The 72089-nt window shown below is 37.3% G+C and overlaps 3 protein-coding genes, 1 long non-coding RNA gene, 5 other non-coding genes and 1 pseudogene across 10 annotated transcripts in view; 5 read left to right on the forward strand and 5 right to left on the reverse strand.

Annotated features, from left to right (window-relative positions):
* LOC103911588 (uncharacterized) overlaps positions 1-3290 on the forward strand; it is a 7562-nt gene extending 4272 nt beyond the window's left edge. For both annotated transcript variants that reach the window (XM_073947795.1, XM_073947796.1), the window contains exon 3: positions 864-3290. In XM_073947795.1, coding sequence (XP_073803896.1) covers positions 864-1855 — 992 coding nt within the window. In that variant the 3' untranslated portion in view covers positions 1856-3290. The remainder of the gene's footprint in view (positions 1-863) is intronic.
* A 4932-nt stretch (positions 3291-8222) lies between these two features.
* LOC137491426 (uncharacterized) lies at positions 8223-9274 on the reverse strand (annotated as a pseudogene).
* A 6388-nt stretch (positions 9275-15662) lies between these two features.
* trnal-aag (transfer RNA leucine (anticodon AAG)) lies at positions 15663-15744 on the forward strand. The gene has a single exon. It is a non-coding gene; the product is annotated as a tRNA-Leu (tRNA).
* A 3226-nt stretch (positions 15745-18970) lies between these two features.
* trnar-ccg (transfer RNA arginine (anticodon CCG)) lies at positions 18971-19043 on the reverse strand. Its single transcript has one exon. It is a non-coding gene; the product is annotated as a tRNA-Arg (tRNA).
* Positions 19044-19878: 835 nt separating this feature from the next.
* trnar-ucg (transfer RNA arginine (anticodon UCG)) lies at positions 19879-19951 on the reverse strand. Its single transcript has one exon. It is a non-coding gene; the product is annotated as a tRNA-Arg (tRNA).
* Positions 19952-24444: 4493 nt separating this feature from the next.
* trnaa-ggc (transfer RNA alanine (anticodon GGC)) lies at positions 24445-24518 on the forward strand. The gene has a single exon. It is a non-coding gene; the product is annotated as a tRNA-Ala (tRNA).
* A 161-nt stretch (positions 24519-24679) lies between these two features.
* Positions 24680-24752, forward strand: trnak-cuu (transfer RNA lysine (anticodon CUU)). Its single transcript has one exon. It is a non-coding gene; the product is annotated as a tRNA-Lys (tRNA).
* Positions 24753-32524: 7772 nt separating this feature from the next.
* Positions 32525-53486, reverse strand: znf977 (zinc finger protein 977). The gene is made up of 4 exons (XM_068219923.2): positions 53426-53486; positions 52661-52807; positions 38076-40381; positions 32525-37979 (listed from the first exon to the last, which is right to left on the reverse strand). The coding sequence occupies exons 2-3, from the start codon at positions 52743-52745 to the stop codon at positions 39093-39095; spliced, it is 1374 nt and encodes a 457-aa protein (XP_068076024.1). The 5' UTR covers positions 52746-52807; positions 53426-53486; the 3' UTR covers positions 32525-37979; positions 38076-39092.
* A 4243-nt stretch (positions 53487-57729) lies between these two features.
* Positions 57730-67736, forward strand: LOC141381689 (uncharacterized). Its single transcript, XM_073947975.1, has 3 exons — positions 57730-57759; positions 58322-58471; positions 65736-67736. The coding sequence occupies exons 2-3, from the start codon at positions 58387-58389 to the stop codon at positions 66449-66451; spliced, it is 801 nt and encodes a 266-aa protein (XP_073804076.1). The 5' UTR covers positions 57730-57759; positions 58322-58386; the 3' UTR covers positions 66452-67736.
* LOC141381783 (uncharacterized) lies at positions 58323-64335 on the reverse strand. The gene is made up of 2 exons (XR_012402438.1): positions 60585-64335; positions 58323-60544 (listed from the first exon to the last, which is right to left on the reverse strand). It is a non-coding gene; the product is annotated as an uncharacterized lncRNA (long non-coding RNA).
* Positions 67737-72089: the final 4353 nt, after the last annotated feature.

The following is a 72089-nucleotide window of genomic DNA, read 5'->3' on the forward strand; positions in this document are numbered from 1 at the left end:
GGTAACCTTTTGAGATGGCATTTCTGCATCTTGGCAGGTATATAAAATGTCACGACGTAGGTCTTCAGCTAAGCTTCTTTGGCTTAGTCTCTTTATTCATCAAGGGTCGCCACAGCTGAATGAACTACCAACTTATCCAGCATATGTTTTAAACCAGCTTCAACTCAGTACTAGGAAATATTTGCATAAGTTATATACAATAATGCAAACTCACAAATAGAAGAGTAAATTATGCGTACTTGCTATGAACATGCAGGGTTTGCTCCAATCAAGTTTTCCAAGCAAGTTAAAAATGTTTAAATCATGTGGAAGATACACATGAGGGAACTCAACACGAGTAATCCTGAGCGAGTGCATTTGATCATTTGCATTTAAAGCCACAGGCGCAAAAAGAGCTTGGTTTTCCTCCAGACCACCAAAATTAAATATTCTCAAAGGAATATGATCTGATTTTGAGCCAAAACCTCAGACACATTCTGGGAACACCAAAGACTTATTTTCAAAAAAATAAAAAATAATAATATTAATAAGTTTTTCTTTAAAAAAAAATAATAATAATAATAATAAAGGTTTATAATAGGAACCCTTTAAAGATATTTATGAAACAGAAATGAAAATAGCCTCACCATTTACTGTACCTCTTGTGGTTTTTAACCTTTATGGGGTTTGTTGATTCTGTTGAACACAAAAGAAGATATTGTGAAAACAAATGTTAGCTTTCTTTGTGTTCCAGAAGAAAGGAATTGTTTAAAAGCTAATGAGAGAGTAAATGGTATGGTCATTTATATTTGTGGGTGAAACATCCATTTCATGCTTATCGCTTTGAGTCTTCATACTAAATTTAACTTCTTCTTTTTTTTAAGACCTGATGTTGCTGAAAGAAAAGACTCATCAACAGAATGAAATGGAAGAGAAACAGCAAGACATGACGACTGATGAAAAACCTACACTGACGAAAAAGACTTTGTCACGTGGAAGACCTCGGAAATCCAAACCTAGGTGTAATTTCAGCTGTAAACAATGTGGAAAAAGTTTCAGTCAGAAGCCAAAGCTTGATGTTCACATAAGAGATCACACTAGGGAGAAAGCTTATACTTGCAAACAGTGTGGAAAGAGCTTCTATAATACAAGAAACCTAACAGTGCACATGAGAATTCACACTGGAGAAAGGCCGTACACATGCCAACAGTGTGGGAAAAGCTTCCATAAAACAGGAAACTTAACAGTGCACTTGAGAATTCACACTGGAGAGAGGCCATACACATGCCAACAGTGTGGGAAAAGCTTTCAAACTACAGGAAACTTAACAGTGCACATGAGAATTCACACTGGGGAGAAGCCTTACTCTTGCCCTCAGTGTGGAAAAAGTTATAGTCAAAATAGCAACCTTGAAGTCCACATGAGAACTCACAATGGAGGAAGAACTTTTGTTTGCACACAGTGTGGTAAAAGATTTGTTAAAAAACAAAATCTTGACCTCCACATGAGGATTCACACTGGAGAGAAACCTTACACATGCACAGAGTGTGGTAAAAGTTTCCCATATAAAAGCACACTCAAACACCACATGATAGTTCACACCGGAGAGAAGCCGTTTGCATGTGCGCAGTGTGGAAAGAGCTTCACATGTAATGCTAACCTCAGGAACCACATGAATGGTCACACTGGAACCATAGTGTTCACATGTGATCTGTGTGGAAAGAGTCTCACACACAAATACTCCATAAAGAACCACATGAAGACTCACTCAGGAGAGCGTTTTATATGCATTGAGTGTGGAAAGGGCTTTAAACATAAAAGAAGCCTCAGCAATCACATGGAGCTTCACAATGGAGAGCAGAGTCCTCAAAATTAAGGCCTTGTCCACACAAACATGAGTATATGCATAACAGCAGCCTTTTCATGTAGTTTGGCTGTTAATTGACGTGAGGTTTATTTATAAACTACTTTCGAGAGGATCACATGCTTATGATTGTCCACGGCTGGTTCCACATTAACCAACACATGATTCACCAATCAGACGATTCCTAACTCACTATAAATAACCAGAGTTTCTAACCTTAGTTATCTTTATCTTGAGGAATTCCCCTCCCACCCCTACTCCTCCTCCTTTCTAGAATGGGCAACACAGCAGCCCAGTGATTAGTATTGTTGCCTCACAGAAAGATTGTCACAGCAAGAAGAGCCCTCATTGAACTGGTTGATATTTGTGGAGAGTTTGCTTATTCTCCCCATGCTCACATGGGTTTTCCTCAGTTTCCTTCCACAGCCCAAAAACACGTAACCTAAGTAAACTGAACATTCTAAATTGGCACCGTAGTCAAGCTCTTAGAAGCCATATATCTCCCTTTAGCCATCTGGATATCTGTCATTAGAACAGAAACAAGTCGGGGGAGTTCATCAAGATCTACCTGAGCTCATACTCCTCTCTCACCCTGCTTACGAGAGGTAGCCCGGGGCTGGAGGATGATTGTTACGGTCCGTGGGAGTTTGTATTTTTGTGCCTTCTCCCTCTCTGTTTTGCTTATCTCCCTTCGCTCTCTTCGCATCTCCTCGACTGTCATTCGCTCTTTGTCTCGCCCTATCACCTTTTGTTCCGCTACTTTTTCTCTACTAGGTACCTGCTGATTGGATCCCGAGCCTGTCACTCCTCATTAGGGCGTTTCCTCGTGGACCAATTGGATTTCGTTCCACGGACTTTAAATTCGACCGGCCCGCCTTGTTTTTCAGAGTGCTATGTGTGTGCGTGTTGGTTTGTGTTCGCTTGCTGCTATTCATAATGTATGCTTTGTTCTGTGTTTCTGAATAACTACATCGATGTAAATTAAGTCATGGTTAAATAGTTTATCATTCTTTTTTGGGGAAAAGGGAATAGTTTACTAAGCCACTTCACATACATTTTGCCCGTAGGTAACTTCAATGTTCAGAAACACTAGGTAAGTGGGTGAGCGCCACATTTTGTATTTTTGCTTATTATTTCAGGGAGTTTAGGTGTTGCTTCGCAAACGCTGAAGATTTTGGTTTCTTTTTCACAATTTGATTTTTATTAGTAAGTTTAGAGAGGGATCTTGTGTTCTAGTTTAGGTGGCTTTTGGTTTTGTTTAGTTCTTTGCTTTGGCGCCACTCTAGTTCCTTTTTCCCCTAAAACTTTTGATTGTATTTCTTCTTCTTTTCTTCTTCTTCTTCTTATTATTATATATACATTGTACAAAGCGCACACATGTAAGCCTCTCTTTTGTTGGCTTCATTTTTCTTCTCCTCATAAAAGGAATAAATGAATTGAATGTAAATTTTGGTGTCCTGGTGTATTTTCCATCCATCTACTCAGTAATAATTTAATATTATAAGTGTTACGTTTATTTTCCCCAGACAACTTAATTAAACCGTAACATTTAATGATTTCTCAAATTTCATCATATACTTGCTTTAAAATCCTAGATAAAATATCTTTAAAAGCAATATAAAATTCACTTCCCAACCCATCTATTCCTGGACTTTTCTTTTTGTTCAATCCACTAATTGCTCTTTTTATTTCTTCTTCTCTTATCTCCTCGTCACATTCTCTTTTTTCCCCTTCTTCTACTCTTGATTTTATTAGATTTAGTAATTCCCCTTTTTCTTTTTCTTTTATTCCCTCTGTGCAAAACAATTTCTCATAATATGATCTTATTTCTTCCAAAATCTCCTCATGTTGTTCTACTATGTTCCCATTTCTGCTCCTTATTTCTCTAATCATTTCTGACTTCCCTCTTCTCTTCTCTAGATCAAAGAAAAATTTAGTGCACTTTTCCCCCTCCACTGTAAATTTTGCTTTGCTTCTTAATCTTGCACCTTCAAATTTCTCCTCCTCCATTTCATTTAATCTTCCTTGCAGTTCTTTTATCTTTTGTATATTTTTTCCATTCTCATTTTTCAATTCGTTTTCTAGTTTTTCTTTCAGCTCCTTTTCCTTATATTTTTTACAATTTTGTAATTGTCTACAATATTTTATCGTAAACTTTTTAACTAAATACTTCACGTTCTCCCACCACATTCTTTTGTCCTCATTATAGATTTCATTCCCTTTTTCCTTTTGAATAATTTCCTTTACACTTAAAACATAGTCTTCATTCTTTAAAACCGCTGTGTTTAAAACCCATACCCCCGGCCCTCTTTTCACATTACTCCAGTCTAGATTCATAAAAAGTGGCTTATGGTCACTCAGACTTGCTTCTTCATATTTGGTCTTGCTTATAAACCCTTCAACATTTCTTGTGCATAAAATAAAATCAATTCTTGTTTGACAACAAAAATTCCCCACTAACTGTCTTCTTGAGTACTCTTTTGTCTGTTCATTCCTTTCTCTCCACACATCAATTAAATTCATTTCCTCCATCAATATTTTCAGTTCTTTTCTCCCCTTTTCCGTTTTAAAAACCATTCCCTCAGCCATTTCTAATTTACTAAAAACAGTGTTAAAATCACCCATGATAATAACTCTTTCATGTTTCTTTAAATAATCTCTAAGTACATTAAAATACTCGTTCTTTTTGCACTCCTTTGTTGGGGCATGAACGTTCACCATAATTACTTTTTTCTTTTCATACTTTATTTCACATACCATACACTTCCCCTCTTTGTCACTATATATTGTTTTACATAAAACCCACTGTTTTCTTTTATTAAAATTGCAACTCCTCTCCCTTGCCTCCCATCCCCATTATTGTATAAAATCTCCCCACTCCACCTTTTTCTTATTTCCTTCATGCATTCTTACCTCTAGTTTGTCTCTTGTAATAAAATCAAATCTTCGGGATTTGAATTCAGAGATATTATTAGCAGAGCGGAGTGAGCGTGGTAGAGAGTTCTAGAGTTTGGGTGCAATCGGTCTTTGTCAGTCACGTGCGTTTGTTGTGTGTGACGTCACACATGCGCCATTTTGGTGGTATCGTTTCTATGAACAACACAACAACTCTCGAGAGACAAAACAGCGCCGTACAAGTTTTGTATACATCTGGATAGAAAAACACACGAAAACGGAGAGGACGTTGTACCGCAACAAACTTAACCAAAATGCCAAAGATCGCTATTTTGAAAAACTGTCCTTTATTCAGGACATCGATCCATACGAAATTACTTCAAAACAATGGAGTGCCGACCCCTCTTTCCTTCCTCCTACTTCCTACCTGGACATCGTAAACTACCTTGTTTATGGTGTAAGTGCATACACAAGTGAACAGTTTAGAAACTACAAATCTTTAGAAGCCCATGGACACTTCACAAACGGCTGGGTACAGGATTTGTACTCATTTCTACAGACAGACTGTGACAACTCAGTTGTAACAGCAAAGGTAAGCTGATAATATTGTAAATAATAATAATATAAATGACAAAATGTCATGGTATTTGTCCAGAATATTTAAATAAATGTTGTTTTGATTACATTTATCGCTCATATTTGTAAAATTACCTTCGACAGAAGCATCTGTGTAATGATTTGTAAATATAAATATTAGATTGTTGTTATATATTAGAACATTGCAATACATAATTAGAATGTATTACTGTTTAATAGTGTTCCAATAATTTTCCAATATACATTGCTTTAGTTTGAACACTATCATTGAGTAATAAAATCTAAATGTGTATTGCAGTTTTCTAATATCTAAATACAATGTAATATTTACATTTGCAAATCATTACACAGATGCTTGTGTCGAAAGTATTTATACAAATATGAGCAATAAATGTAATCAAAGCAAAACAGAACAAAAAAGTAACTTAACATTGTGTTTTATTAGTCAAATACATTACAGATTTCATTGTTAAAAAGTGTATTGAATCCAACATTAATATGTTTACTCTTGTATTATATACAGGTCTTGCACTCACAGCGTTTAAATGACACGCCACTCAAGCCTTGGGCCATCATCAATTTAACAGGTGCTGTATCCTGTTGTCACTGCACATGCATGGCAGGAATAGCAGAAACATGCACACATGTGGCAGCTCTACTTTTTAAGTTGAAGGCAGTAGTACGATGTAGGGAGACAACCACTGTGACTGGCCAGCCTGCATACTGGATGATACCTACGAACATCACAAAAGTGGGAGCGGAGGCAGGACACAGAATAGACTTTACTTCAGCAAAGGCAAAAAGAAAGTCTTTAAACAGCCTTTTGAATGGTGAAGTTACAAGTGTGCCAGTATTACGGACTTCAGAGAACAAGTGTATGTTTGCCATTGCAACACAGGAACAGTGGGACTCCCTCCTCGCGCAGATAGAAAAAGCATGTCCTAAAGCTGCTTTTCTGTCCACCATGCCTTTTTCTTGTTAGGCATTTGTGGACCCTGTACAGCCGTTCTCAGCACTTGAGTCTCTGCACAGTCTGCGGGATAAAAAATGGACGGCAGTGAACTGTCCGTTTTGCGCCAGCACTGCAAAACCTTAACCTGCAAGGCTGATGTTTCATCTGAGCAGGCACACAGCATCGAAGGACAGACAAGAAAGCAGCACAGATGTGCAAGTTGGTGTCACTTTCGTGCTGGGAGAATTACTGCATCTAATATGCATGCTGTCTTTGTGTCTGACTTAAACAATCCTGCACTATCAACAGTTAGGGCAGTGTGTTACCCCAATACTACTGCAAACAAGTTTCCTGCTACTGCTTGGGGAAGGAATAATGAGGAAAATGGGTGAAAACAGTATAAACTGTGCAATGCCAAACATCATACTTACATGAACATAACAGAGTGCGGGTTTATCATTAACCCCAAGTTTCCTCAGGTTGGAGCATCACCGGATGGCTTAGTGCAGTGTGCTTGCTGTGGAAGAGGCAGCATAAAGATAAAGTGCCCTTATAAGTACCGGGACAGCAAAATAGTGGAAGCATGCAGTGACAAAGACTTCTGTTTGACAGTTGTGAATGGCAAGCTTCAACTAAAAAGATCAAGTCCATATTACATTCAAGTCCAAACTCAGATTTTTGTGGCTGAAGCACAGTATTGTGATTTCATTTTGTGGACTTTATAAGACTGTGTCGTTTTGCGTATTACACCTGACCCCCAGCTGTGGAGTGCCGTTCTCAAAAAAGCACACCTATTATTTGAGTGTGTGTGTCTCCCTGAACTCGTTGGTGCTGCCTTCACTCAGGTTTCAAGCCAGATGCCTCTCAAAGACAGTTTTGTTCCAGCAGAAAATCTCCGCAAGAAACAGCGCACCTCAACAAAACCAAAGATGGGCAGGAGCAAAACAGCTGTTAAGTTGTGGTGCCTTTGTCGTGGACCTGAGAGCAAGGACAACATGGTAGCTTGTGACAATAAAAATTGCAAAACAGTTTGGTTCCATTTTAAATGTGTGGGGCTGCAGCTTGCACCTGCAAAAGAAGCCAGTTGGTTCTGTCCCAAGTGTTCGACTTAAAGTGATATGTGTACATAATATATGACATATTTATATCGCAATATATTTATTTGTGTTCAACAAACGAAAGAGACTGAGAAAGGATTGTCAGTACTTTGCGGGCAAGTTGGTTCCGTCCCAAAGTGTTCGACGTAAAGTGACATGTTTACATAATATATAACATATTTATTGCAGAATATATTTATTTGTGTTCAACAAACGAAAGAGACTGATTAAGGGTTGTCAGTACTTTGTGGGCAAGTTTTTTTTGTCCCAAAGTGTTCGACTTAAAGTGACATGTTTACATAATATATGACATATTTATTTGTGATCAACAAACAAAAGAGACTGAGAAAGGATTGTCAGTACTTTGCGGGCAAGTTGGTTCTGTCCCAAAGTGTTCGACATAAAGTGACATGTTTACATAATATATGACATATTTATAGCAGAATATATTTATTTGTGTTCAACAAACGAAAGAGACTGATAAAGGGTTGTCAGTACTTGCGGGAAAGTAACTAGCAAGTACATGTAAATGTTACGGTGAACTTTCAGTTTAAATAAAACTACAGTTTGACAATGTTTACCTTTGAGCAAAGGCACTTCAGTTCTTTAAAGCATTATTTTGCTCAAATAATTACTGTTTACCTTATGTTTTGTTTGAATATACAAGTTTCTTTTTGTGATTAAAACAAAATAATGATAAAAACACATCTTCTGTTATTCTCCTTTTATTTACATTTGTTCATGCATATTTATTCAGAAAGAAAAATCACACACCAAACACACTCTAGTAGTTAGGGGGAAAGTAAAGTTACAAAAATGCAAAGGAATTAGCTGTGAATCTATCAAATTTTCAAGGAATTCATTTATACATCTGGCTTCTTCAACCCATGCTGAAACTAAAACTACTACACAACAGTAGGACACAGGTTTGTAAGTGCACAACAGACCACAACCAGTTACAACCTTATCTACAAATGTAACTTCTTCACCATCACATGGAAGTATCATGTTGATGGGCACAGTTCCTGTTAAGATTTTGTATTTTTGACAAACATTCCCGATTACCCTTTCCACATGGATTCTCAGATGTGCTATTTTTCCGGTCTCTTCCACATCTCTAGCAGCTAGCTGACTGTAACCCTTTGTAAAGGCCGGTAGTTTGACTTCTGCACACAACATGCTAACAGAGTCTTTTATGTCGAAACCTCTGTCAGCCAAAACAATATCGCCTGGCAGCAAATTGTTGAGAAACCCACTATGCTGTGTGATGTGTTTGTCACTTGTACGGCCACCCCACCCTTTTGATAGGAAACAAATTGAACCTTTTGGTGTAATACCTATCAAATACTTCATTGTATGATTGTGCTTTTAGCTGAAAAACATTTGTGCACATGCTTTAAGATTAGATGGTTTCTCTGTGAATATCTCAAAGCAGTCAATAATTACTGCTACTTTGTGTCCAAACGATTGCACAAACTGGTGAGGCATAACTTTGTGCAAAGTTTCTCTGTCTGGCCATACAATGGAGCGCTTCAGGTTTGCGTGCAGAAAAGAAATCATTTCACTAAATGTTCTGTAGACTGTCTTTGGTGAAACGTGAAAGAGGTGGGCTAAGCGTTATGCAGGCAAATCCAGTCTGAGGCGCATAAAGGTTAGAAGCAGCATCTGAAATGGACTAAGAATTTTGTTTTGGTCAGGCATAAGGGGCACCAAAAAGTGAAATAAGGCCATAAAGGTTCCTAAATTTGGGAGACCGGTGTAGTACTTTACTTTGTCATCATTATTGTTGAAAAATCCTTCCGACATCCTGTATTTGTCCAGTTCACAACGCAGCTGTCGGTTCTCTTCCAAAAGACGGTTTACTTCCACGTACCTGTCAATGCACAATTTACATTCAGTTTATGTCTCATGTACCTCAGTGTGTCTGTCACCATCTTCAACCTCATGTGTCACCTCCTCTTCAGTGTGTCTGTCACCATCTTCAACCTCATGTGTCACCTCCTCTTCAGTGTGTCTGTCACCATCTTCAACCTCATGTGTCACCTCCTCTTCAGTGTGTCTGTCACCATCTTCAACCTCATGTGTCACCTCCTCTTCGGTGTGTCTGTCACCATCTTCAACCTCATGTGTCATTTCTTCTGTGTATCTTTTTTCCTCAGTGTGTCTCTCACAATCTTCAATCTCATTTCTCACCTTCTCTGCACGTCGTTCTCCCCCATGTTCAGCTGAGTGCAGTGTAGACTTTATTTCCCCCCTCCTGGTTCGTCTTGCAGAGCGTGCAGTGTCAGTCTGTTTAATTTCTGTGTGGCCCAGATGTAGAGATGGTGCCCAGTCTGGGTCGGTGTCCATCATTTCATAAGCAGGTTGGCCTGCATAAAACAAAAATAGAAATGTAATTACAGCAAAACATTGTTCACATAGAAAGAATAAGTACAATAAAGCACTACATTGCTACATATGGCAGTATGTCACTTTTAAGCATAAGGAACCTGATATGTTTAACGCTTAACCTCTTAAAGTATTAACTCAGTCATAGAATTTAATTTTCTTATAATTGTTCAATTCCTTAAATTAGATTTTTCTACAGTGATTTCCAAAATGATAAAAAAAATAACAGTTTCATAAAGCTGAGATGTGGAGTTTTCAAAAATTTAACAAAAATTCTCTACATGAATAAAAATTCTGGAAGTTTTCAAAAAAAAAAAAAAAACAAATAAAGCGTTTTACAAGGGGTGAGTAAATCAGCTGAAGTCAGTTATAACTTCCGTGAATTTAAATTGTTTTTACAATTAGCTTTACTATCAGATTGTAAAATGTTGTACACTCAAAACAGAAGTGTTACATTGAATTAACATGAGCATTTAAAAGCCCAATCAATGATAATCGTAAAGTAGCTTAAAAAGTGCTTACCTTTGTGGAAATGTCGAGAACAAACATACATATACGGAGATATGTTTGCAAAACATATATTTTTGCGTCTCACTGCAGCAACCCAGGCCATCCAACGTCTCTTTGTTATTTCTGCCACATTCTTTCCATATCCTTGCTTCCAGGTGGGAAACTTAAAATATTTGTCGTCGTGATTAATTCTGTTTCCTTTTCGATCGTGCGACTTACTGTTACAGTTCTTAACGCAGCAAGAACGTAACATTGTGTTTGTTTTGAAAATCGCTTAGACCTGCAAACTGCTCTCGCGAACTCTGATACAACACAAATGGCGGCCAACACCCATGATGCAACTCGGCGGTCGCGAGGGTTACGTCACCTGACAAAGACCGATAACACTAAATGATCTGCCCCCCATTGAAGAGAGGCGGTACCGAGGGACAGCAAGAAGGCCAGAGTCAGCAGACCGTAAAGAGCGAGTTGGGGTGTAGGGGACAAGCATGTTGCAGAGATAGGAGGGTGCAAGGTTATTTAGGGATAAAAATGCAAGGAAGAGAATTTTGAATTTAATGCGGTATGCCACCAGGAGCCAATGGAGATCGTACAAGAATGTGGGCAGAACGTTTGGTATGAGTGAGTATTCTAGCTGCAGAGTTTTGAATATACTGTAATCTGGAGATGAGGCTGGCAGGCAGGCCAATGAAAAGAGCATTACAGCTGTCGATGCGTGAGGAGACTAATGCATGGATGACAGTCTCAGCATCCTTGCTACTGATGAAGGGACGTAGTTGTGAAATGTGACGTAAATGAAAGAATGCAGATTTAGTGACAGATTTAATGTGAGACTGAAAAGAGAGTGTGGAGTGAAAGATTACACCTAATTTTTTTACAGAAGTAGATGTTTTAATGTGCAAGCCAGCAATCTCACCGGAGAAACTGGTGGAAATATTGCTGGTAAGTGCTGGGGTGCCAATAAAAATTATCTCAGTTTTGTCCATGTTGAGTTTTAGGGAATTTGAGGTGAGCCAATTATTAATATCCTTCACACAAGCAAAGATATTATCAATTTGGGCGGATGAGGTAGGTGTACATACGGAGTAAAGTTGAATATCGTCTGCATAAAAATGATAGTTAAGACCGTGACGTTGTAGAATCAGACCAAGTGGGATTAGGTATATTGAGAACAATGGTGGGCCTAGAACAGATCCCTGGGGAACACCTCGCTTCAGGGGGACATTAGGTGACTGAAAATCCATAACAGAGATGAAGAATTGTCTATCTGAGAGATATGAAGAGAACCAAGAGAGAGCAGTACCAGAAACACCCAGATCAGAGAGACGTGAGAAAAGTAAATCATGAGAGACTGTATCAAAGGCAGAGCTGAGGTTGAGTAGAAGTAATATAGACAAGGAGCCAGAATCACCAAAAAGCAATAGATCTTTCACTACCTTTACAAGTGCAGTTTCGGTACTATGGAGGGGGCGAAAACCAGATTGAAAAGGGTCCAAGAGTTTACAATCAACTAGAAAAGACTGGAGTTGGGCAGCAACAGTACTTTCCAGTAATTTAGATATGAAAGGTAGATTGGAAATTTTAAAATTAGATAGAATCAAGGGGTCAAGGTTGGGTTTCTTAAGCACAGGTGTGATGGCAGCAATTTTTAGTGGCAGAGGAAATGATGCATGGGTGAGAGATGAATTGATAAAGTGAGAGATGACAGGAGAGATAACAGAGTGGCAGAGTTTCAGGAGAGAGGTAGGAGCAGGATAGAGGTGACATGATGATGAGCTGGATTTCAATATTAGCTTAGAGACAGAATCAGGGGTCGTCAGTGAAAAGCAAGACAGAGACTGACTGGAGAGACATGATGGATGGCTGAGCTCTGTATCAGTGGGAACGCACTGGTGGACAGCATTAGTCTTATCGAGCAGATAATCCAAATAGGAACAGCAAAACAGCAAAAGTTGAAGCTAAGGCCCTTTGAGGTGGGGGGCTAGTAAGCTTATTTATTGTATTAAATAGTGATTGTGGCCTATTGCTTGATTTATTAATTGTAGCAGGAATGAATTTAGAGTGAGCTAAGATGAGAGCAGATTTATATGATTTAAGATGGTCTTGAAAGGCCAAATAATGAACAGTAAGACCGGTTCTCCTATAGAGACTTTCAAGCTGTCTACCAGTGGCCTTGAGAGTACGGAGCTCAGGAGTTAACCAGAGAGAAGTGTGATTGGCGGGGACATATCTGGTCTTAATAGGAGCTTGCTGCTGCAGGACTTCAGAAATAATAGAGTGATAGTTGGACAGTATCATAGATGGGGAAGAGATATTAATGACATCAGAGAGGTTGGAAGAAACAATAGAAGTAGAAAATGACACAGTGTCAATAGCTTTCAAATTTCGTTATGTGAAAATGAAAAGCCGTTTTGACCAGCGTGCTAAACTTTGCAGTTTTGTTCCAGGTGATAAGGTGCTCGTTCTATTGCCAATGTCAGGTTCTGCATTGCAGGCTCGCTATTATGGCTCGTATGTAGTTAAAGAAAAGGTGAGTGAACTTGACTATGTGATTGCTACTTCTGACAGAAAGAAAAAAACTCGGCTGTGTCACATAAACATGCTTAAGCCTTACTTTGAACGATCGTCAAATGTGTCTAGAGAGAATGCTGCTGTTTTAACTGTGTTGCCCACAGAGACTCAGTTGACTAACGAGGTGCTGTCCGGTGCTGAAATTCCTGATCACCGTGCGCTGTCCAGTGCTAATCCGTTGATCACTCCTTTGTCTCCCATTGTTGCTGACAGCGTGTTGTTGGAGGAGGAAGACGTGGAGTTTCCTGCTCCTGAGTTAGTGGCGGGAAGACAAAAAAATTCTGAGATTGTCCAAAACCTTGACTTTTATCTTTCCTATTTAACAGTTGCTGAACGATCGGATGTGGTTGGTCTTATTGAAAATCATCTTGAGTTATTCTCGGATGTTCCTACCCGTACGTCTTTAATTGAGCATGATATTGATGTGGGTGACGCGTTACCAATAAAACAGCATGCTTATCGGGTAAGTCCAGAAAAGCGAGAACAGATGCAATAAGAGGTAAATTTCATGCTCGAAAATAACATCGCTGAACCAAGCTCTAGTCCATGGAGTTCACCCTGTTTGCTTGTAAAAAATCTGACAACACATTTAGATTTTGCACTGATTTTAGAAGTGTAAATGATCTCACCAAGCCTGATAGTTATCCGTTACCTCGTATGGAGGATTGCATGGATCGCGTTGGGAATGCGGTTTTTGTTTCAAAAATTTATCTGCTCCGAGGTTATTGGCAGGTGGGCCTTAGTGACCGTGCTAAGGAAATATCTGCATTCGTTACACCAGATCGTTTTCTAAATTACACCGTAATGGCTTTCGGCCTTCGAAACGCACCGGCCAAATTTTCCAACGTTTAGTAAACCGCATAATTGAAGGCTTGCAGAACAGCGTAGAGTATTTGGATGACTTGGTTATTTATAGCACGTCTTGGTCTGAGCATATAAAACAACTAGAGACCTTATTCAACCGTCTGTCGAGTGCCAACCTCACTATCAATTTGGCAAATTGTGAATTTGGTCGAGCAGCTGTGACTTATCTTGGGAAAATTGTGGGTGGTGGACAAATCGTCCAGTCGAGTCAAAGGTGGAGGCAATTCGTAATTTTCCAGTGCCCACTACGCGCTGTGAACTCCGTCGCTTTTTAGGGATGGTTGGATACTACAGAAATTTTTGTAGAAATTTTACTGTAGTTGCTTGTCCCTTAACTGACCTTCTCAGTCCAAAAGTACCATTCGAATGGTCTGAGGAATGTCAGATGAGTTTTGAGAAAATAAAAGCCATTTTGATTAGTTCTCCAGTCCTATCTGCGCCCAATTTTTCTTCTCCTTTAATTCTTGCTGTTGATGCAAGTGACACTGGTGCAGGTGCTGTTCTCCTCCAGACAGATATAAATGGAATCGAACACCCTGTCTGTTTCTTCTCGCGGAAATTTAATAAACATCACCGAGGTTACTCAACCATTGAAAAGGAGGCGCTCGCACTTGTCCTTGCTCTCCAACATTTTGATGTTTATATTGGTTCTGTTTCGTATCCTTTAATTGTTTACACAGATCACAACCCCTTACTTTTCATTAGTCGGATGAAAAACCACAACCAGCGTTTGATGAGGTTGAGTTTGTTTTTACAAACGTTTCAACTAGACATTCGGCATATCCGTGGAAAGGATAATGTTATTGCGGACGCTTTATCACGCATCTGATAGAATAAATTGTAGTTTTTTTTTCAGGTAAGATGTTTTTTCTTCTCTACAATTTATTCTCTTAAGGTGAAGGGTGTTATGTGGGTCTGTGTTATTTAATTAATTTATTTATTCCCAGTTTGTGCTTGTTGCAATCAAGTACTAGGATGAGTGTTTCTACCCGGCTTATCCAGGATTGGATGATGCCCGTGACGTCACTGGGGATTCCCACTATATAAGGCTGACAGCAATGGCGTCTCTGTCTCTCTCTGTCTTGCAGTCTCTCGCCCTCCCTCAGCTCGGTGGTGGCTTGCGCTCAGGCGGTCTGGCTGGCGGTGCTGCGCAAGCCCAGCGATCATTCATCTAGATGCTGCTCCATTTAATGTTTTGCTCCTGTTCATCTTTTGATTCTTAGTTTGTAATGTGTTAACTAGTTTGTTTATTTTGATACTTTGTTTTGTAGCAGGTAGGGGTTTATTTTTCATAGTCACGTTCTGTTATTTATTTAGTTTAGCGAAGGTAAGCAGTGGCCCGGAAGACTCACCTATTTTTTATTCCTTTTCACGGGAGTTTAGGTAAGATCTGTCCATTTAAAACAGTTTAGTCAGAGACCTGTTTACCTTAGCTTCCCTACCTGTCTACTTGATTTTTGTTAATGTTTTGTCAATTTTTGAAAACTTATGATTCATGGAAAAATAAAACGTATTGACGGAACGTCAATGTAACCATTTCAAACTTCTGTGTCTTTCATATGTTCGGCTCAAACCTTGATTGTTGTTGTTATTCGAGCCAGATTAGAGTTTGGGCCATAACACCCACGATTAGATTGCAGCATCTTAACAAAGTCTGCACTGGAAGTCTCTCTCTGCCATTGCTCATTTTAGCAAGAGCCCTATTGAAACAGGAACAGTAAAGATTCACAATTAAAGTAGTAATACTCTACAACTGGATTTGAATATAATAACAACAATGTGGGGTCTGCTGTGATGGAATGAGTAATTTCACTCGTTTGTGAAATAACAGTTACCTTGTAATCAGGTGCTTAAATGCATTGCAGCTGGCTGCCGTTTGGAGTAGACTTTAAATGCCTTCAGGGGTGCTCAAATAGGGAAAGAACTATGGTTGACAGGAAGGTGGGGTAGCGTGGCCGAGTGGTCTAAGGCGCTGGATTAAGGCTCCAGTCATTTCGGGGGCGTGGGTTCAAGTCCCACCGCTGCCAGGCAGTCCTTTTAGGATGCTTGAGATGACCTCTCTGCTTGAGCAAACAGACTTGCAAAGTGATACTGCATGCTTCCGCTCACATCCAAACGTAGACTCCTTGGCCAAAGTTGAAGAGCTTCACTAGGAAGCTCGGCGTCCTCTCTGCTTCCGTAAAATTGGGCAGAAAAGGGACCACTGCATGGAGTCATCTGGGATAGCATTGCCAAGGGTTCTAAGGCGCTGGTTTTTGGCTCCAGTCTCTTCTGGGGCATGGGTTCTAATCCCTCCGCTGCCAGGCAGTCCTTTTAGGATGCTTGAGAATGATCTCTCTGCTTGAGCAAACAGACTTGTGTAGGGGATCAACCTACGTTTTAATATCGATCAGGGATTAAATAGCTAATTTCAATGAATCGGATCCTGAAGATTCGAATCATTGTTTTGACTCAAATGAGTTAGATTGAATCAGATCAAAAGATTCACACTTTATCTACCATTTGTCCCGCAAATAGAAGACATCGTATCTTACCAATCTTGTTTATATTATTTACGTGGCCAACGATCATAACATAACACAGTATTGGTTTAACTTTTAGCAAGGTAACAAGATCTACAGCTCAAGGCAATGACTTAGAAGCACATAAACAAGAAAACAGTTCTTACAAAATGAGTACAAAGATTTATTGAGCTACACTACGATAAATGAAACTAACTACGTAATAAGCAAACAACAAACAAACACACACATTCACACATACACACAGAGGCAGTTCAGAGGATGCAAAATGAGTTGACAACGTCTTAAATTAATTCTAATACTTCTTGCAAGATCTTAGAATAACACCTGAGAAACCACAAAAGCAGAGATATGGCTTATCTTTAACTGCTTAAGATCAATCTGCACAAGATCAGCAAGAGACAACATTAGTTTGTGTTACTTGCGCCCTTTTTGCTGAAGTCGAATCTCCCTCGCCGGCTGGCCTTGGGGAAACACGGTGCTCCTGATTGGGTAGTTTCTCGCTTCGATGACGTCTATGGGATTCACACGCTCGTGAATGGCTGTTGTCCTGGGTTACCTAGGTGACGGACTGCTGAGAGTCGGTTTTGCGAAAGTTCGTGCAGTTTCGTGAGTCTCGAAACTTAAGAGGTTTGCGTGGAAGTTCGTGGTGACCCAATCGCGTGGCGGCACGGTGTCCGGGCAGGCGAAAGGGGGCAGAGAGCAAAAGCATGCGCAAGGGCCATTGTTTTTAATTTAACTGATTTAATTAATCATTGGCTAGTTAGCCGAAGGGTACTAGAACATCTGCATAGAAGTACTGGTCAGAGGAGCCCGAAATCAATTGGCGCTCTGTTATCCTGATAGTATAAGCCCTCAAGCTAGTTCAATGAATGAGACCATTGGAGATGCCCAAGATTTCAGATTCAACTTGTGTTGACCACTGCAATATGCCGATGAGTTCCTTCACTTGCAAAGTGATACTGCACGCTTCCGCTCACATCCAAATGTAGACTCCTTGGCCAAAGTTGAAGGGCTTCACTAGAAGCTCTGAGTCCTCTCTGCTGTTCTGCTTCCGTAAAATTTGGCAGAGAAGGGACCACTGCATGGATACATCTAGGGTAGTGGGGCTGAGAGGTCTAAGGCGCTGGATTTAGGCTCCAGTCTCTTCCGGGGCGTGGGTTTGAATTCCACCGATGCCAGATGTGGTTTTAAACACAGCCAAACTGCTTGAGTGTGTGCACTCTCAGTGAACGCTGGAACACTCAGTGAACACTCTTCACTAGGAAGCTTTGTGTCCTCTCTGCGTCTGTAAAATTTGGCAGAAAAGTACATTTAAGTACATGAGAGAGTACATTTAAGTTGGCAACTAGTCAGTATAATGTGTTCTTTGAAACTCACGGCAGACTCGTTGGTGTGACAGCAACACATCCCTAAGCTCGAATCTGCTCAGGAGCAAGTGTCTTTCCCACGATTAGATTGCAGCATCTGGTAAGACCAAAGCTTGAAATTTGCATTACGTGAGTGCATGAGACCAATAGAAGATCAAAACATGAGCTATATGGAGCAATCAGTCGCTTTTAGCAACGTCTAATCATATTGTTTTATCCCGCATTTTTTTGCAGCGCTGTACGAAAGAATTTTGCAAGCACAAACTCTAGTGTGACCGCGGCCCAACTTGCTTTCAGATTAACTATGCCCAGCTGCTATATATATATATATATATATATATATATATATATATATATATATATATATATATATATATAATATGAGCCTACCTTAGACAGAGTGGGTGCATTTAGAAGCTGATGTGCTGTGGTGTGGAAGTTTCTGATTAAAAGTTGCTTTCTTGATTTCTTTGTCACTTGATTTGTGCCTGTACCATAACAGATCTCTCTTGTTGTGATATATGTCTTGGTAACCTTTAATGTGTTGTTTTTTGCTCATTGATTCAACTGCATTGAGTGAGTGAGTGCATTTTCCCTCCTTCTCCTGGTTAAGAGATAAAGCTATATAATAGAATTAGTTATATATCAGATAATATAAATAAATTATTAGCAACAAAAGACCAACTTCATAATGATTTTACTGTAAAACACTTTCATTTGAAGAAGAAAAAAAAGATGCTGAAGGACTGAATCAGATATGCATCCAGGGAGTTGCTGACGCATGTAACAAAAACAACATGAACAAAAAGTAGATTGGACCAGTTTCACAGAATTTTTTGTGGCACTGCAGTGCTTCTAAAGGGCTCATTGCTTTAGGGGTATGATTCTTGCTTTGGTTGCAAGAAGTCCTGGGTTCAAATCCCAGACGAGCCCTATGTCGGTCACAGAAAAAGCAGTGATGCTTTGGTGTTTCTGTGTTAATTGAAGCAACTTTTGCTGTGACTTTAGTTAATAAACATTTAGTTGATTTCTAATCTGAATTAGCCTAACCTGTACAATTATAGACAAAAAAGCAGTGGCAATGATTCGGTTGTTAGATTTGTTCATGGATCTTGAACAACGCACCAGCTTTATATGCAAGCACCATTTTTGTGTTTGTACGCAGTCTCTTCTCTGTAGGCACCATGCAGGATTCAAAATGACCTTTCGTGTTAGGAATCTTGTTACCCTTTTAGTCATAACAGGAAATATGGATGACAATGAAGGAAGTTAATGACACACTAAAACATCTCAAGGTTTTCACAGCTACTGTGTTTCATCTACCAAACATTGCTCCCAAGTAGAAGTGAGACCTTCAAGAACGACCCAGATGGGACTTGAACCCACAATCCCCAGCTCCGGAGGCTGATGCCTTATCCATTAGGCCACTGGGCCATGTCACCAGTCTTCTATCAAGGATCTCTTGTATGCCTTCAACAAGATGCCACTGCATGGAAAACTGCACTTTAGGATCTCAATGCCAGTTTGAATTCCGTCAAATAAAAACTAATGGACAAACTTTTTCTTTCTGTAATCATTCACATTCGCGTCTCTGGTTCTGGGGTATGGTTCTAGCGTATAGTATGACCGGTCGTGAGAGTTTCGAATTCCAGTCAAGGCCACTCTCATTAACTTGAAATCACAACCTTTCAGCAGCTATTTTCTTGTTTGCATTTCATCACCATCCACCTAACATGAGACCGTGAGTTGAGAGCCACGGGGTACTTGAAGTCAAGATCTCCATTACCAGAGCTTAGCGGAACCATTTAGTTTCTAACTTGACAGTGAGATTCGAGCAAGATTGGAAGAATCTTAATTGAAGTGTGCAGCAAGTCTGAGAATTCTAAGCTAACTATTATCCTCAGATCATCACACCTAAGCTTCGAGTGGTCAGGATTTTTTCACACAACTTAAAAGTAACCCAACAAACATGACTTGAATCCACAATCTCCAGTTTGGAAGGTTGATGCCTTATCCATTAGGCCACTGGGCCAACACAAGCATTTACTATATCTGTTGTATGACTCAGTAAGTTCTTGTAACTCAGAAAAAAGCACTTTAGGATTCCTATTGCTTTCAGACGATCTGGTGTGTACACCTAATGACAAAAGAGCTTCTCTGAAGAGTTTTCCATTGTCATGTCTTTTTGACCTAAGGGTATGAACCTAGCTTTTTGAAGGTCACACTGGATTGTGCTGCACAGCCAACTTAAAAGGAACTGCATCAAAAACGACCCATATGGGATTTGAACCCACAATCCCCAGCTTCGAAGGCTGATGCCTTATCCATTAGGCCACTGGGCCACTTTTTTTCTGCCTGTAAACTAAAATATGTATCCATGGGGGTTGCTGATGCACGTAACAAAAACAACATGAACAAAAAGTAGTTTAGACCAGTTTCACAGACTTTTTTGTGGCACTGCTGGGTGCTACTTCAGGACTTGTTAGTCTAGGGGTATGATTCTCGCTTAGGTTGCGAGAGGTCTTGGGTTCAAATCCTGCATGAGTCCCCTGGCTGTCACAGAAAGAGCAGTGAAGTGGTGCTGTGCTGTGCTGTCTAGGGTATGTCTATGTTAATTGTAGCACTTTCAACTGTGAAATCAGTTAATGAACATGAAGTGGACTTCTGATCTAAATCAATCTGACTCGCACATTTATACAGACAAAATAGAAGCATCATATTTTGGAACCATTCCTATAGGATAATTTCTACAATATTTTAATGGGATACAATTTATATCTTAATTAAGATATGCTTTTCTATTCACTTGTTAAGTGGTGACGTGTTGGTGACTTATGTAATACTGTTTCCGGGTCCAAGCCGCCACTCGTTTGAGTTGAGAAATTATTTGTTTATGATCACTTTTTATTCATATCACACATTAAAGTTAATTTTTTATAAAGTCAGTATACGCAACAATCTCTGGGCTTGCTGCATCACAAATACCAGAATTTTAACAATTTATAAAAAAATTAATTACTTTCTGGCCATTGTATATTAGGCATGGACATATATGTTGTGATCTTGATTTTCGAAACTAAATCGCTTTGTAAACATTTATTATTACCATTTCACGAGTCTCCCCATTCAGTTGAATAGAGCGCTTGGACCCGGAAGCCACTTTGCATGACGTCTCACTGAACTAGCAGATTGTCTCTCTTAGTTTTGAATGTTTTATGCAGTTTGCTTAAGCTCACCTTCATGTACTTGAGTGTACAGTATTAGTGCACAAATTTCCATACAAACATGTCTATACCAAAAACATATACAATGTCGCTAGACCAAACTGTGGGCTGGCCCACTCGAAACAGAAGTTCACTGTGGGCCCAAAGCAAGTCCACACAAAGAGGAGTGTATATGGCCACACTGGGCGAAGTATAGCTATACTGGGGCACAGTATCTGGGTCAGAAGTATGTCCTATAAGCATGCTCTGTGGGTATTTAGTAATTAACAAAATAGTAAGGTCCCACTAATACTAAGTTGAGTCCAGGCACAAAATGTGCCTATAAGGTCCCAGTAAAGCACTTATATGCAGGGCCATTGTGGCTTTAACACAGAACAAAACTAGTTCACTTCTACTATGTAGCAAAATAGCACAATATCACTTCAACTGCATAATTACATATTTTGAAAGCATAAAGAAAAATCAGTAATAAATGAAGCATCTAAAAATATAAAGACAACATGGACTATTTTTCAAAGGTTTGGGACAAAACTGCTTTAGTTTATAAAAATGCAAATATAAAAGTAACCTTGTAAATAATTATTCCTTTTTAATATGTTAACTTTTCAATTTGAATATGTTAAAATATAATTTATTCCAATGATGTCAAAGCTGCATTTAAGGCATTTGCGTCCGACATGAAACCATTCAAATGATTTGGTGCTTTAAAAACATTTAGATTTTTTATTGATTCAAAACTACTCATGCATTTTGACTATTTTTTATGTTTTGTGTTACAATGTAAAAGTTATTAATGTCACACACACACACACACACACACACACATATATATATATATATATATATATATATATATATATATATATATATATATATATATATATATATGATAAAACAGAACAACTATATATAACATTAATTTATAAATCTGTCCTCTCAGGGGCATCAATATACTTATGTCTGATCACTGATCTTCTGCTCTTTCCATCACCCTGTGTCTTGCAAGAAGTTTTCACTTTGGATGCTGTGGCCAAGCTGCTTTTTGTATCACCTAAGTGAGACAAAACATAAAAAATATATTGAGTTAAACAAAACAAAGTTAAATTTTCATGTTTGTATTTTCCCTACCATTTGTACCCTAAAATTTCTAGAGTAAAGAATGTTTTGGGGAAACTCGGGAAATACCATTTTTACAGGAGTTCCAGGATGACAAAGTTCTAGACATTTCTACACTCAAAACAAATTAAGGCTTTGATTTATTTATTTTTTTCAGAGAGAGAGAGAGAGAAAGAGAGACGAAGAATGCAAACAAACTAGTTGAATAGAAAACAAATAGATGGATGCATGCAGAAAACCATTTCTGTGCAATTCCTGAGAACCCCAGTTGTTAGCATGCACGCAGAAAAAATATACACTGCTCATGCATTGTGAGACTGGCATAACAGCCTTCCATGCAGAGGTGTCTGCACACAGTGAGTTTGCACGTCAACTTCAATCACCTGATAAAACTAAGTTTAAACAATATGATGATTTTATTTTGACTGAGCTTGGCTACTGTAAGATAGATAGTTTTGTATGAAGCAGAAAAGAGAAATGTAATTCTTGGCCACCAGAGTCAGGTCTCAGACAACAGATAATTCTATAAAAAAGATTAAATTAATATTCATAGAAAATTTATTTTTTAGATAATCTTAACATATCACACCAGTTGAGTCTTGGTTCCCAGTTACTGCTTCCAGTTGAGGGGGAGCCGTGCTAGGTTAATCACTTACAGAAATTATGTCCAGTCCTCTTCCTGGAGAACCAATGTTCCTAAGAGTTTGGCTCACAGCTGCCCAGACATCTGCTTGGTAGCTTCAGGTGCTTGATTGGCAGGTATAACTGTGCTGGACTGGAACTGGAGTAAAAATGCAATCAGGACTAGATGTAATCCAATACTGCAAAGAAAGAAAAAAACAAGCAGTATGTTAATAGCATAAACACAAAGTTTAAAAAGAAGATGTAATTTTTTCTTTCAGCAAGCAAATACTAACAACGTGTCAGTGCAGAAACAATGATCTGATCACACAAGATAAAAAGAAGCGCAGTCCTCCCGCCCACCGAATTGATTGACAGCTTCGCGTAGTAACATGTCCCGGTAGTCACGTGTTTAATCATGTCAACAAGACCAGACGTGCACAAAGCAACCGGGAATAAAAGGTCTGTTCAGTTCGCTAGGATCATCAATCATCATCAAATGTGATCAAGAGTAAGTTTCACATGTTTAAAGTGTTTTAAAACAGTGCACGTGTGTAATGAAGTACAGTGATTCACTTCAGCTTTACTTCATCAGCACAGCCGCTTGTCAGAACAATTATAAAAGAATCAGGTTTATTTTGCACATTAACATGACAGATATCTATACAGCAGTAAAGATTAAGCTGTATCCTGTCACATATGCGTGTAAAAAGAGTGGGAAGCTAAACACGCTCTGTCTGTCAGTGTGTGTGCATCTGTGTGTGCGCACGTGCGTGAACTTTGTACATTGACATTGTGGGCTCTGTTTTGACGGTCCATGCGCAGATCGCAAACGTTTTCAGGGCGAATGCATTTATGCTAACTTAAGGACGGGAAAATCATGGCGCATGGTCTAAAAGGGTTGAGTTTATTTTCTTAATGATTTACAAGTGTGTTTTGAGAATAAACCAATCAGAGTCTCATCTTCCATTACCTTTAAGAGCCAGCTGCGTCACGCCATAAGCGCATTGCTATTAACATGACGTAAAGTAAGTTCACTTTCACTTTTGCTCTCGTGGATAGGGAAACCTTACCGCACAGACATTAATTTTGTTTGTTAAGTGCAAAGAGTTGTTTCAAACTATTTCTAAATTCAGTTCTAATTTCCAGCAAACTAAAATAAATGAATAATAATAACAAAGTTTGGTCAAAATACTGAGTTATTTCCAAATACACCCGCTATGCCCCATATGGTCTAAAACCTGACAGGTGGACAAATCTAAGCTTGTTTTTAATAAAACAAATATTAATATGGCTATAATAAATAATACTGCTAATAATGATAACATTATACAAAAGAAAATTGAATGAACTGAAAAAGCCTCCCGAGATGAAGAAAGTATGAAGGCAGTGGTTTTTAAATTAATGTAGGCTATAAATTAATATGTTTTGTAATATTTTAATCATTTATATTTATATACTATATATATCCTTATTATATATCCTTAATATATTATATCTTTTTCATATGTAAAGATATTTGCGTATTGCATCTTGTGTGTAGTGTGTAAGCCAGGCGCACTTTGCGCCAGACAATAGACGGACTTTGTTCTGGTCTAAAGATCAGACTATTTACAGTTTCTCAAAATAGCAACGCGCCAAAACACTCCTGCTTTTTTAGACCAGAACGCCTATGGGCGCACAGTTGAGCGCAAATGCATTTGCTATTTAAACAGCGTGGCGCACTGCCTGAAAATGACCCTTGCGCCGAGCTTAAAGTAGTAAAAGACTATTGCGCTGCGCCTTGCGTATTGCGCAGGTTCATTAGGGTTCATTTAGCAGACCTTTTGAGACAAAGTTCAGCTTTTCTATCACTGTAGGTGACTTTTAAGTAAGTCTCTGTGGAGCAATCGGTTAGCGCGTTTAGCTGGCAACTGAAAGGTTGGTGGTTCAAACCCACCCAGGGACGAATTAAGCATTTTGCAGGCTTGCAACTGCTAACACGTGCACTGGGCATAGATCCTGGGCCTCATTCTGTCCAGCGTTACAAGATGAATTCAGAATTTAGCAGAAGATTGTCACGGGTAGGGAAGGTATTGATGTCAACAGTGTCTAGTTCTTAAGTAAGTTGCCTGGCTAGCTCAGTCGGTAGAGCATGAGACTCTTAATCTCAGGGTCGTGGGTTCGAGCCCCACGTTGGGCGTTTCTATTACCTTTCTGTCTGTCACAGCAAACTTTCATAAGGGTTTATGTAGCAGACCTTTTGAGACAAAGTTCAGCGTTTCTACCACTGTAGGTGACCTTTAACTAAGTCTCTGTGGCGCTACCTGGATCAGGATCGTCTGGCTCTCGCTCTCCATTGTCAGAATGGATGAGAGCCAATCGCGTTGCGGCATATGCAAATGAATAACAACACCGCTGTATTCTCACGAGCGCACAGCACAATATAACAGATCAAGGTAAGTTCTTTTTGTCAACGTTTAAATCTACTGATAAAAGCTGTTTTGTTTATTGTAGTCTTTTGTTATGTCACAGTCTTAGCCTCCTAACGCTGATTTATTAATGTATGACAAGAATTTTAACAAAAGTCACCCTAAGTTCACTGTTTTGTGCATAGTGTTGGCTGCTGGGCCAGTTGGCTGCCCGCACTCAACGGATTGTTTTCCATTACCCCTGTTCCCATCCCTTCTGTCTATGTTGTGTCTTGCCGGTGTGCTTATGCTAAGATAGGGCTGTTTTTCTCCCTTTTCTCACTTTGTCCTAATCAAGGGCCAGCTGAGGGGGTGTTTTTTAGCCTAACTGTCCAAATGTATCTTTCTTCGTTTCTAAATGCTGCCTCCTAAGATCTGTCTCCCCTGAAAAGTTGTTTGTGATGTTTTGTCTATGGTCTGGGGGGTCCAATTTCGCTATACGAAAGTGTAGTGACAAATAAAGGCTTGATTGATTGATTGAGTGTTAAAGATTACGACCCGCACCCTGTTTAACATTACAGACTTGAGATACGATTGCAGAAATCATTAATTTGTTTGAATGTGTGTTTAATTTAATAACTGTATCTATATGAACATGCATATGTACTGTATAAACAGTTGTTTGTGTTTATCAAAACGTTTGTCGACGCATCAACAGCATAAAGGTAAAGTTGGTTTTATATTCACACTGTCAGACTTTCCCCTTAATAATATAATTCCTTTAAAGTATTATTTGCAAACTCCAAACAGTGAAATCATATTAGAAGCCAATGACTATCAAAGTACAACATTGTTCATAGTCAAATAAACAGTGTTGATGTTGTTTTCAAATCATATTTTGCATGCTAATTCCGATCGAATATTCAAAGTAACATGGTAAACAATATAGAGACTTCTAAATGAACGAATGTGCGAATATAAAACCAACTTTACCTCTATATCAACAGCCCCCTCCCCCCGTATTTCTTAGCCTAAAACAAAATAAAGTTTACACAAAATTATAGTCTTTCTCTGCTAAATCTTCATTAGCTATATGAATTGTAAGAATAAATTTAAAGCTGTAATTGCCTGCCTTTTGTTGCTAAATGTTTATTATGTTTATATGATGTATAACTGTTACTACAATGATGTACCCATAAGATATAGCTGCTAAATAATAATGAGCTATATGAATTATAGTTATGTATAACTAATGTGTTACAGTCATTCTGCTCTGAATAATAAAATTTTGTCTTTTGCGGCTAAATGTTTATTATTATGATTACTATTGTGTTAATGTGTTATAATTACCCATCTGATAAAAGAAATGCATGCCTTTTGCTAATATATATTTATTATACTTAATAACAATTATTTATAACTGTTGTGTTGTAATCATGTACCTATAATTAATTTTATTTTTATGTTTCTATTAATCAATATGTTTTTAATAATATCCCTTTACCGGTTCCAAGATGGCGGTTTGAAGGAAGGCTGTGTGTAGTTAAGCGGTAGTGTCACGTTGTCATATTTTATTTTAAAACTTTCAGTAGGTTACGTTTTTACACGCGCAGACTCAGTATTTTACAGTATGAACATGAATGACTACTTTCTGAGGCAATCGAAAAATATGCTACGTAAAAAAACGCAGTTTACCAGCCGTGAAGAGGCTAACGAACATCCTGACGGCGCTAACACGAGCTCATCCACAAACCCAATGTCGGACGCGGCAACGGAGATTACAGCTAATATCTCTAAACTCATAGATGATAAAATGGACCCGATATCACAGCTACTGCAAATGCACCACGCGGAGCTAGACGAGCATAATAAAAGGATTGCAGAAGCAGAAACCAGGATATCTGAGGTGGAAGACGAATTGTCCCCTTTCAAAACTAAACTACAAAGTCTGGAGAAACTTATGCACGATTTGAATGAAAGGGCGGACGACCTTGAAAACAGGGGCAGACTGAAGAATATCCAAATTGTCGGATTACCTGAGGGCATAGAAGGTGAAAATCCAAAGCAATTCTTCGAGTCATGGCTTCCTGAGACCCTCGTCATCACAACAAAAGAGGGCCGTATAAAGTTAGAAAGAGCGCACCGGTCCCTCGCTCCGAAACCCCCCGCCACACAACGACCACGTCCTATCCTGGTAAGATTTCACAATTTCCAAGACAAACAACGTGTGTTAAATGCTTCGCGGGAGCTGGGATCCAGAGGTTCTCCTTTTAAATTTATAGACAGCACAGTGATGATTTTTCAGGATTTCTCCGCGTCCGTTCTCCGTAAACGCAGGATGTTCGACGAAGTCAAGAAACGTCTGAAGTCCATAGGCGTGGAATATAGGCAAATTTACCCTGCTCTCCTCAAGGTAAATTTTCGTGGCTCAGTGAAGGTGTTTCATGACCCAGCTGCTGTTGTGGCATTTCTAGACTTGTTGAATGCAACGTCTACCGATAGTACCTGAATCACCTGATGGGAGACCACTTGCGTGATAGTCGCCCAACTCATACCACAGACACTCACACATTAACGTGAAGGCAGACATTGTGAATTTATCTGGGTATTTGAGAAATATTGGCCAATAAGGCGTACTGTTCGGTTTATTAAAACCATGCTGATGTTTATAGCGGCACTACCGCTTAATATTTAGGTAGGAGTTTTCTTAGTAGTTCCTTTTGTCGTTAAGGGGCCTCTAATTCACAGTTACTCTCATAACGAGAGCTGGTGTGAAATATTTTGATGTTTAATGACTGTTCTATTGTTCCAGTTTTGTATTTGTTGTATACTTGGATGAATCCTTTTTTTATCTCCCCATTTTTTTTTCATTTTCGTTCTTTTTTCCCTTTTCGTACGATATTCATGCAACCTTATCTATATAAATGGGGGTCACATTATGTTTAATATATACTTAAAATGGTAAATCTGAAGGTCTGTACTTGGAATGTTAATGGAATTCACACACCTGTTAAGAAAGGTCCTGACTTATCGAAACAAGGAGGGGTTGGACGCTGCATTACTTCAAGAGACCCACTTAAATGACCAAGAACATACTAAGCTTTCGCAGGGGTGTTATGCCCAAGCCCATATTTCCTCTTTTACTTCAAGGAGTAGGGGTGTAGTTATTTTAATTAAAAAAGGTGTGCCACTTCAATCAGTGGAAGTTATTAAAGACACTAGAGGGCGCTATGTACTTCTAAAAGGGCTTTTACATGGGGAAGAAATTCAAGTGGTGCTCACTGCAGAGCCATTTGAGGAGAGCTGAGCTCCAGCGAGGGGGAGCTTAAGCTTGAGCTCCACCTTTTTTGCACTTCTTCTATGAGTGATGTCACTGGGGGTAGTTAGGGGTGGGGTTGGTGTACGCATTAAAACAGCTTACAGGAGGAGGAGCGACAGCTCATGCTCCCCCTCGCTGGAGCTCAGCTCTCCTCAAATGGCTCTGCAGCGAGCACCCTCTCAAGAAATTGCCTTCATGAATATTTATTGGCCTCCTGGTCACCCAAATAATTTTCTTACTGAAGCCTTTGTCAAATTAGCAGACTGGGGAGTTAAAACATTATTCACTGGGGGTGACATTAACTGCCATTTATGTCCTATTATTGATAAATTCCCAGCAGGGAAACCGTTACTATCAGTACAGGCTAAAACACTTAAGGCCCTGTGTGAAGACTTTGATTATGTAGATATTTGGAGGGCTTGCCACCCTGCAGAGAGAGAGTACACTTATTTTTCAAAAGTTCATAGTTGTCACACGAGAATAGACTATCTATTCTCTCCCAAAAATATGTTGGAGCACATAACATCTTGCAAAATCGGAGATATAATAATATCTGACCACGCGGCAGTTTTCACTGAATTTTCCTTTGGAAATCAAAATAATAAAGCCAGTGGTTGGAGATTTCATCCATTTATATTAGCTGATCATAACTTTATTACATATTTTACAGAGGAATTCAACACTTTTATGTCCATCAATTCGGTCTCAACTGAAGATTCATCCTTATTATGGGAAACAACCAAAGCATTTTCTTGAGGCATTATAATAGAGTACACACATAGCAAAAGGCGTAAACAAGCGGAACAAAAAGAGATTTTAGAGTCTAAGCTTAGGGATGCTGAGAGAACATACATTAATAAACCAAGCCCTGTTAAACTAAAGGAAATTACGGCGCTAAGGTCTGCGTTAGACTCTCTTTTAACAAAACAGGCAGAAGTGAAAATTCACTTTGCTAAGCAGAAAATGTATGAACATGGGGATAAAGCTAGGAAATATTTAGCACACCTAACAAAGAAAAAATCTGACTCTCAATCTATACAATCTATTATAGAAAGTAACGGTAAACACTCTATGGACAGCATATTCATTAACAATACATTTAAAGATTATTTTAAGAATTTCTACAAATCAGAACTAAAAGGAGACACAACACAAACCACAGAGCTTTTCTTCTCGACACTTAATCTCCCCACGTTTTCTGAAGATCAGTCATTACCCCTTATTGCCCCTATATCTAAAAATGAGGTTCTAGCAGCAATAAAGAGTTTACAATCTGGGAAAGCACCTGGTCCAGATGGACTTAGTTGTGATTCAAAGACTTATTAGTGGATCCATTATTAAATATGTTTAATGACTCTTTCTGATAAGGCCGCCTACCACAGTCACTGAGAGAGGCAAATATATTCTTAATTTTGAAAAAAGGAAAACAACCAGAGTACTGTTCGTCATATCGCCCCATATCACTGCTAAATGTAGATCTGAAGATCCTTTCAAAAATTTTGGCCACCCGCCTTAAAGGCTTTCTTCCTATATTAGTAAAGGATGACCAAACCGGCTTTATTGTAGGCCGTAACTCGGTAAATAACATGCGACGTCTTTTGAATGTGATTCAATTTGCTAAACAACAATCAGTAGGTCTTGTGATCTCATTAGATGCGGAAAAGGCGTTTGATTGCATCGAATGGCCCTTTTTATTCCATACGTTACATAGATTTGGTCTTGGTGAACAATTTATTAAGTGGGTACAAATATTTTATAATTAGCCTTTTAGTGCTGTACTTACTAATGGCTGTAGATCCTCTATGTTCAAAATTGAGAAAGGAACAAGGCAAGGTTGCCCTCTCTCACCCCTTCTGTTTGCCTTAATAATAGAGCCATTAGCAGAAGCAGTAAGGGAAAATAATAAAATTAATGGTTTTATGGTATCAAACAAACCACACAAGATTGCTCTATATGCTGACGACATTCTTATATTCATGGTAAATCCTGAAACCTCTACTCCAAAACTCTTAGAAACGATTGACAGGTTTGAAGATTTTTCTGGTTATAAAATTAACTACCATAAATCAGTGGCAATGCCTATAGGAAGTTTACAACAAATACCCCAAACACTACCATCATTTCCATTTAGGTGGGCCCCAGAAGGTTTAACATATTTGGGCATCAATGTCACCCCCTCATATAAACAAATGTATAAAGCCAATTTTATTCCACTTTTTGAACGCATTCGAATGGACCTAGAAAGATGGAACATTCTCCCTATTTCTTGGATGGGTCGGATCTCCCTTCTGAAGATGAATATTCTACCGCGAATACTCTACCCTATTCAAATGATTCAGATCAATTTTACACACAAAATCATTAGGAAACTGAATGGCTGGTTTAATTCTTTTATTTGGGCAAACAAAAGAGCACGTATTAAAATTTCAACTTTAATGCTTTCATCCTCGGCAGGTGGTCTTGACCTTCCAGACATTCGAAAATACCAATTAAGCGTACATTTGCACTTTATTTCTGACTGGAGTGCAGTTTGGTTTGACATTGAAAGTTCACTCTGTAAAATCCCTCTCAGAAATGTGCTTTTTTTAAAAAAAGCTTAAATCAGTGAAAATTGCCTGCAATAATCCCATCACGGTTTGTACTATCAAAGCATGGCAATCTATAAAACGTTTGGAAGGGAGATCTCTACTCACCTCAACCTTTACCCCATCTGTGATAATTTTGACTTTCTGCCAGGAACTGAAGACCCACAATTTAAAGTCTGGTCACAAAAAGGTCTCACCACATTACATGACTTGTTTGATGGAAATATTTTAATGTCTTTTGACCAACTGACCAATAAATATAATATTCTGCGACAAGATTTTTTCTGCTACTTGCAACTTTGAGAGACTTTGTGAAAAAAGACACTACAGTACTCGAAAATGACTGTCTGAAAATCAGGACATTTCAGTTGACAACTTTTTTCATACAGGGACAATTCCACAAGCTGTTTCTACAAAGTCCTGAAGGATTGTGGCTCTTTAAATACGGGCTTCTTGAAAGAGACTTGGGAAAGGACCCTTGATACACAAATCACAGATGATCAATGGAAGGAAGCTTGGAAAAATGCAATGTCCCTAAGTGTATGTAACAGAGTAAAAGCAATGCAACTGAAAATTCTACATCAAGCTCACATCTCTCCCTCACGGAGGCACAAGTTTAAAGAGGAGTTGTCACCAATGTGTCTGAAATGTAAAACCGAGGAAGGAGACCTGGTTCATTGTTTCTGGCTTTGCAGGGAAATTCAAAAGTTCTGGGCCATGATTGAACAAGAAATTAGTGGAATTTTATCTTTTAATATTGGTTGTGACCCCAAGCATATGCTGCTTGGGATATTCGACGAGATTAATATGGACAAGCATAAAAAAACACTTTGCAAGTTCCTGACATTTTGTGCAAGAAAATGTATTCTCCTGAACTGGATAACGGACAAAACTCCTACAAAGTCTTTATGGCACAGGGTAATACTTGAATATGTACCACTGGACTACTTAACTTGTGTCCTACATGGCAAAGATGTTTTATTTCATGAGAGGTGGGATCCATTTTTGTTACATATGGGTTTAAACATAACCTCCATAATCATCAGAGGATTGATTTAACAAGGATGCAATATCGCTACTTTAATTAATGCCCCCCCCCCCCTTTTTTTTCTTTCTTTTCTTTCTCCCCAGGTTCTGTTCACTTGTTTGTTGTTGTATCTGTATCAGAGGTGTGGACTCGAGTCATGTGACTTGGACTCGAGTCAGACTCGAGTCATGAATTTGATGACTTAAGACTCGACTTGACAAAATATAAAAAGACTTGCAACTCGACTTGGACTTGAACATAAATGACTTGGACTTTCACTTGGACTTGCGCCTATTGACTTGTAAAGACTTGCTACCTTCTATAAAAAGCCCAAAGATAAAAAGTATGTTGACACAGAAAGCTCTATCTCTGCTTGTGTGTGCGTGTGTGACAGAGAGCATGCACGCATACTTTCGACCACTAGCGCTTTGTGGCGCACTTCCGTGTTTTTGCACCAGCGGGAAATTTGAAGATGCCATTTTCATTCTGACTCGGAGAGTGAAATAAACACATCCGCGATCTGCTCCTTTTGTTTTATTCAGCGGATTTACAACATCTGTCAAAGGTAAGAGACTTTACTACTCACAATGTGTTACTGTTGTGCAAAAGCATTGTTTTACTCAATTCAATTCAATTCAATTCAGCTTTATTTGTATAGCGCTTTTACAATGTAGATTGTGTCAAAGCAGCTTCACATAAATGGTCATAGTAATTGGAACAGTGTGGTTCAGGTTTTAGTGTTTAAGTTCAGTTCAGTTCAGTTTAGCTCTGTTCAGTGTGATTTAATCATTACTGAGAGTTCAAACACTGAAGAGCAAATTCATCGATGCGTAGCTCTACCAATCCTGAACCATGCGAGGCAGTGGCGACAGCGGAGAGGGAAAAAAAACTTCACCTGGTGGGAGTGAAGAAAAAAAACCTTGAGAGAACCAGACTCAGTTGGGCACGACCATTTTAATTTCTCCGCTGGCCAAAAGTCTTGTGCAGAACTTCATTCGCCGTGGTTTATGCTGGAAGATGGCCTCAGCGAAGACTCGTCTGTCCCTGGAGCGTCGCTGGAATCAGACTCATGTTCTCCACTCCCCACGACCATCAGCGCAGCAGCAGCTCAGGATATGGCCTGGTCCCGGATATGGAATCCTTGGGATCATCACGTCGCTGGTCTTGGATCCAATCAGTGACTCCGCCTAATCTGAGGACCTCGGGATGAGTATCCCCAGGTGAAAATAGAGAATAAAGAGAATAATTAGCGTAGCTGCTGTTCATAGTGTATATAAGCAAGATGTAGAAGCCAGTGTGGAACCTGCTAGGTGATGCACTGAGTGTATGCTTTACTAAACAGATAGGTCTTTAATCTAGTTTTGAACTGGGAGAGTGTGTCTGAGCCTCGGACATTACCAGGAAGGCTATTCCAGAGTGTAGGAGCCATGAAAGAGAAGGCTCGACCTCCTTTACTTGATTTTGCTATTCTAGGTACTACCAGAAGCCCTGAATTTTGAGATCTTAAGGAGCGAGTTGGTTCGTAGCGAGACAGAAGGTTGGTTAGATAAACAGGAGCTAGATTATTTAGAGCTTTATAGGTGAGAAGTAATATTTTAAATTCAATACGAAATTTAACAGGCAGCCAGTGTAAGGAGGATAAAATTGGGGTTATATGATCATATTTTCTAGACCTGGTCAGAACTCTGGCTGCTGCATTTTGTACTAATTGAAGTTTGTTAATAGAGGATGCTGGGCAGCCAGCAAATAGAGCATTACAGTAATCCAGTCTCGAAGTCATAAAAGCATGGACTAGCTTTTCTGCATCTGAGATGGATAGCATATTTCGTAATTTAGCGATATTTCTCAGATGAAAGAAGGCAGTTTTTGTGACATGGGATATATGGTTTTTAAAAGTTAGATTGCTGTCTAATATGACACCCAGATCTTTTATAGTAGAGCTAAAGCTAACTTTGTATCCCTCTAATTGTAAATTGAGTTGCGAGATCTGCTGTGTGCAAGATTTAGGCCCAATAAGTAATAATTCTGTTTTGTCTGAGTTTAAGAGAAGAAAATTGTTGGTCATCCAGTCTTTGATGTCTTTGATACACTCAGTTAGTTTAGAAAGTTCAGACGTCTCGTCAGGTTTAGTGGAAATATATAATTGAGTATCATCTGCATAGCAGTGAAAGCTGATCCCATGTCTTCTAATAATGTCTCCCATAGGTAGCATGTAAATTGTAAACAGTAAAGGGCCTAAAACTGATCCTTGAGGCACCCCATACTTTACTGGGCAGATTTGTGAAGGCTGTCCATTAATATTCACAAACTGGTAGCGGTCAGTTAAGTATGACTTAAACCATTGTAGAGCCTGTCCCTGGACACCTGTAGACTTTAAGCGATTTATGAGGATATTGTGGTCAATGGTATCAAATGCCGCACTAAGATCGAGTAAAACTAATAGCGAGACGCACCCTCGGTCAGCAGCTAAGAGTAAATCGTTGGTTATTTTCACTAAGGCGGTTTCTGTACTGTGGTGAGCCCTGAAACCTGACTGAAACACTTCAAAAATAATTATGAATGAACATGGCTGTAATTTATGTTTTTGCACTTGGTCGTTTGTGTCAATGCGCATATTATGTTTTATTTTTGTGTTTTGCCCATCCTCTGACAGTATTTTCTAACTATTTAATTAGTAGTAACATTAATTGCATGCCATAATAACTAGATATATAATTTATTTTTAAAGCTCTTAAAACTGTGAAAAAAGTGTTTTGTTATTTTCTGGTGACATTTTGCAATAAGGTTTCTTTAGTTAATCTATGTACTAACATGAACTAATAATGAACTATACTTCTAAACCTTTATTAATTATAGTTTAACATTTACTATTGCATTATTACAATTTAAAGTTATGCTTGTTAACATTAATGTTAATGCACTGTGATTTAACAAGAATTAACCAATAATTTTATTTCCATTAATGAAAGCATAAAATAATGAATACTGTAATGAACTGCACTGCATTGTTTGTTCACATTAGTACATACATAAACTTAATAAATTAATACAACCTTATTGTAAAGTGTTACATTTTTCATATTTTGGATTAATACTATTAATTTTATTTAGTATTTAAAACCTTAAAGGTATTTTTATTATTGTTGATGTTATGCCTCTTAGCAATATTTTAGTCCTCTATATGGTTTTTTATAAAAATTTTATTGTGAGATTGTAATGTAATGCATCTATATTGTTGAATTTCTGTTTGTTTGTTTTTCTGTATTTCCCCCTCTATATTTAAGGATTATCTACTATTTTTAAAGTACTTAAAACCAACCATCTAATAAAAAATACAATTAACAATCACATTTTGTTTCATGAGTGTCTTTGTTCCTGTTTTGTAGGACTCTTATTTTAACAGATTTCATTTAGGAAAACACTTGACTGATCATTCAATTAAAGTTTTACCTTTATTATTCCATCACTCAATGAGATCATTTAATTGTGAGTTGAATTACTCCATTTGTAATTGTTTTTAAATAAACTAAAAACGAAGACTTGTTTTATTCAGTTTGTTGAATGTGAACTTCTCTACTTTACATATTAAAAGATATTTAAAACCACTATGAATGTATTTAAACTAATATTTAAATTTATATAACTGTTTCACTGTGGGTATTTCTATTTTAATTTATTTAGCACATTTATTGGCTATTCAAACATGAAAACAAGTTTTAGATACTTTGTGGCTCTAATAAATGGTTAAACATAACAATATCCCAGCAGAAAAATCCAGCTACAACCAGCCTAGGCTGGTAAGCTGGTTTTAGCTGGTCGACCAGGCGGGTTTTAGAGGGGTTTTGGTCATTTCCAGGCTGGTTTCCAGCCATGTCCAGCCTGGTCTTAGCTGGTCAGGCTGGAAACTGACCAGCAAAATCCAGCTAAAACCAGCTTGACCAGCCTGGTTTAAGCTGGACATAGCTGGTTTTAGCTGGTCATCTCCCAGCCTGGCCAGCTAAGACCAGGCTGGAAATGGCTGGAAACCAGCCTGGAAATGGCCAAAACCCCTCTAAAACCAGCCAACCAGCCTAGGCTGGTTTAAGCTGTTTTTTCAGTAGGGATTTTTGACAAAATGTTCTAAAATGATTGTTTACAAGTGCCTAAGTGGGATTCGAACCCCGTTCTTTATGAAAAGAAAGAAAAATCTGATTGGCTCTGACATTACTTTCACCAGTGGGCAGGTACTTCAATCTGATTTGCTGGTCTCTCACGCGCGTATTCAGTCTCTCTGCGTTTGCTAGAGTTTTGTCCACACTGGCGCTTCATACCTTTCCTGCTTTTGCTCTCCAGAGATCCTCCTGATAAATTGATTATTACAGAATGTTGATATGGTTTATATATTGCTACACTATTTAGTAACAATACACGAAAAACTATGAGGTTAAGGTAAATTCTATAATAAATACTAGTGTTTTTGAGAGTTAGGTATACTGCCTATGTTTAAGCCTAGTATTATTTACAAGTTGTTAATGAATGCTTCAGCATACTGTAGTATTAAGAATAGTGAACTAATAAAATGAAATACAGAGTGTAGTTTTACTACAGTAAAGTGTGGTGAATTGTAGTATAATATACCCTTTATTGTAAAAAACTACAGCACTGGGTCATTTGTTTATATTACACTTGTGTTACCATAGCAACTATAATATTACCCCAACAGATTAATTAAAGTACTTTACTATAGTACTGTTCAAAACCCTGTCCATGCCAATAGATGTGTTCAGGGGCCCTGTGGAACAGCTTTTCCTCAAAATGAAGAGGATGACATGGAAAATGTTCTCCACAATCTCATCAATAATGTGGAAGACAGCAGAGACGTGTTCACTTTATTTTAGTTGCCATGATAAAATGGGATTGATAGTGAGATTTATTTAAAGAGTGAATAATACAGTAGGCTATAATACCTAATCAAGTTTTTCCTTATTTTTATCACAGTTACATTTCTGCTTGCGTTAGTTATATTTTTGTTTAAATGTTTTTTATTTGATTAGTATGGTGAACCTTTTGGATGTTTAATAAATGTTTGTAAAACAAAATGCATTCTTTACATCCAACATCTATTCTCTGTGTCTTTAAGTGTTTAAAAACTGGAAATATCTCATCATATAACATACAGCCAAAATGTTATGGTTTATTAGATAAAAAATTTAATAAGTCTATTTTAGTATTTTGGTTATTGTTAATAAATAGTGCCTCAATATAAATCATATCAAAAAGCACAAAAGGAAGAGGAAACACAAGACACAAATTCTGTATATAATCTCTGAGAGCGCGCAGGAAAATGTGCGTGTGAGCAGTGTATATTTGAGAGCGAGAAAATTTGCGCGTGAGCAGCGTATCACACAAGGTAGAGAGCAAAGTTCTTCATTGTTATGTGAAGAAAACAACGTTATTGTTTGTATGAAGTAGCCTACTTCAATTAGAATATGTGCTACCATTTTACATTGCTGCTAGACAGATTTGCATCTCCATCTCTTTAGCACACACGAGATTCAATTGACAAAATACCAATTTCACTCAATTTTACTTTGCAGCATACAGGAGTTGTTGGTCTACTGCTGCCTCATTGAGGTTGTTTATATAGTTTTAGTTAATCACAAGTTGATCACTGAAGACATAACATAGCACAACTAAACTTAATGAACTAGACAGCAGTAGACCTGCAATTTCTGTGTGATGTGAGGCAAAATGGACTCTTTTTTTGGTGGAACTCATTCTTGTGCAATAGGCTGTGTAGACGAGACGCAGCACTGTTTAGCACTTTTTCAGAAAATTACATTTGTATCTTTATATATCTAAGCAATGTTCTTTCATTAAAAAAAGGTTTGTTTAATAAATTCAGATATTACAGCCATACATTAAAAAGACTCGAAAATCAAACTATAGGACTTTGGACTTGACTTGAGACTTGTTGCCTTTGACTTGGGACTTGACTCGGGACTTGCCTGTCTTGACTCGGGACTTGACTCGGGACTTGAGGGCAATGACTTGAGACTTACTTGTGACTTGCCAAACAATGACTTGGTCCCACCTCTGATCTGTATTGCTTAAAAATTAATAAATACATTATAAAAAAAATTAAAATAAAAAGTCAAAACGAAATAGAAACTAAAACTAATGAAAAATCCAAAACTATTATAACCTTGGTCCATTATCGGTGAATCAAGTCAAGAAGATTTACCAGTCTCTTAGAGTTTTTTGTTAGGATCTGTCAGGTTTTACCCTTTCAAACAAAGCTAGTGTTGTCCCTTTGAAATTCACATAGTTTTTCCCGGATCTTCGCTTGATGTTTTTCCTTACTTTTCTTCCATGTCACTCCAACCTTTTCCCAAGGTCTTTGTTTCTCTTTCCCAGGGATTCCTATAATAGTTTCTTATTCGCTGTTTATCAGTCCTTTTTCTTTCAGATCTCTTGATGCCTCCGTCATTGAATTGTACATGATCGGCCCGTTTACCAAAAAGATTTTAAGTCTTGCCGGCGGTGGTGTTTAGAACTTAATTCCCTTTTCATTCAGAATGCTTCCTTCCGGGATTCCAAAAATTTGATTATTATTTCTACGGGAGCGTGTTTCTAGATCTCGCAGTTTCTCTTTTAAATTTTCTTGTATTTGAATGGATTGATTGAGCATTTCTTTCATCTCAGCAATGTTCTCCTCCAAAATTCTCCAACTCGCTTCTCCACTTCGTTGACCTTTTCTGTCGTTGCATTTAGGTCCGTGATAAGGTCATCCAGTTGTTGATTGACTTCTTGTTTACAGTTACTTAATTCCATTTTCACATCTTTTGCGAGAGAATCTTGGAAGGCGGTTAAATCAGATTTAATATTCTTCTGGAAAACTTTGATGTCTGTAAATATTGCTGCAATGATAGGTGACAGGCTATCAGCTATCCCGTCCGTCTTGGATTTTTCATCTGTTGATTTCTCATTTTTTTCAGGATTAACTGGTTGTTTTGTCCTAGCCTTTTTGTTTTTGTCCCTCCTTCATGTCATTTAAATATGGTTTAGGTTATTATATATGATGTAAAAAGGAGGATTAATACCAGTGTGTATGGAAGCGCTCTTTCTATGCTGCTACATGTGTCGGCGCCTTACCAAAAACCATCCCATGTGTTTCTTAAGCTGCCCTGATTAAGTGAAACTTTGTACACACTGATCATGTCTACAGTTTCTCTCCAGTGTGAATCCTCTCATGTGTTTTCAGGGTTCCTGAGCGAGCAAACCTCTTACTGCACTGTGAACACTTGTACGGTTTTTCTCCAGTGTGAACCCTCTGGTGGCGTTTCAATTCTGCAGCTGTAATAAAAGTATTCTCACACTTCAAGCACATAAACGCTTTCTCTCCAGTGTGGATCATCATGTGTCGATTAAGGGATGTTGATCGGCTAAAGCTCTTCCCACACTGAAGGCATGTGAATGGTTTCTCTCCAGTGTGGTTCCTCATGTGTATATTAAGGTTTGATGATTGGCTGAAACTCGTACCACACTGAGTACATGTGAATGGTTTCTCTCCAGTGTGGATCCTCATGTGTATATTAAGGTTTGATGATTTGCTGAAACTCTTCCCACACTGACTGCATGTGAATGGTTTCTCTCCAGTGTGGATCCTCATGTGATGATTAAGGTATGGTGATTGGCTGAAACTCTTCCCACACTGACTGCATGTGAATGGTTTCTCTCCAGTGTGAATCCTCATGTGTATATTAAGGTTTGATGATTGGCTGAAACTCTTCCCACACTGAGTACATGTGAATGGTTTCTCTCCAGTGTGAATCCTCATGTGTAGATTAAGGTTTGCTGAGTTGCTAAAACTCTTCCCACACTGGGTGCATGTGAATAGGTTCTCCCCAGTGTGGATCCTCATGTGTTGATTAAGGTATGTTGATTGGCTAAAACTCTTCCCACACTGAAGGCATGTGAATGGTTTCTCTCCAGTGTGGTTCCTCATGTGTATATTAAGGATTGATGATTGGCTGAAACTCTTACCACACTGAGTACATGTGAATGGTTTCTCTCCAGTGTGTATCCTCATGTGTAGATTAAGGGATGATGATTGGCTGAAACTCTTCCCACACTGACTGCATGTGAATGGTTTCTCTCCAGTGTGGATCCTCATGTGTAGGTTAAGGTTTGATGATTGGCTGAAACTCTTCCCACACTGAGTACATGTGAATGGTTTCTCTCCAGTGTGGATCCTCATGTGTTGATTAAGGTTTGATGATTGGTTGAAATTCTTCCCACACTGAGTGCATGTGAATAGTTTCTCCCTATTGTGGATCCTCATGTGGATCTTTAGTTTGCTTTTGTTTGCCAAACTCTTCCCACACTGATTGCAGGTAAAACAACGCTTGTCTCTCATTTTTAAAATATCATCAGTCTCTAAATGAGTTTTGTCTTCAATTTTGACATGATGTTCCTCCTCTTTACTCCTCTCATACTCTTTAACTAGGTCTGAAATAATAAAAAAAAAGTTCAGCTTTTAGTAAATCATTAAAACTCTCAGTGAAAAGGAAGTGAAAACTTTAATTTTGATGCACATTAAATGTAAAAACAGCAGATCATATTTAGATTGATCTTGTCATATTAACCTCCTAGTGTCCATTACACACAAACACATTTAAGCGGATACTTATATGATTAATCCCAGAGCATTTTGGTCATATTGATGAGACATAAATTAGAAAGCTGTAAATGGCCAGTTTCTATTTGTATATATTCGTAATCACACAAAACAACATGTTTTTGAAAAACTTGTAAAGCAGATAGGGAATGCTTTTTCATTCTGTGCCTGACTGGTAAACCTGTCAGAAAAAAAGCAGCTGAATCTCTGAGAATATTTGCCCCACAGACATGAGACATATCTGCATAACATCTGCATAAAGCCTTAAACCTGCACCTTTAGATGACAAATGTTCTCTGGTTTAGTAATCTGCATGTAACAAATGCAATGCAGAATACTAACACTTAACTGTTTCAGATCATCAAACAAATGTAAATATTAGACAAAGATAACATAACTAAATGCATTGTGCAGTTTTTAAATGAAGAATTTTATTCTTAAAAGGAAGACAAAACACTGAACTACACAGACTTGTGTGAGAATGTTTTTCCCCATTAAACATAACTTTATTTATCACACCGGGTTCAAGTTCTCTAGCCACACCCAGACCTGATAACTACCACACGTTCTCAATCAAGAAATTACCTAAATAGGACCTGTCTGAAGTAGACCAAAAGAGCCTCAAAAGCTAGACATCATGCCAAAATCTAAAGACATGTAAACACAAATGAGAAAAAAATTTCTTGTGTCATAAGTAAAAAAAAAAAAAAAAAAAAAAAACAATCAAATGCAGAAAAACAACAAGGGCTTATTAAGGAGTGAGAACCGGAAAAAGCAAAAATCAAAGTAAACACCCGGTCGGGTGAGCGCTGATAAAGTTTCATGGGAAAAAACAACCAGACACTCACTCACTAGCGGTCCTGGACACAAATACAGGGTGAGTAACAAAATAATATGCACACAAATTATCAATAACATACTGACAAACATGAAGGGAATGATGTGGTATAAACAGGAAAAAAGGGAAACGAGAGCTTCTGTGACTGCAAATAAAAGCAGATGACATGAGATAATCTGTAACCCAGAACAGGAGAAGAGAGCAAAAGTGTGAGGTACGGTGACAGTACCCCCTCTCTCAAGAACGGCCCCTGGCATTCCCTTAAGACTCACTATGGAACTAATGAAACTGATCAATGAGAGAGCAGTCCAGAATATCCAGAGCCGGAATCCAACATCTTTCCTGTGGACCATAACCTTTCCAGTCTACCTGATACTGATAACCTCTCTTTAAAGCCATAAAGAATCCGATTCCATGGACCGAAGATTGTGAGCGGGCTTTCATAGATACAGTACATGTCCCTGTCGAAGGACTGTAATTTTAAGCTAATTATTCATTAAAGGCCAAGCCATTCGCATACGTGACGTACTGTTCTTTGTGAGACTGAAATGTTGGTAATAGCTGTGTTTCCATCCAAAAATGAGAACTAAATTTATTTGCAAAACTGGAATATTGTATGAAAAATACACAAATAAATCAGCGTTTCCATCCAATGAATCAAAGAGAACAAAATCGTCACATCCTGATTAACTGGTTCCAAGTATCAACAGTAAAAACAGAATTTATTACGGTAGAAATAGTTACATGAATCTTTTGCTTATTTAATAATGACTTTCCCCTCAGAGGACAATGAACATGTGGTGGCGTTTGAAGCCATGAGATGCAGAGAACAGACACTCTTGACACACTCCAGACGCTCTGGAGATCATTAATAATATAATGACATAAATACTGAAATGGTTCAGGGGCCTGTTTCAGTAAGGAGGTTCAAACAACTCGGAGTTTAAACTAGAACTCTGAGTTGATTTACCGAGAGATTAAAAACTCTAGAGTTTTCGGTTTCAGAACAGCTGATCTGAGCTGGGTCAATCAACTTTGAGTAGACCAACTCAGAGTTAAGCGCGCACACCGTGACTATAAAAAGGCATTATTAATGGAGCGCAGATATTACGAGTGACCAAGGCAACATTTAAAAAAAAAGAGATCACCATTTCTTTCTCCAGCTGAATTTGATGTACTCATGCAAAGTTATAGCAAATATGAGCATATTTATTTAAAAAGAAGCAACCATCAGTGAAACAGAGACAGTTAGCCTGGGAAAACAGCTGCTCAGGTAAATGCGAAATTTTACATTTAAAATATTTAAATATTTAAGTATAGTAAAATAAGTAATGTAATGTGTGATGTTTATAATTTTTTTCTAAACTTTTATACACGTTTATCAGTTTTAATAGATTTAACAGTGCACTTGTGTCTGCCTTTTTACTGATCAAGTGAAAGAGGTTGATATAGTACATATATATATAGTACATGTCGAAGGTCAGTGAATTTAAGATAATTATTTATTGTTCTGTGTGTGACTAAAAGGTAGGCAATGTCTATGTTTTCATCCAAATATATTACACAAATTTATGTGCAAACTGGAATATTGTAAAAAAATGCTAATAAAGCAGCGTTTCCATCCAACGAGTCAAAGAGAACAAAATCCCAAATGTCAACAGTTAAAACAGAATTTACTGTGGTAAAAGAAGCTGCGTCACTTATTTCTTTATTTAATAAAAGTACTTGCGCCTCAGAAGACAATGCTGACATACAGTGAACACGTGGGGGCGTTTGAAGCCATGAGACGCAGAGACTCTTGACACGCTTCAGATGCTTGGAGGTAATTAATAATATATACTAATACTGAATCAGTTAAGGCATTTTAAAATGACTAAAACAACATTTAAGACGTGTTACAGTGTGCTCACCCTGCTGGTTTGTCCATTCACACACATTTTCATCATCAAATGATGACCTTTTTTAATGTACATACAGTAATTTGTTCAATAAAAGTGTTTTAGAGAATTAGAATTACCGCTTCGTTTTTAAAAAAAGGGGAGGAGACCAACAGAAACTCTGAGTTTAGAGGATAAAACCTGTTTCTGACCAGGTTAGGTTCACAGAGTAAGTTACCACAGTAACTGACTCTGAGTTAAAGTTACCTCTCTTTCAGAAACAGGCTTGACTTACCCTGCTTGCTCGAGTTTAACAAACCTGCCGTTTTGAAACGGAAAACCCAGAGTTTCTCTCATTTCAGGGTTAAAATACTCTGAGTTTTCACTTAACCTCCTTTCTGAAACAGGCCCCAGGTGTTTTAGAATGACCAAAACAACATTTTAGACGTGCTCAGCCTGCTGGTTTGTGCATTCACACACATTTTCATCATCATAGAATCTCTTATAGCCAACCTTTTTTAATGCACAAACTGGAATTTGTTCAGTAAAGGTGCTGGCGTACTTTACGTAAGTTTATCTTTTAGTTCCTGCCTGACTGCTTGAGTCCATGAAGTGATTATTTTTAATTTACATACCGGTTTCTCTTTTCTTTCAGATTTTACCTCATAACTAGGGCCAAACAGAATCTTGACCTTTTTTGCTATTTCTTCTGAGAATTTAGTATAAAAAATAAATAAATAAATAAAAACTGTGCATTTATGTGGTTTTATTTTGGGAGTATCTTAATTAAAAGCTTTTTACAAAGCAAATCTATCTAGATCCACTTGTTTGGTAAACAAAGCAAGTCTCTTCTATAATATCTCTACTAAAAGACAGAAAATATTACTTTACACACTGTATTGTAGATAAATTAAATAAACATTTTCATATTAGTTAATAATATTACTGAAATTAATTAAAAAAACTGAAAAAATAAATAAATGTACACACATTTATACAAGTAAATAAATAGACTCAATGATGGGCTAAAATTCTGCGGATTTCTGTGCACACAGATTTTATGTGGGCCTACTCATAACCTTCTGGCGTTTTTAAAACGAAAATGAAAAAACGGCTCATTTTTCTTTTTCGTGGTGAAAAACGAAAAAACAAAATTCAAAAATGATTAGATTTTTTATTTTGAATAGCAAAAAATAAAATCACCAGAAAACAAAAACGGTCAGTGTATGGTCCGTGTACGTTTTGTTAATTTGTTTTCCATTTTCAAATGGAATAAAGGAAATGGAGAAAACGGCCGTTTTCCCATTTTCTTTTGCTCACGAGAAAACGAAAAAACGAAATTATGGCTGGATTTTCATTTTTTTGGTTTAGGGTAGGAAAACGGATAAGCGACTTTAAAATTAATTTTACACATGTAGACGGTGCTGAAACGCCCATTTTTACGTTCGCCCTCAAAATAAAAGCCTTACACGCAGGCTTTTATTTATTATTAATTAGCCTATATATAAACTAAGTTTACATATTCTATCATTTGAACCACACACAGTTGGCAGGCTTACATTCATTGCGTATGTATAAACTAAATAAAAACATAAATTAGCAGTATTCTTAGGGTGCTTTTACACCTGTGAATCGATTCAGTTGTTCCGAAACAGAGATTACAAATGTTACATTGTTGCTCTTTGCTCTTGGAGCGGTTCGCTTTCACACTGCAAAGTTTCTAATCGGACCAAAAGAGCTAAAACATGTCACGTGCGAGTAAACTCTCCTCACATTGGTCAGAGTGTCAGGGTTTATTTTGCGCTAAGCTGTCAGGAGAGGTGGTGGTTTGGTGGTGATTGACAGGGTGCGCGCGCGTGACGTGTCTGAGGAGAGACACGGTGGGGAGGGGTGAGAAGGGTGCGCGACGATGCCTATTTGAGGACTGGGAGAGAGACGCGAGATTACCGTGAGATCTTCACTCGTTTGCGGGCATCCGGAGACTCGCGAAACTTCCCGCCTTACTCATAATTCTCTCTTCATATATCCGTAAGCCTATTACATATCCATAAAACACTGTGATATAATCGCGCTCGGATCGGATCGCTTTCTCACTGCAATCGAACCGCTCCAGGGTTCGTTTCAATCGAGCCGAGACCACCTCATTCAAGCGATTTCGGAGCGATTACTTTGGCGCGGAACAGAGCGCGATTGCCCTATTCACATATGCCAATCGAACCGCGCTAACTGGGCAAACGAGACACCTTCCGAAACAAAAGTGTAGGTGTGAAAGCACCCTTAGACGTTTGCCATTAAAATAAGGTCATAGTTCACTGCCAAGCTTCTTGCTGCTGTGCACCTGATGCTGAGCAAAGATAGCCATTTCCGAGCAGCAACTGGTTTACATGATTGTTTCAGGGCTATTGTAGGCCTAAATAATACTCTGTATAAAATAATAATTTATTATTATTATTTTTATTATTATTATAATATTATCATTATTAATATTATTATTTACTTAGTTATTTACTTAAATGATTTAACTTAAACTTTAAACTTCAAATTTACAGAATATGGCAAATAAGTATTTATTAAATGGAGGTCAGGTGGTTATCTTAAATATAATTATTAAATAATTAAATATTATGACATTATAATTCAGTGGTGTATTGGAGAGTATGCAGGCAACCCGTGAAAACGCTCTTTAAGATTTTAATGCAACACCAAAGTAGGTCTGTCTTATTTTTTTGTTATTTGTTGCTGTTATTATTGTGGCATTATTTATATATATATATATACACACAAATACACACACACACACACATATATACATATATATATATACAGGCTGCGGAATATTTTAAATAAGTGGTTTATCCTAAATAAAATACAATAGGATCGGTGGATGTGCAATGAATAGTTTGAAAAGCCCTGGTTCAGACTAACAGACGAGCTAGCTGTCTGTGCGCTGCGCTAATAACTTGACATTTGTTCTTTTCGGTGCTGCCAGATGCATTTACTGCATAAAATAATAAAAAAGGTAATTCGGTAAAGCGCGCAGAAATAAGCACACTATATGCCTATGCCGAATTAAGTTCTCTTTATTTCTTTCATCAAGACTTTTCCATGCGAGGAATTACAGTTATTAATAGCTTAGTCCTTATAAACGATCAGTTTATAAAATACACAATTTACGGATCAAGCCTAATGAAGAATAAGAAGAATATGCAACGCATTATGATCCTTGAATGATCAGAGCGCATTTATATAAACTATATATTTTATATAATCCATAAATATTAAAAAAATTATACATTTAAAGTAATGGAACATTATATGTTATAAAATCTAAACTATTATTTAAGCTACAGGCTAAATAGAAGCGCCTTTTCGGAGCATGTCAAAGAAAAGACATGACACAATCTCAATAAAAACTTGTTGTTTATTTACAATATCTAAAGGGATATAAAACATCTAACATGCATCTCCATTCTCAACGAGTTTCTGTGTTCTGCATCCTTCACAGACCGAGTTCTTATTCCGAGGTAATCTGTAAATATTCTCATTTTTAGAAGAGTCTGTAAAGGCTGTTCTGGCACACTCTTGATTAAAAGTGAAACTGACCAGCGCAACGGATGATTTGTCATTTAGATAAATACAGTTATAATACAGTTATGGAACTATGAATATTTCATTTTAATTTCATATTATTATTTTATTAAACTAAAAAACAGTTTGTGTATTGGCGCTGCATGCAGCGTATTGTGAATATTATTTTGAAGCACTTCAAATGTTATTCTTCCTTTTTATTTTTATTGTATTTTTAATATTTTTGATTATACCAAACAAAATTGTTTCTAAACAGATACATTTTCCTATAGGCTACGATGAAGTGTATATTTTTGTTCACACAGGTCCTATACAAAACTGTGTGAATGGATGATTTGTTTCTCCGTGAAAAATCACTCATTTAATAAGCAAAACAGGCCAAAATGTTGTTTAGCTTGCGTCAAACTGGATGAACAATTTACAAATATTAAATACAAAGGCTGATTATTTTATGCAATGAGGGACAATAGGCCTATTACAAATTAAAGAAAATTATTTGCATATTAAAACGAAAATATATAAGCTTTACAACCTGTGAGAAATGACTTTAGATAATGTAAACAAGCATCAAGTTTTGTTTGAGATTGTGTCCTCTAATTCATTAGTGTAGCCATAAAAGAGACTGTGCATCAGAAATACTGGGTGCCTTATTTATTGTCAAAATAATGTGCAAAAAAATAAATTAAAAAATTACTTATCACCAACCTTATATGTGAAATAAGCAGGGGCCCGCTGTAGCACTTTCTCAAGAAGAGCAATGTCAAATTATTAGCGCAACACACATGCAGCGAGCTCATCTGTTTACCGGAACTACTAGGCACTATTTATTATCAACTATAATGTGTTTAATTAGTTAATTTGAAATTTATTTCATTATTTCAGCAATAATTGTTGAGTGAAAGAATGTGCTAGAAATATGCATTGAGGCTCACTTTATTGTACAGGCTTATTGCACTTAAACTTTTTAAGGTTCGGCTCTCGAATAAGTAAGGTTACGAGTAAATGTTATTTAAAATATTTCGCAAAGCCTGCCATGTAGCCTACAATAACAATTACAGCAAATTACAAAAAATAATAAGACAAGCCTACTTTGGCTTTGCAATAAAATAGTATTAATTATCAAATAAATAATTTCAATATATAATTAAAATATAAAGAGATAAAATAAAAACAAATGGTACCCTTTGTTTTTATAGCAGGGCCTAATGTGTTCTTATTCTGGTTCTGCTAACAACTATTAAAAAGAAAAACTAAACAATAACACTAGTAAGTGATAATAATAATAATAATAATCATTATTATTATTATTGTTATTATTATTATTATTATTATAAAGCCCTTGCTCTGAAACAATCATACAAACCAGGTGCTGCTCGGAAATGGCTTTCTTTGCTCAGCATCAGGTGCACAGCAGCAAGAAGCTTGGCAGTAAACTACGACCTTATTTTAATGACAAATGTCTAAGAATGCTGCTAATTTACGTTTTTATTTAATTTATACATACGCAATGAATGTAAGCCTGCTAACTGTGTGTGGTTCAAATGATAGAATATGTAAACTTAGTTTATATATAATTAAATAATAATAAATAAAAGCCTGCGTTTAAGGCTTTTATTTTGATGGGGCGACGTCACAAGCTCAGATTTGGATGACCAATTAGAGGAAAGTGGGCGTTTCAGCACCGCCTACATGTGTAAAAGGAATTTTAAAGTCATTTATCCGTTTTCCTACCTTAAACCAAAAAACGAAAATCCAGCCAAAATCTCGTTTTTTCGTTTTCTCGTAAGCAAAAGAAAAACGGCCATTTTTTCCTTTCCTTTATTCCGTTTAAAAATGGAAAACAAATTAACAAAACGTACACAGTCCATTCCGCTGTGACGACCCCCAATTAATAAAGGGACTAAGCCAAAAAGAAAATGAATGAATGAATCAGCGTTTCCATTTAATTAATCAAAAAGAACAAAATCGTCACTTCCTGATTAACTGGCGCCAAATCTCAACAGTAAAAACAGAATTTACTGTGGTAGGAAAAACTACATGAATCTTTTCTGTGTTTAATAAATGACTTTCATCTCAGAGGACAATGTCAGCACACAATGAACATGTGGTGAAGATTTAGCGCATGTTTTTTCATGCCTATATTTCAAAAGTTATGTGCATCATGATGTTTCCATCAACTGTTTTTTTTTACGCTCATAGCCTATCCAATATGCACATAAAAATAGGTGGCTATATATGTAAGGCTAAGTGAGAAATACTGCTTCATTTAAAAAAAAAAAGAAAAGGAGACCGACAGAAACTCAAAACAGAGTTAAGAGAATAAAACCTGCTGACCAGGTTAGGTTCACAGAGTATGTTACCAAGTTACCTCTCTTTCAGAAACAGGCTTGACTTACCCTGCTTTCTCGAATTTCACAAACTTGCCATTTTGATACGCAAATACCAGAGTTTCTCTCATTTCAGGGTTAAAATGCTCTGAGTTTTCACTCAACCTCCTTTCTGAAATGGGGCCTTGATCTCATATGCTATTGTTTTAGAGCTTCAGTTGCCTACTGGAGAAATGACTAGGACTAATAAACGGCTACTTTCTCCACAAACAAATGTGTTCATGTCTATACATACAAAGAAAAATAATTAAATTAGAAAATATGACTTTGCAACAGGGGCGAAGCAGAGGCACAGTAGATAGTGCTGTAGCCTCACCACAAGAAGGTCGCTGGTTTGAGCCTCGGCTCAGTTTCTGTGTGGAGTTTGCATGTTCTCCCTGCCTTCCCATGGGTTTCCTTCGGGTGCTCCGGTTTCCCCCACAGTCCAAAAACATGCGGTACAGGTGAATTGGGTAGGCTAAATTGTCCGTAGTATATGAGTGTGTGTATGATTGAGTGTGTGGATGTTTCCCAGGGATGGGTTGTGGCTGGAAGGGCATCCGCTGCATAAAAACTTGCTGGATAAGTTGGCGGTTCATTCTGCTGTGGCGACCCCGAGTTAATAAAGGGACTAAGCCGACGAGAAAATGAATGAATGAATGACTTTGCAACATCAAGCAGCATTAAGCATGGGCCATGTGATGGGCCAGTGTGGTGTATGTTTTGTTAATTTAGTTTTGTTTTGCGTTTAAGTTACCGTGCTGCAGTGCCGATGAGGAACGGAGTTTCTGGATGTAGTCCGACAAACTAAAGGGCTGACGTGCCGCCAACTGCCGTCTATTGGTTCCGCCAGCCGATACCATTGGCTTAATGGCTTGGAGGGAGAGCTGATCTTTAGTTTAAGTTCATTAATGATTTGCAGTGTTTGTTCAGATTCATATTTAGTTTTGCTTCATTTAGAATTTATTTAACTAATATTTAGATTTGTATTTAGATATTTGACTTAGTTTATTGTTGTTGTAAATTGTCTGTTTTTGGTATAAATGTGGTCTGTATTGTCATTTCAAGGAGTTCTGTTTTTGGTTTAGCCAGTATAAGATTCTGACGGTGTGATAACCTCGACTAAAAATATCATGATTTCTCAGTACTGTGATTACCATTTATAAATATATTCTTTTTAAATGTCTGGTTAAAAAACCTAAACTTTTTTTCCCTTTAAACATAATATATTTTCAGTATTTTGAAGCAGTAAACATGTCAGGCTTAATAATTCAAATGAAATTTTTTTTACTATTTAAAACAGCATCTTTGGATATATTTTCTGCTGGAGACACTGTTGTCCTGAAAAGATTCAAACAAAATGTAAAAAAAGTAGGGATGGTACAGCAGAAATAATGGTTTTAAAACTTTTTTAAACCGCGGTATACCTTGAAAACTGTCATTGTCCTATGCCTAATCCCGTCCAATGGCGGCACCTGCTGGTACGTGAAGAATATGGTCAATACTGACAAACTTTACACTCAAATCTCTGCATATCATCAGCATGCTGTAATCCATTTCTTAAACAGCAAAAGTATTTTTTAGACTAGTTTGTTGGCCAGTTGTACTCAGTGCAATGCTAAACGTTATTGTTCCACTATAAATTGTTAGTTTTGCTTTATGTCGTCCCACAGCAACATCATATAGTTTAGAATACTGTACAATGTTTTATAACAGTTAATTATTTTAGTGTCCATTTCATTCAGCATATTTAATATTGGGGGCATCCAAGCGTTCTGACATTAAGAAATTTTTCAAATGGCCCAGATGGAAAATATTTTAATTTGCCCTATAAAAAAAATATATTAGTATTTAATAATACAATAATAAATGAATAATGAAAAAAAACAATATTTTAGATATTTCTTAACAAAAGCTCTAATTGTATTGTTTTGTAAATTGTTTTTCAAAATAACCTTTAAAAAAATTATTTTAAAAAATTTACAAATATTTTGAAAAGTTTTAAAAACTATAATAAAATAAATCTATGCAAGTCGATATCCTCAGCAGTACATACATGGAGCTTATTTAAACAAAAGTTATTGTGAGGAAATTAATTAAACTATTATGATAAATGGAGTTAAAATGACCTTTTTGACTAAAAAGTTTAAAGCTTTATTGAGATGGATTGTTGGTGTATGTATATGTTTTGGACAGGCTGAGTAGCAAAACATGAATAGAGGAAAATGTAGACTTGTAAAAAAAAATTAAAATAAAGACCTACAACACAATACTTTAGTAAATGTAAGACTTTTTAAGGCCTAAAATTTTGATTTTGGAATTTAAGACATTTTAAGACCCCACAGAAATCCTGTTTAAACACAATAGCCCTGGTAATTAGGTATTATAATAATGATGTAGTTCTAACAGTTTAAACCCATAAAGAAGTTGATGAAAAAAGGGAATTGTGATCAATGTGACATGCAAATGGAAAGTACTAAGCCAACACCATCACTGTAATAGCAGATATCTTCTATGAGAATACTGTAGGTCAAATATCGTCAGCTCAATTATTCATTCATTCATTCATTCATTTTCTTGTCAGCTTAGTCCCTTTAATATTCCGGATGCCCTTCCAGCCGCAACCTATCTCTGGGAAACATCCACACACACATTCACACACACACACATACACTACGGACAATTTAGCCTACCCAATTCACCTGTACCACATGTCTTTGGACTGTGGGGGAAACAGGAGCACCCGGAGGAAATCCGCGAGAAGGCAGGGAGAACATGCAAACTCCACACAGAAACGCCAGCTGAGCTGAGGTTCAAACCAGCGACCTTCTTGCTGTGAGGCGACAGCACTACCTACTGCGCCACTGCCTCGCCCTCATCTCAGTTAAACTTTTTTAATTTATTGTTTTTATTTATTTATTTTATATATTGCCAGTGCTCAGGGACGCTTTACCAACAGTAGAAGAACATGGAAAGCAATAACCTTAAGAAGGTAGAGAAAATGGGAGACTAATAATACATAAAATAATGACAAAAGACACGAGAACAAGTGAAAAGAAAGAAACTCATTCCTGTTTATCAATGAGTGCTTATGTGCATTTAGGAGAACTAGGCAGCACACTCAGGGCTGCAAGATCGATTTAATTATAGAGGTAAAGTTGGCTTTATATTCGCACATTCAGACTTTCCCCTTAATAATATAATTTCATAAAATTATTTTTGCAAACTCTAAATAGCAAAATCAAATTAGCAGTCAATGGCTATCAAAGTACAACATTGTTCACAGTCAAATGCTGTGATTTCAAATCATACTTGCATGCTATTTCCGATCAAATATTCAAAGTAACATAGTAAACAATATAGAGACTCCCAAATGAACGAATGTGTAAAACCAACTTTACCTCTATATGACTGAGTTGGTCTTTGAGAATGAAAACTAACCTGTTTGTTCCTGCAGATCTTCATTTTTGACTGAGAATGTCTCTTCGATTTTCACATCTTCACTCTCCTCTTTAATAAACGCCATCTTTATAACAGTGTGGAGATCAGTCGCTTCGGCAGTTTTTCTCTGTGTTTGGACACTTTATCCTGTTTAAAACGAATAAAACAATAAAAATGCCCTGTTTAAAAATAGAGGTAAAGTTGGTTTTATATTTACACATTCGGACTTTCCCCTTAATAATATAATTTCAGAAAAGTATTATTTGCAAAATCTAAATAGTGAAATCATATAAGCAGCCAATGACTATCAAAGTACAACATTGTTCACAGTCAAATAAACAGTGTTAATGTTGTTTTCAAGTCACACTTGCATGCTAATTCCACTCCAATATTCAAAGTAACATGGTAAACAATATATAGACTTCTAAATGAACGAATGTGTGAATATAAAACCAACTTTACCTCTATTGTTTAAAATAGATAAAACAATGAACAGAAACAAAATAACTTCTCTTCAACACTTCAACGGTTTCTTTACATGAGAGTAATTAACAAAACGTTTCTTTAAAACACTTATTACACACTTTTCTGTTACTTTATTCAAACAATAGCCCTCGGTTACTGAGAATATAATAGTACTACGTTGAATAAAGGATTAAAATATTTCCAACAACAGGAACATAATTTAGCATCGTATAACAAACTAAAACCTTCGAACTTTAACTTTAAATCGGTTTATATATCTGTAAACATTTGAAAACAAACCTTTCTCCAGTTGAATCACGGCGCTGAAGCGGCGCCGCCTGATGACGTCACACGCCACGCCAAAATAAAAGTCTTTTCTTGTTTAGCTTTTTTGCCACTTACTTTTGCAGTCATGACTTATTGATATATTTATCCCATGGTTTTTACTTTACACTATATCTGCTTTCTCTCACACAAACCTTAAATCTAAACATTTTCTTAACTTTTTTAATCCACTTATGATGACTTGTATGTCTGCAACACATTACTTCCTATCTGAGTTTTCCCAGAGATGGGTTTTGGCTGGAAGGGCATCCGCTGCGTAAAAACTTGCTGGATAAGTTGGTGGTTCATTCCGCTGTGGCGACCCCAGATTAATAAAGGGACTAAGCTGACAAGAAAATGAATAAATAATATCTGAGTCCAAATCTCATCCTTATAATTATAACCTCTTCTTTTTTATTTCTACAACATCATAGGCCTATAGAGTTTTCTTTTTTCCACATGAATTGTCGTCTCTTATTATCTGTGTTCCACGTTTCCTGCCATTCTTTAGCAATATCTTCAGTAATAATATTTAATTTACCTTTACTTACAGAAGCATTAAAGGGATAGTTCACATAAAAATCACAATTCTGTCATTTACTCATCCTTTACTTGAGCCAAACCTGTTTGAGTTTCGTCTGCTGAATGCAAATGAAGAGAATACGGAGGCAAAAACAGACATGGTTCAGCTGTTCTCATTTTGGACCTGGCTGCTTTTTTTAACATTTTCTTGCACACAAAATGTTCTTGGAACTCGATTACAATTGAACCACTAAAGTCACGTCACATGTTTTAAAAATGTTTTTGGTTCCTTTTCTGGACTTTGAGCATCTCTGGACTCTTGCTGTCTATGACAGATGAAGGAGCTCTCTGACTTCATCTAAAGTGTCTTCATTTGAGTTCTGAAGATGAGCAAAGTTCTCAGGGGATTAAACAACAGGTAGAAGGACAATCCTACACCTACGTGGGCAGGAACCAAAATGAAATATACAGATTTGCCCATCATTTTAATATAATATGTCTTACAGAGTATGTGAACTCTATTAATTACTGCAAAACATCAGAATGTTATTTCGCATTACGTCCATATAGGAGTGATTCAATCTTTCAACACTTAGTCTTAGTGGATAATATAAATTAAACAAAATTGTATTAATGTTTGATCAACTTCAAATACTGAAAGTCTTTGTATGTGAGAGAGATAGCAGATGTTGTGTGAGGTGGAAAATCTTTGTATGTGAGAGAGATAGCAGATGTTGTGTGAGGTGGAAAATGAAGGAGAAATGTATTATGTCATGACTGCAACAGTGAGTGGCAAAAAATACTGAAAAAAAAAAGACTTTGCCAACAGATTAAAAACAAATCTTGATTCTATTATTTCTGAAACTCAGTCTGGGTTTATAAAAGGCCGCCATGTTTCTAATAACATAACATTAGTTTTGGATTTGCTTGAATATGCTGATTCTATTCATTCAGATGGTCTTATTCTTTTTCTTGATTTTTATAAAGCCTTTGATACGGTTGACCTCCAGTTTCTGTTTAAAGCATTGAGGTTTTTTGGATTTGGGGAAACTTTTGTTAACACTATGGCAATGTTTTATAAAGGAATCAATAGTTCAGTGATTGTTCATTTTAATACTTCTAATGGATTTGATATTTTGTGTGGTATTAGGCAGGACTGTCCAATCTCTTCCTTTTCATTTTTATTAGTTTTTATTAGTTCTTAAGCATTGTGCAAAATCAAGATTTGAAAGAAATTTCTGTTTTTGAAAGGGAGATTAAGATTTCACAATTGGCAGATGACACCACTTTATTTCTAAAAGATGACTCAAATGTATCAAAGGCTTTAAATTTAATTTCTGACATGTCAAGTGTTTCTGGTCTAAAGCTGAATATCTCCAAATGTGAGATAATGCCTGTTCATAATTTGAGGTAGGAATATATAGAAGATATCCTTGTTAAATCCACAATGAAATGGTTATTTATTTATGTTATTAAAAATCTTTTAGTGAGACAGCACTTGAATTTTTTTTTTTTTTTTTTTTTGTCTAGGATCAGCAAAACTAAAAATATTCTTAATTCCTGGCTACAATGGGACCTGTCATTATATGGAAGAGGGTCTTTCTCATTTTGTATATCCGACTTTATCTTTATTTGTTGAAAACAAAGTGGCCAAAGAAATTAATACTGTTTTCTTGAAATTTATCTAGAAGAACAAACCTCTTAAATTAAAAAAGGAAGTTCTCTTTTTAATAGTAAAGCAGAGGGGGTGTAAATTTATTAGATTTTTCTGACACCATATACATTTTTAAAATTAGTTGGATAAAGAGATGCCTAACCAATCCAACGTCTTTTTTTTTTTATTCCCAACTACTTTTTTTTAACAAAATCTGTAGTCTTTTGTTTCTTCTTAAATTTAATTATCTTCCCTACAAGCTATCTTTAGCTTTGTCTAAATTCCACCAGCAATGTCTGCTTGCTTGGAAGCTTGGTTATGTTCACAATTTTCTCCTCACCGATTATTCTTATGGAATAACCGAGATATTACAATCAAAAACAAATAATTATTTTTCCAAAGTTGGTTTAAAAATAATATTAATTGGATCCTTTGGTAGGTTGTAAATGGTTCACGAAAGAATGTTTCCTGCATCATCAAACAAGCACTTTTTTCCAACTTCTCCTAATGAATTTAATAAAGTTGTTAAGGCAATATCACCCGGTTTAGTTCACCTAGTTAAAAGTCACTGTACATTTAACTGTAAATTTGCTTTTAGAAGGTGTTAGTCTATTAGATAAGAAACTTAACAATAGCTTTGCGCGTCAAATTTTACAATTTAAAAGGAAAATTTCTTCTAGAGGAAAGTTTTACTGGAGGTCTTTGGTTAAGGATATAGACTGGAATAGAACCTGGCTTTTACCTGGGTAATATTGCATTTTCAACGAGACAAAAGAAATACATTTTAAAATTTTTACATAAAATCTACCCTGTAAATTCTAGTATTTACAATTTTTTGGACATCGACAGCTTCTGTTCTTTCTGCAAACAAGCAGAGGAATTAATTAGGACCTGAACACCACGTGATAATTAGAGGCAGGTGTGTTTGATTTGCGTTGCAACTGAAATCTGCAGGAAGGTGGCTCTCCAGGAACAGGGTTGGCCACCCCTGCACTACTACATATGTTTTTGATTGTCCAATATCCAAGCAATTTTGGTTACTTCTAAATTCTCATATATCTGCTTCTGCCAATGCTGTGAATTGCTTTAATCTAAAAGACAATTTTTATTATAATAACCCAAAAGCTAAATATCTGGAACGCATCATACATTTTTTTATCTTATATGGCAAATTTTGCATTCACAAACAAAAATTCACAAATAATTACCCATCCTTTGTTCATTTTAGAATAGAATTTATTTCCCTCTTAAAATCACTTTATCTTATTAAGAATTAAAAAAATCTAAGATTCCTGAAATATTATCCAGATGTATTTAAAGAAGATTTTCAATTTTAGTTGCTTTCCTTACAGTTATTTGTTAATGTGTCATTCTAATTTCATTCGTTTAATTTAGCAATTTTATTATTATTATTTTTATTATTATCATTAATAATAATACTTTAATTGTATTAATATTTTTTCCTTTCTTTCTAATGGTATTATTTGTATTTGTATGTGGTTTTAGATATTTTTTCTTATGACAAAAAAAAGTGAATTAACTGGAGAAAGGTTTGTTTTAAAGCTTTTACACAGATATAAAGCGATTGATTAAAGTTTCAGGTTTTTCATCCAATGATGTACCTGCTGTTGACAATATTATTTTAACCCTTTATACAACGTAATACTATTTTACTCAAAGTAAAAAGAACTATTGAACAAGGTACGTGTATTAAGTGTCTTAATGAAGGTTTAATTGATTAAATAACATAATTTCACTTCATTCTAAGTATACATCACTTTATATAAGAAATGGAGTACTAGTTTTAATCAGCTCATTTGTGGCTGTTGTTTCTTGCTCGAACTTACTGGATTTATTTTTGTTAATTACTTTCATATAAAGAAACTGTTGAAGAGAAGTTATTTTGTTACTATTCATAGTTTAATTTATTTTAAACAGAACATTTTTATTGCTTTGTTAATTTTTAACAGGATAAAATGCCCAAACGCAGAGAAAAACTATATATAATAAGTCATGACTCATGACTAAGAGTAAGTGGCAAAAAAAGTTAAAAAAAAAAAAGACTTTTATTTTGGCGTGACTCGTGACGTCATAAGCCTGCGCCGCTCTCGCGCTGTGATTCAACTGGAGAAAGGTTTGTTTTAAAGCGTTTACCCTTATATAAAGCGATTGATTAAAGTTTCAGTGTTTTCATTCAGTGCTAAATTATGTACCTGTTGACAATATTATTTTAACCCTTATACAACGTAGTACTATTTACTAAAACTTACAGTAATGAGGTCTATTTTTTGAATAAAGATAGGATAAACTTTTTGTTCCGGAGAGGAAATTTGTCTTGTGCAAAAAAGTGCTATAAACAGACAATAAGATAAATAAAACAAACAAAACAATTAAGAAGATACTTGAATAAAGTAAAATTGTGTAATAAGTGTTTTAATGAAAGTTTAATTGATTGAATAGCGCAATGTCATTCCATTATAAATATACATCACTATATATAAGAAATGGAGTACTAGTTTTAATCTGCTGATCAGTGGCTATTGTTTCTTGATCAGACTTGTCTGATTTCTGTTTGTTAATGACTCTCATATAAAGAAACTGTTGAAGCAAGTGTTGAAGAGAAGTTATTTTGTTTCTGTTCATAGTTTTATTTATTTTAAACAGAACATTTTTATTGTTTCGTTCATTTTAAACAGGATAAAGTGTCCAAACACAGAGAAAAACTCCTGCTGAAGCGACTGATCTCCACACTGTTATAAAGATGGCGTTTATTAAAGAGGAGAGTGAAGATGTGAAGATTGAAGAAACATTCACAGTCAAACAGGAAGATCTGCAGGAACAAACAGGTTGATTTTCATTCTCAAAGACCAACTCAGTCATTTCATCCTCATTCAGATTAATAATAAGAATACTAAATTAAATCCATCTTAAAGCCCTGAGTGTGCTGCCTAGTTCTCTTATATGCACATTAGCACTCATTGAAAGAGGAATGAGTTTATTTCTTGTTACTTGTTCTCATGTTTTTTATCATTATTTTTATGTATTATTAGTCTCCTATTTTCTCTACCTTCTTAAAGGGTCACGAAACACCAAAAACACATTTTTTGAGCTGTTGACAGTCGTATATGTGTCCCACACTGCTAAAAACACTATTAGGACACCTATATTTCACTAAAAAGTGTAAATTGGTTGTTTTTGCGTTATTTCAAGCAAATTCGTACTTCCTGTTTGAAACGAATTTTTGAAGCTGCGTCACGGTCATGACATAATAGCGTGTATTCCAGCGTGCAGACTGGGCGTCTGTGCCAGAGTGTGTCTTATTACGTCTTACAGTGTGTTGCATTAATGCTTGAGTAAGGCTTGGTTCAAACCAATCAGCGCGCTCTATTCTGCAACTTCATTAATATTCATTAGTGTCACTGTTTACACCAGAGACGCCACGTTGTGTTGGCAAAACAAGCGTGGAGTGTTGCTTTTATAGCTTAAAGCTTTTATTAGCTTGTAGTCTTCTCTTCATAAAGACGCGGCTCTAGTTGCTGGTGATTGTTCTGTCTCTACAGATTTGGTAAGTGAGCGACCAGCGCTCTTTGTTTATTCAGTTTGTTTGTATCGAATTAAGTTAACTATTGCACTGAGTGCAAACTTGTTAGCACCGCATTTTGTGACCGGAATAACACACGCGGCTTTCTGACGCTACCTGCCGAGTGCATCTAAGTTTCCGGGAATTGCGGAGCTTTTTTTTCTCTCATTCGCCGTGCGGTATCAAACATTGCATGAAAAATACACGCTTAGAGCAGATCCTCGAATCAAATATCGCATTTGTCGCGAGGGGCATGAATGAATTCCCTGAATGAAAGAGCCAAACTGCAGTTAAAGTCCAACATTTAATAATCTGGCAAATAATTCAACTACAGATGTCCATGTAGGTTAAACACAATGACTGTAAAAAATACACCATCCCTTTCTCGTATAAGTATTTTGACTGAAACTCGCGCGTGCCCAAATAGACACTCTCACACCATCCCACTTTAATTCCTCCGACACTCCCCCCTAAACAGAGCTGGACACGCCCGCTTTTCTGACTTTTTCCGAAGTAGAGGTGTGAAAACACCCTGCTAAAACGAGGGGGTTTCATGGCCCTTTAAGGTTATTGCTTTTCTAGTTCTCCTTCTGTTTGTAAAGCATCATTGAGCACTGGCACAACAGGGGTGTTAGCTTGGCAGTAAACTTCCTAAAAACTCGGACGGGAAGCCATCAGGGCCTGGTGCTTTTCCGGTTTTCAATTTTGTGATTGCATTTTTAACTACACAAGGTGTTATATGTCCTTCTAATGCCAACTGATCTGAATCACAGAGGGATGGTAATTCTAAATAATTAAAAAAAGCTCTTAATATGTTCAATTTTGTTTACCTCAGAGCTGTAAAGAGTTTTATTGAAGTTTTTAAATTGATCATTAATTCCCTGTTGATCAGTAATAATACTGCCATCATCCTTACTAACTGCTGCTATAAAACCAGCTGCTGAGGAGTTTTTCAGTTGGTAACACAAAAACCTGCCAGCTCGTTCACCAAGTACACAATGAATCTGGCGTGATCTTATGTGGAGATTCTCTGCATTTTCATCTGTCAAGGAGTCATATTGCTCTTGCAGAAGTCTTTTCTTATGAAGCTCTTCGGAGGGTGATGTTGAGTGAAGCTTATTTGCACTAGCTTGATATGAAATAATCTGTCCTCTTATATATGCTTTCTGAGTATCCCATAGGATGCTATAACTTATCTCTGGGGATTCGTTTGTCTCAAGGAAGAAATCAATTTGAGCATTAATAAATTTTACAAAATCTTTGTCTGCCAAGAGTCTTGAGTTAAACCGCCATGTACGTTGGGGGATTACATTGCCTTGAAAATATAGCTTTAGTGAGACTGGACAATGGTCTGAATTAACAATACTACCATACTCTACTTCTGACATTAAGGGAAGTAACTGCTTGTCCAGGAGAAAATGGTCAGTCCTGGAATATGTTTGATGCACAGGTGAATAGAAGGAAAATTGCTTGGAAGGTGGATATTTAAATCTTCAGGGGTCACTTACACCATGTGTCTGAAGGAAGGAGTTGATACATTGTGCTGGCTGACTTAATGTATTACTCGAAGAGCTAGAGCGGTCCAAAATTTGGTGCAAAGCATAATTTATATCGCCTCCTAAAATAAAATTGTGTTTGTCGAGACTAGGCAAAATTGAAAATAAATCTCTGAAAAATTGTACATTGGCCAGGACTACAGACGTGTTAAAAAGTTAACCTTGGATTATTATGTATCTGCCATTTTTATCCAACACTTTTGAATCCATAACAAACTGTACATTCTTATGAATGAGTACAGCAATTCCCCTACTTTTGTTATTGAAGTTAGAATAATATATTTGTGTATAGCCTCCTCTATTAAGTTTAGAATAGTCGTTTTTCAACAGATGTGACTCCTGTAAATAAACATTATCAGATTTTAACTTTAAAATAAAAATTTGACATGGCAAGATGACTACTTCCAGATTTAAGCTTTAATAGCTTTGAAGTCCAACTACTTCATTTAGACTGGAACGGCCCACTATGCATAGACATAATCTATCGCCCACCTCACTCCACAAAAGATTTCATCAAGCACTTCATTGAACTGATCGGCAACATGACAATTTCTGACGATCGTTTCATACTAGTAGGCGATTTTAATATTCACATTTGCTGTCAATCAAACTCTTTTGCTCAAGATTTCATCAACCTGTCATCAACCTTCGGCATCACTCAATGGATACATAAAACCACACACGCCCTGGGCCACACACTGGATCTCCTTTTAGCATTAAGCTTTCCAACATTGTACTCTCCCAATTTTTAATTTCCGATTACATACCTATTCTATTTACGCCATCCCTCACGAAGATTGCATATTGCCTTTATACGCCTACCATGCTGTCAACAATCTACACATCCAATTTTAGCTCGAATTTTAACCAGCGCTTTACCGATTTCTACGTCAAATCGCGCCTAGATGACCCTTCATCAGAACTGGATGCAGAGCAACATCTGGATCTGCTGCACTCGGTCTGCCAAATAGCGGCTATCAAATCTGCACCCCTGAAATTATGCAGACAAAAAATAAAATCTGAACCTTGGAAAATGTTAGAGACACGTACTTTAAAACAAAAATATTGACAGGCTGAACATAAATGGAAAAAGGACAGACTTACCATGTCTCTTCAACTTTTCAGATCTGCTCTGTTTTCTGTTTTAGAAAAAAAATGTACTTAATCAATTACAAAGATTTCTATCCCAGAATAATATCGCTGAGCCTTTTCGATCTGGCTTTAGGCCGGCCCATAGCACTGAATCCGCTTTATTAGGAGTTTTGAATGACATCTATCTCCTCACTAATGCTGTTAATCACGTGGCCTTAATTTTGCTGGATTTATCCACAGCCTTCGATACTATTGACCACTCTGTGTTATTATCTCAGCTAGAGTCCTGGGTTGGGCTGAAGGGTACAGTGCTGAAATGATTTAAATCATACATCTCCGACAGGAAGTTTTTTGTCAAAATTGGTAACTTTTCCTCCTCCACGGCACCGTTAACGTGTGGTCTTCCCCAAGGCTCAATTCTAGCACCTTCACTATTCTCTCTTTATATGCTCCCTCTAGGTTCTATTTTCAGTAAACATGGCCTGCATTTTTATTTTTATGCAGACGATACACAAATCTATATGTCACTCAAAAAGGAAAATGAGTCCTCTGTTGTGAACTCCCTTTCACTATGCTTGGAAGAGGTAAAAGCATGGCTTTCTGAGAAATTTTTATTTCTAAATGTGGAGAAAACAGAAGTGATTTTATTTGAGCCCAATGATTTGTCTGACTGTAAACGCCCCAGGCTGGGTAACTTGGAGGAGTTCAGATCACCCCAGGTACGTAACCTGGGCATAACATAAGACCAGAACTTAAAATTTGATAAACATATCTCAAAAGTGGTGGGAAATAGTGTCTACCAACTCCACCTTCTTTCAAAAATGAAATCCTCTCTTCCTTCACACTCTCTAGAAATTGCCATACACGCACTTATAACCTCCCGGTTGGACTATTGCTACTCGCTCTATTTTGGGCTGCCTAAGTCTCAGATTGCTCGCCTACAGTTAGTTCAAAACGCAGCAGCTAGATTCTTAACAAAAATCCCAAAATATGCACACATCACTCCTATTCTGAGGTCTCTACATTGGCTACCGGTGACACAAAGAATCAAATTTAAAATCCTTTTCTTTGTGTATAAAGCCCTACATGGTCTAGGCCCTCATTATTTATCCCAACTGATTGTTAATTACACTCCTCCAAGACACTTGCTTTCCGCTAATCAGTTTTTATTAAAAGTTCCAAAGGTCCACATACACTTATAAACACAAAACAACACAATATTGAAACCTTGCATGTAAACTTGGACACACTTCCAGCTACTCCCACTCTTAACTAGCTGACATTTGTGGGACTAACATATAAAACAAAACAATTTGAACAGCTCTTGATGTTTTACTACAAAGCTACCTCATTATTGACTAAATATACTTGAGAACTAGGAATAACAACAACAAACATGCTATAGTGGTCATTTAAAACATAGCCGCAGAGTGACATTAACAGTTGTATTGTCTTTGACAGCCCAGTGCACTCTCATTATTTCCTTCAATTTAATGGCTTTTTCAAAATATAAAAAATTTCAGAAAAGTAGTGGCTTTTAATCACGAAGGTGCGTTGCGGTTCCTTTTCATCCACTGGTTTGCTGCTGAGAATGCTGTGTGCCCGGTCCAGAAGTGGGGTCTTCTCGAGGTTCACGGTATCTTTCAAGAGGCCAGCTACAAATTCCGTCACGCGTCTGCCGTGCTCCTGTCCTTTGTAACTCCTGTAATGTGGAAATTTGAGTGGCGAGACCTCTCCTTAAGATCCTTGCTTAGGTCTCTCAGCAGAGCCAGCTCCTTTTTCATGATTCTAAACTCTTTTTCCAGGGTAGTAAGAGAGTCAAAGTATCCACCCAACACAGACTCCAGACCAGACAGCTGCTTCCACTCTGGCGTTAATGTGCTCCACAGCATTGCATAACTCTGTCTGAAGCTGGTCAATTTGATTGCAAAGTTCATTTGACTGCGCTATGGCCTTTTCTTCAATTTAGCAATCAAATCACCTTTTAGTGCATCAAAAGCTTGAAGGACTGCACTGTTATCACTTGTCGGAGCCATCTCTTTTTTTTTTTTTTTTTTTAGATGCAGCTGGCACTTCAGGGTTAGCACTAGCATGGAGGCTATTAGCGGATTCCGCCTCCCTACGCTTGCTTCGGCCATTATTCATCCTGATTCAAGTTGAATTACCCTCAGAACAGCTAGACTCATACACTTTTATAAACACTTGTTTTCCAGTATAGGTTAGGTTTAATTTAGGATAAGAGCAATATTAAACGAAATTTCAAGTTTCACGTGAGGACCTCAACAGTTTGCGTTTTTACATGGTGTTGCTCCAACCAGAAGTCCAAAACAAACAATATAACAATAATCACAATGAAACACAAAACCCTCAGCACTTATAACTCAAATGAAAGTAAAGGAAAAAATGCAAATGATTTCAGGCCAGCAGATTCATCAGATTTGAATATGGGGAAAAATAATAATGATGATAATAGTACAGGGAGAAAACAAAACAAAAGAAATAAAAAGAGAATTTGGGCAAGGAAAACAAAAACTTTTGGTCAAGGGAAATGAGAGGGGAATGGTGAATGTGGAGGTGTGGATGTGAAGGTTGAGGGCGTCGACGAACCCAGCCGATGAGTAGCAGTCACGGGTGTCTAACAGGAAACTCTGACACTGTCGACTGCCGGATGAAGGCTTTCGGCAGCTGACTCCATGCCAGCGAGATAAATCGATAAGTTGATTTTGTTCAGGACACACTGCACTGAAGTTTTTGGTGACGCACTCATTCACAGACGTCACGAGCACTTCAGTAACAAAACTGCAGTTTTTGCTTTGTTGCTTCAATACATACTTTTGCTTTTTGTTTCTCACAGCTATTCGTTAAGTTTACACTGTTTGTCTCGATCTGGTTTCTCTACTCTTGTCCCTGCACTGCAACAGTTCAACTTCTCTTTATTCTACACACAACATAATGCTGCCCTCTTCAACTCTCCTCCTCTTTCTTTACACTCTTACCCATTTCCTTTTTGACTGTCATCACAGAAAACCCCAACAATCATAAATGCATGATTATATGCTGTCATGACTTTGCAGTCAAAAATTTTTGTTATAATAGAGGCCAATGGAGAAAAAAAAAACTGCCATGAATATAATGAAAAGGGAGTAAATTTGTCCAGAGTGTATTGTTTGTTTGTTTTTTCCAAATCATTTTCCCAGAATATGTCAAAATAAGATGTCCTCAAATATCAGTCCGTTTGCTGAAACTCAGAGAAAGTTTTGGCCAAATTAAGCATCAAAATCAACCCAGAATTGATGAAAAATGACCCAACGGCACACAAGGGGGGAAAGGTTCAAATTTCAGCCTTTATGCAGATGCTGTACAGATGTGTCTCATGTCTGTGAGGCAAATATTCTCAGCTGTTACCCCAGAACTTTTTTTTCTGATGCGTTCACCAGTCAGGCACGGAATAAACAAGTATTCCCTGTCTGCTTTACAAATTTTTGAAAAACATTTTGTTGTGATTAGGAATATATACGAATGAAAATTTACTGCTTTCTAATCTCTGTCTTATCAATATGACCAAAGTTATTTTTATGATCAATTATGTAAGAAATGCTGAAAACTGGACAGACACTGTTTAAATTTACTATAACTTCTATGTTAAGCGGCTTTGACATAATTTGCATTGCAAAAGCACAAGATAAAGATTAATTGAATTGCATCTGCTTAAATGTGTACACGTTAATGGACCAAACACAACATGATCTGATTTATTTTACATTTAATGTGCATCAAAATTACAGTGTGTGTAGCCAATATTTCCAGTGTCTTTTCACTTTTCAGCTTTTGATGAGAGTTTTTAAGAATTATTGTTAACTAATGTTTATTTATTTATTTCAGACCTAATTGAAGAGAATGAGGGCAGTAAAGAGGAGAAACATTATGTCAAAATTGAGGAAAAAACTCATTTACAGACTGATGATATTTTGAAAAGGAGAGACAAAAATTGTTTCACCTGCACTCAGTGTGGAAAGAGTTTTGGAAGAAAAGACAATCTTAAGATTCACATGAGGATCCACACTGGAGGGAAACCATTCACATGCACTCAGTGTGGAAGGAGTTTTGGAAGAAAAGACAATCTTAAGATTCACATGAGGATTCACACTGGAGAAAAACCATTCACATGCACTCAGTGTGGGAAGAGTTTCAACCAATCATCAAACTTTAATCAACACATGAGGATCCATACTGGAGAGAATCCATTCACATGCACTCAGTGTGGGAGGAGTTTTAACTGCTCATCACACCTTAATAAACACTTGAGGAGCCACACTGGGGAGAAACCATTCACATGCCCTCAGTGTGGGAAGGGTTTCAGCCAATCATCAAACCTTAATCAGCACATGAGGATCCACACTGGAGAGAAACCATTCACATGCACTCAGTGTGGGAGGAGTTTTAACTGCTCATCACACCTTAATAAACACTTGAGGATCCACACTAGAGAGAAACCACCACTTAAGCCGCGGTTACACTTGACCTTTCTCCCCATAGACTTCCATTCATACACACGTGAATGCGTCAAACCAGAAAGGTTAGTGCACCAAGTTTCGTAGTTTACTGCCTTGCAAAGTTCAAGCTTGGTGAACTCTGACCTGCAAAACCACATTACTTGACTATGTTAGACCAATCGAAGATCAAAACATGACCTCTCTGGGCAGAAATGTAAAATATGGACTAATTGCTCACTTTTTTAATGTCTAATCATCTTGGTTAATCCTGTCCCTTTTCGCAGCTCTGTACAACAGAATTTTGCATGCTCAAACTCTAGTGTGACCGCAGCTTCAGTGTGGGATGAGTTTCAGTAACTCATCAGACCTTAATAAACATATGAAGACCCACACTGGAGAGAAACCATTCACATGCACTCAGTGTGGGAAGAGTTTCAACCAATCAGCAAACCTTAATGAACACATGAAGATCCACACTGGTGAGAAAGAGTATATGTGCTTTGAATGTAAGAAGACTTTTCTTACAGCTGCAAAATTGAAACTGCACCAGCCAATCCACACTGGAGAGACCGTACAAGTGTTCACACTGTGACAAGGTTTAATCAGTAAACACATCTGAAAACACAAAAGAGGATTCACACAGGAGAGAAACCGTACAGATCTGATCAGTGTCTACAGAGTTTCGCTAATTCGACGCAGCTTTAGAAACACATGGACAAAAAGTTGCACACATGACATGAATGCAGCAAAACATTTTTTGATGTGCACAGGATGTTTCATGTCTGAATAATGATTGAAAAGGCTGAGTGACGGTATACAGTTTTCCAACACTCCTACACTTCAGTAGGTGGGGTTGCAAATGTGTCGCGTTTACCATAAATGATGATGGCGGCTGAAAGAAGAACAGCTTCATAAACATCTGGCAAACAGCACTTCTGCGGCTTGAAATCTCTTTGCAAGTGATTTTTACATGTGCAGATACATCTGTACTCTACTCTCTAGTGTGTTCATGTAGCTAGTGTTGTTTTGGATTATGTTCTCTATCTAACTCCCTGAACGAGAAATCCAGATTGGAGTATGTGGTAAATCCATTGGATCCAAAAGCATTGGATGCTGGCATTGCTCATCAATGGGTATATAAAAGTTGTTGTGCTAGCTACCCCAGGACCCTGTGGCTACTCGGGAGTCCTCATGTCAAGACCTACAATCTCATTAACTCTTTATCCTCATGGTTTTGATTTGCGTTACTTATATCATGTAGTTAAAGTGTTGTTGTGATTTATACCCTAAGTTTTTAGCTTCATTATTAATTATCCCTAGACATTTGTTGGTTGCTTTGATTGATTGTTCTATGAGTTACATTTATAATAAATAATTAGCATTCAAGCTATTTTATTGGCTCATCTCTCTTTTATGTTGTTACTCAAACAAGCGGTTCATAACACTTTGTAAAATGTTTCTGGTTGTATCCGAGATCTTGTCCTTTCAGCCATGACCATAGGTGTGAGCAGGAATTTTGATTGAGCGGTAAATTAAGAACATTGCCTTCGTCTCAGCTCCTTCACCCCAACAATCACATCAACTGCTTTATTGCTGCCGCTGCACTGATCCATCTTTTAATATCACATTCCATTCTTCATGAAAAATATAAAACGCAGATACTCCATTCGGGGTAAGGACTCTCCTACGGACTGGCGATGGCCACCTTTTTTCAGTCAAGCACCATGGTTTCAGTCTTACAGATGCTGTTTCTTTCCCTGCCATGTCACACTCAGCAGAAATAACCGTCAGATCTGTGCATCTCTGCATGATGGAGCTGTGTTAGCAATGTCCTCTTTGGAGGACAACTGATCATCTAGAATCACCCTAAGATTTCTTACTGAACTACATGGGGTAATGGTGTATGATCCCAGCTGGATTGCGAAATTGTATTGAATGTGTGGAGTTGCAGGGAAGGTGATGTAAGCAGATGAGTAAACAAAGTAAAAGTGGAACAGAGTGTTTCTGCTGCACTATTTACATCAAGAAGTAAGAACTGTGAGTGTGAGGGAAGAGAGGATTTAACAGTGGAGAAGTGTGTGGAGGGCAAACCAATTTTTACTAGTAGCAATTTACTTGTTGAAATCAACAATTGAATTTTTGATATCAACAATTAAACAGAACAGAACTACTAAAACTATGAATCCATCTCATCACCAACTCCGCCCCCTCAGGACAGCAGAACCGTTCGTATAAACAAAATCTCCCTGGACCATCAAATAAAGCAACTAAGAAAGGCAATAAAAAGCAATCCCACGGAACCGGACAAACTGCATCTACCTTGACATTCCAAAACATGGACAATCCACCGGATCATGATGCCACTATTGGACTTCCCACCCCCCTCCCTTGGCCTCCAGCTCTACTTATCCAGCCACCCCTTCCACTCTCAATCCTTCTCAATTCTCTCTCCCATCCTACCACCCTAACTCTTTAACCCAGCTTATTTTTACCCAGTCTTTTCTCTACAAATCCTAATGCTCTTCCTCTCCCTACTCCTTTCCCCTCTTCCAGTATCCCAACCTTTTTCTACTCTATATCCCTTCACCAAGCACCCAACTCCATTACTAACCCTCCCCAACAGTCTACCCTTCCCACTCACATTTCTTCCGCACGGCCCCCTTCACCCTTACCACAGCCACACCCCTTCTCATTCCGCATAATGCTCCAGTCCTGGAACCACCCCTGATCTCCAACGCCATCAAGAACCTCATCCTATCAGGTGCTGACATTGACCTTTCTACACTTCTTTTACCCATAGCACCTCCCTTGGCAGAAGAACAGGTGGATTGCTGTGAATTCACTATTACACTTAAATCACCCGTTAGCTCCCAACCCACACACTTTCATTAGCTGAATTTCACACAGCATTCGCACATTATACAGAAACCATCTGTTCAGTCCTTCCTTATAAGAGGCTATGGGGGAACACATTTTTCACACTTACCACAAATAATTTTTTTGCAAAATGCGCTATTCGCGTTACTCAGTGGAAGGAATGTCTCTACTGGGGGGCCTTGGATACAGATGTTTACAACGGAGTTTTTTTAGGATGCTGTAATCTTTCCTGCACGGTCTGCTGTTCAAATCTGCACACGACCACTTCCTGTCCCTTCTTAATCCCCTCCTCTGACAAAAAACTACAAACCCCAAGATCCAACAGCTACGTACCCCGCCCCTCTACCTCTGCTATCCCCGCTCTAAATCCTCCTCCTTTCTTTTCAAAACCCTCCTCTCTGTCTTGCAATAACTTTAATATAGCAAGATGCTTTTGCCATCTTTGCAATTACTTTTTACATGTTTGGGTAAAAAAAAATATTTTCTTTTGAGAAAGCGTAGCGATGCCTTAACAACCACCTAGCAACACCTTAGCGACCACGTTGGAACACCTTAGCAACCGTCTAGCAACACCTTAGCGGTTGCTAAGGTGTTGCTAGGCCGTTACTAAGGTGGTTGCTAAGGTGTTGATAGACGCTTGCTAAGGTGTTCCTAGGTGGCTGCTAAGGTGTTGCTAGGTGGTTGCTAAGGTGTTGCTAGGCGGTTGCTAAGGTGTTGTTTGAACTGTTCAAGGAAGTACCTAACCAGGTTATCAGCATAGTCACAGTAATGAGCACAGGTGGTTGGGGAAAGCATCAGATAGATACTAACCGACAGTGATTGTAAGTTGTTGTAAAGTGGTGTTGGAAGAATATCCTTCAGTACTACTGGACCAGTGTACAGAAGAAACTGCCTAAACTCAGTAGCTTTCCAGCGATCCAGTTCAGAGAGTGATTGTGGCTTTCGTGCAAATTCAGAGGGTATGTATTTTGACATTCCTACAAGACTCTCTGAGATGTTACTTATTATATGGAAGCTCTGTCTGTTTTTTAGGTTGCCCTTGGTCCAAAAATTGATCATCTTCCTTGTCACACCGAGGCAAACATCATGCATATAATCCAGCATGAATTGTGTGACCATTCCCAAACTTAATGTATTGAGTATAGAGTGACCTCTGTGGTGGTTGTCATCATGCATTTCTGTAAATGACTCATCTGTCCTGAGTGGGGCATGTGTTTCTGGGAATATAATTTTCCGTCCCATATAAGATCCTTCCTGCGTGCAACGATCGCAACCACTATAACCTCCATGCCCCTTTGTTTGTTTTATGAATGATCGTGCAGGAGCATCACAGATAAAGCAGTCCAGGGAAAGATGAAACAGCCTTTCAGCCACAGTGAAACCTTGTCCTAGTGCGGAAACCTCCTCTGCAAAATCTTGGGAGATATTGGTTAGGATTGCGAGGTTTGCTGTTTCCACAGAAGACACCAATGACAAACGGGTCCCTTTCAAAATAAATTTTTCCTAAAATTGGCCAAATTTGCTTCTGTGAGCTTTTGAATAATGGCAGTCCATCTATATTGACCTGCATCTTAATTTTGTCAGTTTGTAACATCAGGGCATTTCTGTTTTGGAGCAAGTGTTCCAATATTCCAAAATGGACATAATCCCCACCATCCATTTTTTTGACTTTACGTGTGTGTGAAATTTTCATCAAAGTTCTCACACATTTAGGAAGTAAGGGGATGTGTTTGTTTAGAATTTTAAGTAGGCTGTCAGCGGCATTTTGTGTCACACCACACTCTACAACCCACTGACGCAGCTCATCTGGCAAGTCATCAAAGGAGCCTCTGTTGTGTGTCACTAAAATCTAAATCTTCTTCCTCGCTGAAATTCCTGAGGTAGTCTGTAAATCTGTCATCATCATCATCATCAGTGACATCATCAATGTGTCTTTCAAGGTCAGTGTTGGTGTTTGTGTTGTTTGAAATTTGAGATATTATCACAGTTCATTTCTTCATCTTGTCCTGTTTCAGAATTTGCCAGAAGATATTCAGCCACTTGGTTGTTGATGTCAAGTGTTTGTGTAGTTTGGAGATCATGAAGTATATTCTGGACACGCCTCCATTTGGTAACTGAACTCACACCTCTAAATTTTTCCATGTTTCTACAAGAATTAAAGCACAAAAATTTACATAAAATGATTTTTAAATAACATTTTAAATAAATGTTAATGTAGAGCACCAGTCTGGTCACATTACCATGATAATATTTTCGAAAGAAGATTCTTATGCTCATCGAGCCTGCATTAATTTAGTGCATTAACATTAATATAATAACATATTTTTCTATTTGACATTTTTATTTACTATAATTACATATTATATACAAATTTTTTTTTGCTTTTTTTGTACAAAAAAAAAATATATATATATATATATATATATATATATATATATATATATAGATAGATAGATATATATATATATTTTTTTTTTTTTGTCAAAACTTTCCATAAATGTATTGCTCAGTCTGCATTAAATGTCTTGTCAATTCAAAAATACAAGTTGCCAACTAGTACAGCTTAACATTTTATGTTGCCTTAACTAAAAGCAGCAAGAACAATAATGTTTTTACAGTGTAGATAAGAAATTGTTCAAAGACTTTGACTAAATTAGCTGCCACATTAAATTATTATCTGATTAATTATGTGAAGTCTGTCTAATTTGCCTATTTGATAACTAGTCTACTTTTGGACTTTATGTGTTCTCACTATAAAAGCTAGCCCCTTTTAAATTGCCTAACCTAACTTAAAATATAATCAATATTCACAATAAAAAACTGTAATGAAGCAAAGAACAGAGGTTTCTCACTATCTTCCTAGTGC

Source organism: Danio rerio, chromosome 4 (assembly GCF_049306965.1).
Source record: "Danio rerio strain Tuebingen ecotype United States chromosome 4, GRCz12tu, whole genome shotgun sequence".
NCBI classification, from domain to species: domain Eukaryota; kingdom Metazoa; phylum Chordata; class Actinopteri; order Cypriniformes; family Danionidae; genus Danio; species Danio rerio.

What these genes read in the sequence shown, in the direction of transcription:
- LOC141381689 (XM_073947975.1), top strand. Translation starts at nt 58,387, where the DNA reads ATGGCGTTTATTAAAGAGGAGAGTGAAGATGTGAAGATTGAAGAAACA. An exon ending in AGATCTGCAGGAACAAACAG is followed by an intron (nt 58,472 to 65,735) that starts GTTGATTTTCAT and finishes TATTTATTTCAG; the next exon opens with ACCTAATTGAAGAGAATGAG.
- znf977 (XM_068219923.2), bottom strand. Translation starts at nt 52,745, where the DNA reads ATGGCGTTTATTAAAGAGGAGAGTGAAGATGTGAAAATCGAAGAGACA. An exon ending in AGATCTGCAGGAACAAACAG is followed by an intron (nt 40,382 to 52,660) that starts GTTAGTTTTCAT and finishes TTATTATTTCAG; the next exon opens with ACCTAGTTAAAGAGTATGAG.